We start from the raw sequence: 72,089 nt of genomic DNA on the forward strand, positions 1-72,089 counted from the left end.
AAAGAACCATTTTTCTCTGGGGAAAGTCAAGAAGCAAACTTGTAGCTACATAATTTCTTGATATTCAAATCCAATTATTATTATTATTAAGGCATTTACTTTGGCAAATTTTTGTAACAGAGACAATTTTACTGAATTTTCTTCTGGAGGCTTGTTGCTAGAACAAGCGTGCATTTCTTCCCTGGGTAAAATTCGCCATTTTTCTTAGGAAATAATCAGTCTTGGGTTTTATTTTGTACATGTGTGAAGAGACTCCAGTTCAAAACTCTATCTAAATGTCCAAAAACAGGACAATTGCACGCATTAGTTTTAAACCAGCTTTTCCGTTTACATGTGAACAGAAGTACCAGACGCATTTTTAAATTTTGTAAAACTTTTCAATTATGAGAAGGAGATTTTAAATTAGAATACTCAGGGAGGAGGCGTCCATATTGGATCGCCATGTGTTCCCTTCTTCCCTTCCCAAAATCCTGCTTTGGGGAAGTTTCAGCAAATGACTCAACATGATTAATAGAAAGACATTTTAAAATTTTTTCCTATTTCACTACAACAAAGACACAAAAACATCAAGGCGCACAGAACACACTAAAAGTTTACATCAGACAATAAAAGCCATATATGACAAACCCACAGCCAACATCATAATCAATGGGCAAAAACTAAAACCATTCCCCCAAAAAACAGGAACAAGACAGGGATGCCCCCTCTCACCACTCCTGTTCAACATAGTACTGGAAGTACTAGCCATTGCGATCAGACACGAAGAAGAAATAAAAGGCATCCAGATTGGAAAAGAAGAAGTAAAACTGTCCTTATTTGCAGATGACATGATACTGCACATACAGAACCCTAAAGACTCCATCAAAAAATTATTAGACTTAATAAATGAATTTGGCAATGTAGCAGGATACAAAATTAATGCTAAGAAATCCATGGCATTTCTTTACACCAATAGTGAACTTACAGAAAGTGAAACTACAGAAGCAATCCCATTTACCATTGCACCAAAAAAATTAAAATACCTAGGAATAAACTTAACTAAGGAGGTAAAAGACTTATATGCTGAAAACTACAGGACACTGAAAAAAGAGATAGAGGAAGACATAAACAGATGGAAGAATATACCGTGTTCATGGATTGGTAGAATCAACATCATCAAAATGTCCATACTACCCAAAGCAATTTATAGATTCAATGCAATCCCCATTAAATTACCAAAGGCATATTTCACAAATCTAGAACGAACGTTCCAAAAATTCATCTGGAATAAAAAAAGACCCCGAATAGCTGCAGCAATCCTGAGAAAGAACAAAGTAGGTGGGATCTCAATACCAGATATCAAACTGTATTACAAAGCCACTGTTCTTAAAACAGCTTAGTACTGGCACAAGAACAGACATATAGATCAATGGAATAGAATAGAGACCCCGGAAATCGACCCAAACCACTATGCCCAATTAATATTCGACAAAGGAGGCAAGAGCATACAATGGAGTCAAGACAGTCTTTTCAATAAATGGTGTTGGGAAAATTGGACAGATACATGCAAAAGGATGAAACTAGATCACCAACTCACACCATACACAAAAATAAACTCAAAATGGATAAAAGACTTAAACGTAAGACGGGAAACTATAAAAATACTAGAGGAATCCACAGGCAGCGAAATCGCAAACATATGCCGAAGAAATTTCTTCTCTGATAATGCTCCTAGGGCAATGGAAACTGAAGAGAAAATAAACAAATGGGACTACATCAAAATAAAAAGCTTTTGCACAACAAAGGAAACCATCAAAAAAACAAAAAGAAGACCCACTACATGGGAGAACATATTTACCAATGATACCACCGATAAGGGTTTAATTTCCAACATTTACAGGGATCTCATGAAACTTAACAAAAGGAAGATAAACAATCCAATAAAAAAATGGGCAACGGACCTAGATAGACACTTTTCGAAAGAGGACATACAGAAGGCCGAAAGACATATGAAAACATGCTCAAAGTCACTAATTATACGAGAGATGCAAATCAAAACGACAATGCGTTATCATCTCACACCTGTCAGAATGGCTATCATCAACAAATCAACAAACAACAAGTGTTGGAGAGGATGTGGAGAAAAAGGAACCCTTCTGCACTGCTGGTGGGAATGCAGACTGGTGCAGCCACTGTGGAGAACAGTATGGAGCTACCTCAGAAGACTAAAAATGGAACTCCCATTTGACCCTGTGATCCCACTCCTAGGAATATATCCCCAGAAACCAGAAATGCCAATCAGAAAGGATATATGCACCCCTTTGTTCATAGCAGCACAATTCACCATAGCTAAGATTTGGAAACAGCCTAAGTGCCCATCAGCAGATGAGTGGATTAGAAAACTGTGGTACATATACACAATGGAATACTATGCTGCAGTAAAAAAAAAAGGAACTCTTGCCTTTTGCAACAGCATGGATGGAACTGGAGAGCATTATGCTAAGTGAAATAAGCCAGTCAGAGAAAGATAAATACCACATGATCTCACTCATTTGTGGATTATAGAGAACAACATAGACTGATGAAAAGGGACAGACCCAAAGACTGAGAAACAGCGATCAGGCTATCAATCCCCAGAAGGAAAGTAGGGGAGGGCGGGGGTAAGGGGAAGAGATCAACAGAAGGACTTGTATACATGTATATAAGCCAAACCAATGGACATGGACAACAGGGGGATGGGAACATGAGTTTGTGTGTGTGTGTGGGGGGGAGGTTGGGGGTTAAAGGGAGGGATGAGGACACATTTGTAATACCTTAACTAATAAAAAAAAAAAAAGTTTACATCAGAGAATGTCCAGCATTAGAAACTACCAAAGCAGTGTCTTTTGTCCCTGGTTCAGGAACTTCCCCTCTCTAGAATTTTAGTATACTCCCAATCGATTATTCAAAAAACAAACAATGGGCTAAAGGAAAAACAGGGTGTAGACATTAATTAACTTCAGAATAGTTCTGAGACAGTCTCTAAAATTTTATTAATTTCCATCTTATTAGAATAAATTTTTCTATGCTTTTCTCTAGAAGCTTCTAATTTCCAAATCAAGATATGCTTCCCATGTACTCATTCAGTTTAATTTCAGAGCTGGCATTTTCTAATTTCTGCATGCAAAATATTAACATAGGTACCCCAAACAAACTGCATTTTTGGCCATTTCTCAGTTAATATTTTCTAGCTAAATCTTCCCATTTCTGTAAAGTACTTGCAAGTAAAGGCTTCCTATCAGGAATATTAAACGAGGGCTGGTGTCTCAGGAGCTTCTGGCCTTGGAGGCACAATTTCCCATGTTAACTTTTTTATTACTATTGAGTATCTGTAGAGTCTGAGCAAATTTTCTAGGGGTGTTATGTAGTGGGTTACAAAATGTGCTGCTTATGGGTTGAGCTCCATGAGGCTGTCCCCTCTCACGTCACAATTCAACCCTCTTACGTGTCTCAGTTTCTCTCCTGGCTGTCTAAAACAGCCAGAAAGGCTCGGGGCTCTGGCTTACCAGGCTTTATGGGCGCTCCCCCGGACGAGCAAGCCAGTTAATTACAGTGGAGTTGGAATTTCCCTGTGGGGCTCCTGCACGTTGTGAGGTATAACCTCTGACACCTCCACAAAGGTTCTTAGTCGTCTAAGAACACCCAGGAACCAGGCAGGAGGGATGATGTGCCCCTTTATCTTCGGAGCTGTCAGCTCTCATTTATACAGCGGTTTTCTTTTTTGCTCAGACTCTCAGAAAGCAAAACCAATTGAAGAGCCGAAATCAAATCCAACCACCCATTTTTTTTACTCTAGTCCTGCCTTAGCCTGGGTTCTGTCAACCCTTAACCTGGGGTCCTAATCAACCCCAATTCCACCTCGAGGATTTTAAACAGCTCAAATAAAGTCCGACCTTCGACCAAAGGAAGGGAAGGTTCCGGATCCAAGAGAAAACTCACCCACGTTCACCCAATGGGCGGAGAACTGGCGGGCTCAATGGGCCCTTTGCTGGATCCTAGCACCGAGTCAAAGTCCAAGGGATGGTCCTGGGTAAGTTTCTTTGGAATCCTGCCGCGACTACGCCAATTAATGTTAACGTAAAAAACCATTGAAACCTGTAAAGAATTTTTGTGAGTTTATTTGAGCCAAACTGTCGACATATGCCGGGAAGCAGAACCTCAACGAATTGAGATAGTGCTCCGGAGAATGGCAGGGTTACATCCGTATTTATACATGAAATTCATTGGTGACAGATTTAAGGAGGTGGGATTAAGCGAAGCGGGGAAACCTCTGTGATAGGATAAAAAGTAAAATGATGGACACATACTTAGGTGGGTGCAGGAACAATTAAGAAGAAATCTGTGGTATCTGTCCTGGGCCCAGCACACCTGGCTGTGCCCCAGGGGCTCCATAAAAAGGGAAGTCACAAGTTACCCAGACATCCCAAGGATATGTTATCTTAGATGCAAAAAGACAGATAGGCTCAGTTAAGGTATAGGTTGACCTTATCAGTGAAGATATCAGCTTAGGACGTAACTGCCCACCATAACTGCTTTCAATTAAGGTTTAATTTCAGACCATCCTTCGTGATTACTTTAGGTCTCCGAGTCTGCAAAACTGCCATGCAGGCCTCTCCTGAGCTTGTCAGGTCAGCATGTGGCCCCTTTCGTCCACAATATATATAACTAAAATGAAAAAAATGTGATAAAGCTTTTCTAGTGGTAATTATATATGCCTAAACGTAGTTTTCCAAAGTCTTTGGTAACTTAAAACTTTTGAATTTGCTGAATTAAATAATAAAAATTGTTAAATATCTAGATATTTTAAAATGACAGAATACTGAAACATTAATCTGTTTGCCTCACACGAAAAATCTAGAGGGTAGATTTGAATCTATTAATTGAATATGTCTTATATTTTATTTGAAATATCTCTTAAAATATGAATATATTACTAATCTGAGAAATGCTAAGAATTTAACTTGTCACCTAAAATTTGAAGCTTCTGCCCTGACCGGTTTGCTCAGTGGATACAGCACTGGCCTGTGGACTGAAAGGTCCCAGGTTCGATTATGGTCAAGGGCATGTACCTTGGTTGTGGGCACATCCCCAGTAGGAGTTGTGCGGGAGGCAGCTGATCACTGTTTCTCTCTCATCAATGTTTCTAACTCTCTATCCCTCTCCCTTCCTCTCTGTAAAAAATCAATAAAGTATATTTTAAAATTTGAGGCTTCTAAGAGTTAAAAGTATAAATTAAATTTGGAGAAATTATATGGTTGTTATAACAGAATGCATGAAGTATGGAAATTCATTTTTGAGGAAAATAATTCTTGCATTTTCTCTGGAAAAATTAGTAGTTCAAAATATATTGTAATATTAATGCATATGTGTGTCTGTGTACTACATCTGATAAAACTTCAACCTAGAGTATAATATTTTATTGGCCTGATTAAAAGAGGATTAATTCTATAGTCTAAACCAAATTTTTAATATTAAAGCTGATTTAAATTTAATTGATATCTTTTATAATAATTACAAACAGTGTGTAATATAATCTTTGGGTTATATATATTTGATAGTCTTTCCAAGTTACATTTCAAGACTTTAACCGAGAGGGATATTTCAAGGGCCCTGGAATGATTCAAGGATTTATTCTCTCTTCTTAAGAGAAATATTTTTAACTAAATTGGGCCAATCTAATATACTTGGAATTATATAGGAAGCTTTGTCAAACAAAAAGTAATAACTATGTTCTATTTATATACATGTATTTTGAAAGTGATTGAGGTTTCAGCCTCTAAGCTTGGCAGGAAACCAGAATACTCAGTAACCGAATTTTAAAACAAGGGGATACATAATGCCTCAGACCCCCACTCAGCCTGCTCTTCAGATGGCATCTGTACTTCATGGGTCAAATGTATAAATTTGCTTACTCTGCTTTTTCAATAAAGGTGCATACTTAACCTAATAAGTTAGCTTTTCACAATATAATCAAGGTCTCATATAAAGTCATTTATATGTGAAGCCAATATGTTATGAGAAATTGGTTCTAGTAAAGTCCAAAGTAAAATTTGCATATATATGCAAATGAGCACTGGCCAAAAAGAATGCTGTTTAGAAATAAATTTAAGCTTAAAAAGGAGAAATTTAAAAATCTCTTCCACTACTATTTACAAAATAAACTAAAAGTTATTATTCAAGCATTAAATCTCATCATTAATGAGACACCATAAGTAAAAAGAAAGTTACTTTCACTTAAGATGTATGCATTGCAGCATTGGCCAGCATGTCTCTCTCCTACCTGCTTTTATGGAAGGTGACCAAGTTGGTTGCTCTGTTTGAAAATAAGTCTTTAATGTAATGACTTATATGGTAAACCCACAGGAAAAGCAGACTTTAGCAATGTTTACCCAATTAAGAAAGAAACTCTCTAAAAGGGGGTTAAAGATTGCTCTGGAAATGATACAGAAGGAAACGTCAATGAACTAAGAACCATAATTGAAAACCAATGTATTAGGCCTTCAAAAGTAGAAATACAAAAGAGTTGCCTTAAGACCCTGAATGACTTCCTGAAATTATTAGGGGACATTAATTGGTTAAAATTAATATCTAAAAATCTCTATGGGAGCCCTAGCCAGTTTGGCTCAATGGATAGAGCGTCAGCCTGCAAACTCAAGGGTCCCAGGTTCGATTCCGGTCAAGGGCATGTACCTTGGTTGCAGGCACATCCCCAGTAGGGGGTGTGCAGGAGGCAGCTGATCCATGTTTCTCTCTCATTGATTTTTCTAACTCTGTATCCCTCTCCCTTCCTCTCTGCAAATTATCAATAAAATATATTAAAAATCTCTATGGGACAAATAACAAATTTATTCAATATACTTAGGGAATCCTGAGAAAGCTTTTATTAAGTGTATGCAGGGAACCACGGAATCATTTTCTAATTTCATGGCTTGCCTCACTCAAGCAGTGGGATGGCAAATACAACATGAAACAGCAGTTTGCAACCATCTAGAAAATCTAGATGCCAAGTGTTTTGGGGCCATCTAGTAAATCCCATCTTCCCTAAACCAAGAACACTTAAGAATAAATGATTTGGATTTTGCCTCCCTAAACAGGGTAAATAGCTTATGTCAATGTACTCAAGAAAACTGATAGCAGATATCCAATTGGTGTCATTTGCTGTCCATGCCCAAGGACAAATGAAGTTAGAAAATAAACCTTATTTCATACTGATTTGAATTGACAAATTGGAATAAATGGATATTCAGAGGAACTTAACTGTCACCTACTAAAAAACAAGTTACTACAATTTTTATATTACACCCCTATTATCATACCAAAAACAAACAAACAAACAAACAAAAAACCAAGAACCTATTTCTGGAGCACTAACTGCTTTTACTGATGGTTCATCTAATGGTAAAGTGCCTTATCATGCAATGGATTCAGACCGTCATCCAGACCAGTCACACTTCTGTGCAAAGAATTGAATTAGAAGCTATCGGAGGACGGAAGATGGCGGCGATATAGGCAGACGCGTCCCAGGTCGTGTCCCGGAGCAAATGGAGTCAGCAGCTGAAACTAGTAACACCCACACCGAATTGGCGAAATTGCTCAGCTGGTGAGACGGTTTGCAGCCGAGAAGAGCAGAACTCCCCAGGAAAGGTAAAAAAAAAAACCAGGGATTTGGGCAGGAAAGTTTGCCAGACCTCTGAACCCAGAGAGTCAGAGGGAGACCGCGCGGCAGCCGCGTCCCTTGGGACAGGCACAGCCCCTGACGGGGGAAAGGAGAACCGCGGGATTCCTGGCGCCGCCGGGGGAATTGAGAGCTCAGTGCTGTGATCACGGAGGACTGAACCTAAAGGGGGCAGCCTGAAGAGCTGACCAGACCATGCAGTCCCGGTAAGAGAAGAAGCTTACAGAAACCAAGCCTTCCCCGTTTCCGCGGCCGGCGTATGTTTGTTTGTTTTTACTGAATCCTGTTCATGGGACATTTCAGATACAGACACTCACCTGTGCTGAAGAGAGGGAGAGTGTGCGGAGGAGTGGAATCTGGGGAGAGACTGAGGAGAGAGGGGGAGCCGGGAGAGGTGGCAGCGAATTGAGTGCTGAGACACCCCTGAGCACAGGTCTGGGGCAGACATTCTCTCCGGAGGGTGAGACTCCTCCCCCCAGCCCCCAGGCAAGGAGCACAGCCACACCCAGATTCCACCCTGTATGAGATCAAGGATTAAAATAACCTGATCAGTCCCTGGGAGTTAACAGGGTCTGGCCTATAGAGGGATTTTCAATCCCAGCAACAACACAGCGCTGGTAACTAACTATTACGCAGCCAGCTCTGGGCAGTGAACTTCCACTGGACAGAAAGGCCCTATAGCCTCAGAGGCCAACCCCAAAACACTGCCACCCAGAGGCTGACCCACAAACTGACTCTTTGCTAAACACAAAATAAGGCAGTCTGGGAAACAAAAGCGGTCTGCTTTAAAATAAGGACTGTGGTTTACAACACAGAGGAACAGTGTATCGCAGGGAAACTCAACACTCTCCTGAATACCTGGCAGGTCTAAGGCAAGCCACACTGAAGAACAGAAGAACCAAGGGACCTTCACTACTGCAATTTTTTTTTTCCACCTTTTAACTAAGAAACCAATTTTTTTTCTTTTTTCTTTTTTTTTTCTTCTTTTTTTTTCTTTTTTTTTCTTCTTTTTCCATCACCTGATTTTACCCTTTTAATTACTACCTTCTTATTTTTAACCAGTATTACTACTGCTACCATTTTACCATTTTTTAAAGTGCCATTTTATTTTCTCTTTATTTTATTTTGGGATTAGTGTTCTCCATTCTATTTTCATCGTTATATTATTGGTTGTTTCTAGTTTGCATTCATCTCCAGGGAGCTGTTGCTGGAATTTGTTGGGATTAATGGCTGTTCTATAGGAGTATTCTCCTCATATAAAAAGTCTCTTCCCCTCTTCCACTTCATTCTCTCTTTTCGCTCTTTTTTTTTTCTTTTCTTTTCTCGCTTTTATTTTCCCCCCTTCTTTTTCCAAATTTCATTTTTGCACTCCTTTTTTTTTTTTGGTCCCTACTTTTCTTTTCTTTTTCTCTTTTATCTTTTTCTCTTTCTTCTTCCTTGTTCCCTAATTCTCTTAATTCGGGTGATCACCTTTATTTGGGGTTATTAATATCGTGAATATATTTGTGTATAGTGCCTGGTACGTGGTGCCTTGTTGTGTTGTATTTTGTGCCTTTAAATCAACGCAGCAGGTCCAAGCAACAGCAACCTCCTGAGCAACACACCCTCTGCCAAGGAACAGCAGCTGTATGTGAAACCTCGCCCCACCAGCCAGAAGAGCCACCACAGCTGTGAACAGAACCCACCAGAGGAGCTGCTGCCAACTGAAGAGCAGCTGCTACCGCAACCGCCCGAAGAGCAACCACAGATCAAGGAGTCACTGCCACCAAGGGAGCAACCACTGAACGACTCAACGTCTAGATATGTCAGTGAGATCAAACATGGGTAGACAAAGAAACCCCCAAAGGAAAGAGAAGGAGGACTCTCCAGAAAAGCAGCTAAGTAATACAGAGGCATGCAACATGACAGAAAAAGAATTCAGAATAAGGGTCCTAGAGTGCATAAACCGGATGGAGGAAAAAATTGATAACCTCTGCAAGAAGCAAGACGAAACAGATGAAAAAAATCGATAACATATGGAAGAAGCTAGAAGAAACAGATGAAAAAATCAACAACTTAAGTAAGACCCAAGAAGAAATGAAGAGTGATATAGCTGCAATGAAAAACTCCATTGAAAGTATCAACAGTAGACTAGGAGAAGCGGAGGACCGAATTAGTGAATTAGAAGACAAGGAAGCAAAACACACCCAAAATGTACTGCAATTGGAGAAAAAAATTAAAAGACAGGAGGAGAGCCTAAGGGAGCTTTGGGACAACATGAAACGAAACAACATACGAATAATAGGAGTACCAGAACAACAAAAGGATGAACAAGGATTAGAAAACCTATTAGAAGAAATAATATCAGAAAACTTCCCTGAGGTGGGGAAGAAAAAAGTCACACAAGCCCAGAGAGTCCCAAACAAGGTGAACCCGAAAAGACCCACACCAAGACACATCATAATTACCATGGCAAATGTTCAGGACAAAGAGAGAATCTTACAGGCTGCAAGAGAGAGACGGAAAGTTACATACAAGGGCTCTCCCATTAGATTGTCAAATGATTTCTCAACAGAAACACATCAGGCCAGAAAAGAATGGACTGAAATTTACAAAGTGATGCAAAGCAAAGGACTGAATCCAAGAATACTCTATCCAGCAAGGCTATCATTCAAACTTGAAGGGGAAATAAGAAGCTTCACAGACATAAAAAGGCTAAGGGAGTTTATCACCACAAAGCCAGCAATGCAAGGAATGCTAAAGGGACTGGTATAAAAATAAGAAATAAAAAGCTCAGAAAGAAAACAGCCACACAAAAACAGAAATGGCTACAAACAAGTACCTTTCAATAATAACTTTAAACGTAAACGGACTAAATGCTCCAAACAAAAGACATCGAGTGGCTGAATGGATAAAAAAACATGACCCATACATCTGCTGTCTACAAGAAACCCACCTCATTAGAAGGGACTCACACAGACTGAAAGTGAAAGGATGGAAAAATATCTTTCAGGCAAATGGAAAGGAAAAGAAAGCTGGGGTAGCAATACTTATATCGGACAAAATAGACCTCAAAGTGAAGGCCATAACAAGAGATAAGGAAGGCCACTTCATAATACTAAAGGGATCAATACAACAAGAAGATATAACTCTGGTAAACATATATGCACCCAATGCAGGAGCACCCAAATTCATAAAAAAACTCCTGGAAGATATCAAAGGAGAAATTGACAACAATACAATCATAGTAGGGGACTTTAATACACCACTGACAGCACTGGATAAGCCCTCTAGACAAACAATCAGCAAAGATACAGCAATCCTAAATGACTCACTAGATCAGATGGACTTAATAGACATCTTCAGAACACTCCACCCCAAAGCCAGGGAATATACATTCTACTCAAATGCTCATAAGACATATTCAAAAATAGACCATATATTGGGTCACAAGCAAAGTATCCCCAAATTCAAGAAGATTGAAATCATAAAAAGCATCTTCACAGACCACGATGGTATAATATTAGAAATAAACTACAATAAAAACAACCCAAAATACTCAAACACCTGGAAGCTGAATAGCATGCTATTAAATATTGATTGGGTTACCAATGAGATCAAAGAAGAAATTAAAAACATCCTGGAAACTAATGACAATGAAAACACAACAATCCAAAACCTATGGGATGCAATGAAAGCAGTCTTGAGAGGGAAGTTTATAGCTCTACAGGCCTATCTCAAAAAACAAGAAAACATGGTAGTAAATCAGCTAACTCTACAACTCAAAGAATTAGAAAGAGAGCAACAAGAAAACCCCAGAGTGAGCAGAAGGAAGGAGATAATAAAGATTAGAGCAGAAATAAATGACATAGAGACCAAAAAAACAATACAGAAAATCAATGAAACCAAGAGCTGGTTCTTTGAAAGGATAAACAAGATTGACAAACCTCTAGCCAGACTCACCAAGAAGCAAAGAGAGAGGACCCAAATAAACAAAATCAGAAACGATAGAGGCGAAATAACAACAGACCCCACAGAAATACAAATGATTGTTAAAAAATACTATGGACAGCTCTACTCCAACAAACTAGACAACCTGGAGGAAATGGACAAATTCCTAGAAAAATACAACATTCCAAATCTCAATCAGGAAGAATCTAAAAATCTCAACAGGCCAATAACTATGGAAGAAATTGAAGCAGTCCTCAAAAAGCTTCCATCAAACAAAAGCCCAGGACCAGACGGCTTCACAGGGGAGTTTTACCAAACATTCAAGGAAGAACTAAAACCTATCCTCCTCAGACTACTACAAAAAATTCAAGAGGAAGGAACACTTCCAAGCTCATTCTATGAAGCCAGCATCACCCTAATACCAAAACCAGGTAAAGACAACACAATGAAAGAGAACTACAGGCCAATATCCCTCATGAACATAGATGCCAAAATCCTCAACAAAATCTTAGCAAATCGGATCCAGCAGTACATCAGAAAGATCATACACCATGACCAAGTAGGATTTATCCCAGGGATGCAAGGATGGTACAATATCCGCAAATCAATAAACGTGATACATCACATAAACAAACTGAAAGAAAAAAACCACATGGTCATATCAATTGATGCAGAAAAAGCATTTGACAAAATTCAACACCCATTTTTGATAAAAACTCTCAGCAAGGTGGGAGTAGAAGGATCATACCTCAACATAATAAAAGCCATATATGACAGGCCCACAGCCAACATCATACTCAATGGGCAAAAACTAACACCATTTCCCCTAAGAACAGGAACAAGACAGGGATGCCCCCTCTCACCACTCCTGTTCAACATAGTACTGGAAGTGTTAGCCATTGCAATTCGGCAAGAAGAAGAAATAAAAGGCATCCAAATTGGAAAAGAGGAAGTAAAACTGTCCTTATTTGCAGACGACATGATATTATACATACAAAACCCCAGAGACTCCATCCAAAAGCTACTAGACTTAATACATGAATTTGGCAATGTAGCAGGATACAAAATTAACCCCAAGAAATCTGAGGCATTTCTATACACCAGTAGTGAACTTTCAGAAAGAGAGATTATAAAAGCAATCCCGTTTACCATTGCACCAAAAAAATTAAGCTACCTAGGAATCAACTTAACTAAAGAGGTAAAAGACGTCTACTCAGAAAACTACAGGACGTTGAAAAAAGATATAGAGGAAGACATAAACAGATGGAAGAACATACCGTGTTCCTGGATTGGTAGAATCAACATCATTAAAATGTCCATACTACCCAAAGCAATCTATAAATTCAACGCACTTCCCATTAAAATACCAATGGCATACTTCAGAGATCTAGAACGAACTCTCCAAAAATTCATCTGGAATAAAAAAAGACCCCGAATAGCTGCAGCAATCCTGAAAAAGAACAAAGTAGGTGGGATCTCAATACCAGATATCAAGTTGTATTACAAAGCCACTGTTCTCAAAACTGCCTGGTACTCGAACAAGAATAGGCATATAGATCAATGGAATAGAATAGAGAGCCCAGAAATCGGCCCGAACCAATATGCTCAATTAATATTTGACAAAGGAGGCAAGAACATACAATGGAGCCAAGATAGTCTCTTCAATAAATGGTGTTGGGAAAATTGGACAGATATATGCAAGAAAATGAAACTAGACCACCAACTTACACCATACACAAAAATAAACTCAAAATGGATAAAGGACTTAAATGTACAACAGGAAACCATAAAAATTCTAGAAGAATCCAAAGGCAACAAAATCTCAGACATATGCCGAAGCAATTTCTTCACTGACACAGCTCCTAGGGCACTTGAAACTAAGGAGAAAATAAACAAATGGGACTTCATCAAAATAAAAAGCTTCTGCACAGCAAAAGAAACCATCAACAAAACAACAAGAAAACCCACTGAGTGGGAAAACATATTTGCCAATGTCATATCTGATAAGGGCCTAATCTCCAAAATTTATAGGGAACTCATACAACTCAACAAAAGGAAGATAAACAATCCAATCAAAAAGTGGGCAAAGGACCTAAATAGACACCTTTCAAAAGAGGACATTCAGAAAGCCAAGAGACATATGAAAACATGCTCAAAGTCACTAATCATCCGAGAGATGCAAATCAAAACAACAATGAGGTATCATCTCACACCTGTCAGACTGGCTATCATCAACAAATCAACAAACGACAAGTGCTGGAGAGGATGTGGAGAAAAAGGATCACTTGTGCACTGCTGGTGGGAATGCAGACTGGTGCAGCCACTATGGAAGACAGTATGGAGTTTCCTTAAAAAACTGAAAATGGAACTCCCGTTTGACCCTGTGATCCCACTTCTAGGAATATATCCCAAGAAACCAGAAACACCAATCAGAAAGGATATATGCACCCCTATGTTCATAGCAGCACAATTCACCATAGCTAAGATCTGGAAACAGCCTAAGTGCCCATCAGTAGATGAATGGATTAGAAAACTGTGGTACATCTACACGATGGAATACTATGCTGCTGTAAAAAGGAAGGAACTCTTACCATTTGCAACGTCATGGATGGAACTGGAGAGCATTATGCTAAGTGAAATAAGCCAGTCAATGAAGGAAAAATACCACATGATCTCACTCATTCATGGATAATAGAGACCATTATAAACTTTTGAACAATAATAGATACAGAGGCAGAGCAGCCTCAAACAGATTGTCAAACTGCAGCAGGAAGGCCGGGGAGGGTTGGGGGGCAGTTGGTAGGGGAGTAAGAGATCAACTAAAGGACTTGTATGCATGCATATAAGCATAACCAATGGACATAAGACACTGAGGGATAGGGGAGGCTAGGGGACTGTCTAGGGCGGGGGGATAAAATGGACACATATGTAATACCCTTTGTAATACTTTAAGCAATAAATAAAAAAAAAATAATTATCTCACAAAAGTTAAAAAAAAAAAAAAAAAAAAAAAAAAAAAGAAGCTTCAAGGCTGCACTGCAGGATTTCCAAAAGCCTCTTAATATTATTTCTAATTCTGCCTATGCTGCTGGTGTGGTAAACAGAATTGAAACTACTCGATTAAAATGGCTCAGTGACCAAAGTCTACTTATGCTATTTAAACAGGTATAGCAAATTGTACAGCAAAGACAATATCCCTTTTATATTATTCATATCAGGGCTCATACCACCCTTCCTGGTCCTTTAACAAAAGGAAATGCATATGCCAATCAATTAGTTGCTTTATTACAACAGGCCACAGAATCTCATCAGCTTTTACATCAGCTTGCCAAAATGTTGTCTAAACAATTCTCAATCAGTCAACAGCAGGCTAAACAGATTATCATGGAACACTTGTATGTTACATCTGCCTCAAGGGCCTAATACAGGAATTAACCCTCAAGTATTGATAAGGGACCATATCTGGCAAATGGGTGTAACACATTATACTCCTTTTGGATGCCTTGGGGCATTGCATGTCTCTGTAGATACCTTTTCAAAGGTCCTGTGGGATGCTGCATTTACAGGAGAAACTCGAAACAGGTCATTAATCATTGCCTAGCTGCTTTTGTCATCATGGGATTCCAAAAATTATTAAAACTGATAATGGACCTACATACACAACCTATCATTTCCAACAATTTTGTAAAAAATGAAAAATTCAGCACATTACAGGAATACCATATAATTCCCAAGGACAGGCAATTATAGAATGCCAACATCAGTGACTAAAATCCCAACTTGAAAAAAAAAAGGGGGGGGGGGGGAGAATAGTGATGCTGGCGTAATCTTCTATAGGTAGACTACACCAAACCTTAATTACCTTAAATTTTTTCACTTGTAACGCTGATGGCAGGACACCAGTGGAACTACACTGGTGTAAAAATAAGACAAAGGAAAAAGGTCTGGTTAGATGGAAGGATCCTGAGTCTAGTTTATGGATAGGTCCCAACCCTTTATTAACCTTTGGTTGAGAATATGCTTATATATTTCCAGAAAACTCCTCCAAGCCCGTGTGGATTCCTGCAAGGAACATCAAACTCCAACATAGAGCCATGGAAGGAACTGACCAAACTAGTGAAGACCTTGCACCTGGAGCCTCACCCTGTACCTGTGGCCCCAGACAGATGACTACACCAGCCACAGGTAGCAGTAGCCCAAGCACGCTGAAGATAAGGAATGGGAGGAAAACAAGACAGATGACAAATAGTCTGGAGATGACCTGGGGGATGTCGGCAGATGAGGAATGAAGAGTGTTAAAAGGACTTGAGCCTTACAGGTGGCATACACTTTTCAAGATTTGTTAAGAAAACAAAAAGTGGGAGATGTGGGTAGCTACCGCATAACGCATACTGGAGTGAATTCTATCATGAATGTGCACCGATAAATGCAGGAGGCTGATGGACCTTGAGCATTAGCAGGGCTTACACTAGGCATTGTGTTGAGACTGCGGTTGGCTCGAAGCAATTTCCCAACCTGATAGTCTCCAAGTAAATGTTTACTGGACCTTACTGATCTTTACTGACCTTTGAGATTGTCTGTCTGCTACGTGCTTGCCGTGCTTTATTGAGGGCAAAATGTGTATGTAAAACTGAGTAAAAAGTAGACAAGGCCCGGACTCAGTGTGTGTCTTCAAGAAAGAGACTCCGCTGGGGCACCACTGCCCAGCATCATGAGAGTATCGTACCACATATTGATAGCCCAGGAAAAGATCAAAATTCAAAATATGGTTTCTACTGAATGTATATTGCTTTCCCACCATCATAAAATCGAACCACCGTAAGTCAGGGACTGTCTGTATTCTGCCCCATCTATTATTTAATTTTAAAGGTAAACAATTCTAAAATAATTAGATTGAATGGGAATGATGGTCCTGCTTCTAAGGAGATCCAGTAAGATATTCTAGTAAATAGTATGTTATTTATACCAATCATAAAGGTACAGGAGGTCATCTGATAACTCTAGAACTGTACTGTCCACAGATAGCTATTAAATTGAAATTAAATAAAATTTAAAATTCAAAAAAAAAAAAAAAGAAAGAGACTCCACCTGGCCCCCACCCCTTAATAATTCATATTTTTGTTTAGCATTTTCATTTGTGCATTGGCCCCTCCTTCAGATTTTGAACCTCACTGTGCAGGTCGTGGCATGTATATATTTCTGTTTTACACTCCTTCACTCCAAATGTTCACATTCTCATGTGCAGATTTTTTTTTTCACCTCTCTAGTGGCTGGACTTACTCTTTCAGGGCATAGAGATCTGGTGAAGGATCATGGACAAGGAGTGGAAAATTCAAGAAAGTTCTGACTGTTGCTAAAACTACCTCCTCCACTCTACCCACAACTTGCCACTGGTCTCCTCACTCCTTTTCTTCCCCTTGCAAAACATTCTGGTCATATTTTTTTTTTAAAGAAAGACATGATTTTTTTCTACTCTCTTTATAGGGACTCACCAAACTCTGGTTACTATTTCACTTATATTTTCCAGGTCTGTTTGTTTGTTTGTTTTGGGTATTATCTTTCTGGGATGGGCTGGAGTGAATTCTAGCCATGTAACTATTTTGAGAACTTTTGGTACATTACCCTACCTTAAGAACACCCCACATATTGCAGCAAGAATTTAATAATGCTATGTCTGGAGCAGCCACCCTCATTCCATGGAGCTCAATTGCAGTCTCTGTTTCTTCAGATAAGCTCAAGCACCATAGTAAGCCTCAGCAACCTTGACACACTGGTACTTCTGATATGAGAGTTCCCTTGTGAAGAATACATGAAAGAACAGGTGCAATGTAGCAAGTACAGAGCCTGGCCAATAGCTGTCACTCAGTGTTCTCTGGGTTTGCAGAATGAGAGGACACAGTGTAATGCCACGGACACAGCCTGGCATTCAGAATTTCCTGTGTTTAGATACAAGTACCTAGGTCCCAAGGCCTCTTGACTCTAGTTGGCCTCCTCTGCAGGGGTGGTTCACTTTGAAACATTTAACTGGGTGTTAGGCTAGTAGGAAACTCAAAGGGCAGTAATTATAGAATGTTTAGACTCCTCTGGCCCCCAGAACTTTCACTATGCCTATAAAAAAGTGACTTTCTGTAAAGATTTCATCATGTTTGTCTGTCCCTGAGGAAGTTGTTTGGGACCAGCTCTTGTCTTCCTCAGCAGCCCAAGTTGATCTTCAAACCTCCAGCTCCAGACCTCACAGATTCTTTTCACAAGAAACCTGTGAAGACATTGGTGACAAGTCACTACCTTCAGGCAACGGTATGGGTGAGTTGATAAGCATGAGGCCTTGGCCTTAGATTCCCACAGGGCTAGAGGAGTTCTGGGTCTTCTCCTGTATCCCAACCCACAGATACTTCATCCAGCTGAACTCTCCCCTTTAGAAAAAGAGTGACAAGGGCTCAGGCTGACTATTTTCTGTGCTCTTGAGGAAATGAACCAAGTGGTTCCACATGGAAAAGCTCCCCTCCTTTGGATGTGGCTGAGGTGAAATTTATTTCTCTGCTTCAGGGGAAAGACTTGAGTCATGTGGGTCTTTTAGGTCCAGGGTTTGGAGATTGGGGATGATCACCTAGGTTGGAGGGATTTTGTATAAATTAACATTCTTTGGATACATACCAAAATTGGGGACGGGCAGAGAACCCACCAGTACCCTTGAATCTTACATCAGCTATTCAAGGTAGAGTGTATTTCCCCATAGCAGTTTATTGAGGCTTGCTTTATGGCCCAATATATGACCTATTCTGGAATGTCCCCTGTGTGGTTGTTCTGTACATTGTTTTATGTTAATTTACTTAATTCACATTTTAGAATCTTTTCCATTTAGTTGAATTTTTGTCTGCCATTTATGTGTCAATCAGTGAGCTGTGTTAAAATTTTCCACTCTGTTCATAGATTTGTCCATTTCTCCATTTACTTCAATCAGTTTTTGCTTTGCATGTTCTAGCTCCATAATAAGACATATAAATTTAGAATTCTATATTAGTATCTTCTTATTGCATTGAACCTATTACAATAAAAAAATATTTTTTCCTTAGTATGCCTTTTACTATGAGCTTTCAGGAAGTTAGTATATAAATGATATACACTTAGCTTAAAAATCACTATATAATACAAAATGCCATGTTAATAGCAAAAGTTAAAAATCAAATTGCATGTGAAAAGTTGCTTGAGGAAATTACCACCTATATTTTGACATAAGGTTTATATAAATGATGTAAAAAATACTCTTAAACAATAGAGGGGTCAACTGATATCAGGGAGAATGTATGTATAAATATAAATTCACAATGAACACTTAAAAATATGCCAAATAAACAAATTAAATAAAATGAGAATGAATCACATTAAATGAAACAGGATTTATAAAATATAGCATATAATATTTCATTCTGTAAAAGAATATATCAACATGTATATATATGTGTGTAATTGTAAGTGGGTGCATGACACAGAGGAAAATTATGAAAAACAGGCACAAATAAATTAACGGATACTATATTTGTATTATGATGAGCAGAAGGGAGGCCTATAGGGAGAGAGAGAATAATTTTAGTTTCTACATTTACATTTCTATATTGTTTAATAATTGTTCACCAATACAAAGTATTCATTGGTAATCTGAAAAAGTTGTTGAGATAAAAATTTATTAACAGGAAAATCTGCAGATCAAGTCATAAAATGATAGTTTAGAAATACATTTACTGATTTAGAAATATGTTTATGTAATGCTGCATAAAAATAGAAAATTTAAAAAAGTTTCTCAGATAATTCAATGTGTGAGCACTGGTGAGATTTAGAATATTTTTAAAATTTTCTATTTCTGTAGATTTTAAAATATGGAATTTTAAAAAATAAAAGATTGGAGATATAAAATAATTATACACTGATTATAAATATGATGCTTTTATATTCTTTGGTTTGGAAATAAATTCATGGTTTTATAAATAAAGGTTTTTATGGGGAAAAGAAGAACATAAACACACTTTATTTTACAGTGTTTCTGTGTGTGTGTGTGTGTGTGTGTGTGTGTGTTATCTGTATGTTTCTATACCTCAATCTTCTTCACAACAATTTATCCACACACTTACTCTTGCAGCTTTCTATTCAGTTCACTTACAGGCTGGACTTCCAGCCCTAGCACTTGAAGATGCCAGGATGGACATAAATAAAGAAGGATCATTGTCAGCATGTAGAAAAGTCCCTCTAAACGCCCTACAGTTTACCAAGCCCCTAGCTGAGACTTTCACACCTACAATTCTGACTCTGATGTCTAGATGGCATCTTTCTGTTTCCTAAGGATATTATTCCTAATGAAAAGGCAGAATTTTAAGAAACAGAAACAAATATTTTCTTCAAGTAGATTACAAAACAGTAAGTACTCTGTGATCTCCACTCTCTTTGAACAAGTCATCCTATATAATAAAGAGGTAATATGCAAATTAACCCTCACACCCTCACAGGATGGCTGCCTACGACCAGGCTGGCAGGGGGGTTAGTGAGGGATGACCAAACGACTGAACAGCAGGCTGCGTGGGATGACCAGGTTGGTGGGGGGCCCGTGAGGGGTGACCAGGCCAGCAGGGGGGAGAGTTGGGGGTGACCAGGTTGGTGGGGGGGTGAGTTAGGGGCAACCAGGCTGGCAGAGAGGGGGATAATTGAGGGTGACCAAGCCAGCAGGGTGGGGCAGTAAGAGGTGACCAGGCTGGTGGGGGGGGGCAGTGAGGGGCAACTAGGCCAGTGGGGGAGCAGTAAGGGGTGACCAGTCCGGCGGGGGGGGGGGCAGTTAGGAGCAACCAGGCTGGCAAGGAGGTGGCAGTTGGGGGTAACCTGGCCGGCAGTGGGGGCCAGTTAGGGGTGACCAGGCTGGCAGGGGGGGTAATTAGGGGCAAGCAGGCTGGCAGGTAAGGGCAGTTAGAAGCTACTAGGCAGGCAGGTAGGTGAGCAATTAGGAGCCAGCAGTCCAGGATTGTGACAGGGATGTCCAACTGCTGGTTTAGGCCCAATCCCACAGGAGTTGGCAGTCTGACATCCCCCAAGGAGTCCTGGATTGGAGAGGGTGCAGGCCGGGCTGAGGGGACCCCACCACACCCCTGTGCAAGAATTTCATGCACTGGGCCTCTAGTCCTATCTAATAATAAAGAAACATGGTAATTAGCCGTAACTTCGCTACCCTTCCCATTGGCTAATCAGCGAGATATGCAAATTAACTGCCAGCCAAGATGGCAGCCGGCAGCCAGGCAGCTGAAGTGAACATGAGGCTTGCTTGCTCCAGTGACAGAGGAAGCCAACATTCCCCGCCTGCCGCCGCCCAGCTCTGAGCTCCTGAAGCAACAGCTCCAAAAGACACAATGTTTCAATTATAGAAGCTAAAAGATGGCAGCTAATTTGCATATACCAGCTGCGAGCAAAGACTGAGGACAACATGGAGGCCAAGCAGTACAGAAGGGAGCTAAGTAGAGGCCGCAAGGACAGAAACGGCGCCAAGGCTGCTGAGGTGGGAGGCAGGAGGTGGGAGGGCAAGCCCAGCCACAGCGGCTGCTAGCTGGAGGGGCAGCGGCTTGGAGGGGAAGGGGCAGCGCCTGGGAGCGGGAGGGGAAACCCAGCAGTAGTGGCTGGGAGCAGGAGGGGAAACCACCACAGCACTTGGGAGTGGGAGGGGAAATGCAGCAGGAGTGCCTGGGAGAGGGAGGGGAAACCCAGCAGGAGCGGCTGGGAGCGGGAGGGGAAACCCAGCCGCAGCAGCTCGGAGTGGGAGCAAAGCCCGCCTCAGTGGGTTTCGCTCCCCTCTCTGCTTTGCTCCAGCTGCTGGAAGCCCTATTCTTGCAGGAATCTTCCTGCAATGGGCCTCTAGTCCTATATAATAAAGAGGTAATGTGCAAATTGACCATCACTCCAACACACAAAAATGGCTGCCCCCATGTGGTCAAAGATGGCCACCCCCATGTGGACACAAGATGGCTGTCACAAGACGGCCAGCAGGGGAGGGAAGTTTTGGGTGATCAAGCCAGCAGGGGAGGGCAGTTGGGGGTGACCAGGTCTGCAGAGGAGGACAGTTAGGGGCGACCAGGCTGGCAAGGGAGGGCAGTTAAGGGTGACCGGGCCAGCATGGGAGGGCAGTTAGGGGCAACTAGGCCTGCAGGGGAGGGCACTTGGGAGGGGACCCAGGCCAGCATGGGAGGCAGTTGGGGATGACCAGGCCTATAGGGGAGGCCAGTTGGGGGTGACCAGGTCTGCAGAGGAGGACAGTTAGGGGCGACCAGCCTGGCAAGGGAGGGCAGTTAAGGGTGACCGGGCCAGCATGGGAGGGCAGTTAGGGGCAACTAGGCCTGCAGGGGAGGGCACTTGGGAGGGGACCCAGGCCAGCATGGGAGGCAGTTGGGGATGACCAGGCCTATAGGGGAGGCCAGTTGGGGGTGACCAGGCCAGCTGGGGAGGGCAATTAGGGGCAATCGGGCTGGCAGGGGAGCTGTTAAACATTGATCAGTCTGGCAGGGGAGTGGCTAGGGGGTGATCAGGCTGGCAGGAAGAAGCGGTTAGGGGCAATCAGGCAGGCAGGCAGGTGAGCGATTGGGAGCCAGCAGTCCTGGATTGTGAGAGGGATGCCAGATTGGAGAGGGTGCAAGCTGGGCTGAGGGACACCCCCCCATGCACAAATTTCATGCACCGGGCCTCTAATATGTATATAAAAAGACTGAGGAAAGATACTTAGCTTCACTTCCTACTTACCCTGCATGTACATTTCAATTTATTAATGTGCATGGGTCTACTTTATGCTGGGCACTGTCAACCAATTTCTTATCTGCTTCCCATTCTCCCTCTCTGGATATGTAGACCTGCATAACTAGAAATATCCATGGAGAGCATGACCTCAAACCAAGCAAAATTAGATCAAACCTGATGGTGAGTCCTGGAAGCCCAGCATTGAAACAAGAAATGCAACAGAGTGGGAAATGTTTCTACCTTGGGAAACAGAGGCAACATGTACCCAAGCATTTGTCCAATTGCATAGCATACTTCTGGACTGGATGTCTTCACAGGTGAATTTTAGCAAATATTTCAAAAAAAAAGAAAACTAACATTTATCTTTCTCAAACTATTTCAAAAAATTCAAAAGGAGGGATGTTCATTTTATGAGGCCAGCATTATCCTAATTCCAAAACTAAGTAAAGACACTACAAGGAAAGAAAATTATATGCCAATATCCCTGGTGAGCATAGATGCTAAAATTCTCAGCAAAGTATTAGCAAACTGGATCCAGCTATACATTAAAAAGATCATACACCATCATCAAGTGGGATTTATTCCAGGGATGCAGATGTAGTACAATATCCATAAATCAATAAGCTTGATATATCGCATAAACAAAATGAAGGATAAAGACAACATGATCAGCTCGGCCAGCATTGCTCAGTGGCTTTGCGTCGACCTATGAACCAGGAGGTCACAGTTCCATTCCAGGGCACATGCCCAGATTGTGGGCTTGATCCCCAGTACGGGGCATGCAGGAGGCAGCTGATCAATGATTCTCTCTCATCATTGATGTTTCTATCTCTCTTTCCTTCTCCTTTCCTCTCTAAAATCAATAAAAATATATTTTTTAAAAAATGATCATATCAGTAGATGCAGAAAAAAAATTGATAAAATCCAGAATCCATTTATGATAAAACCTCTCAGCAAAGTGGGAATAGAGGTGATATATCTCAACATAATAAAGGCCATATATTAAAACCTACAGCCAACATCATAGTCAATGGGAAAAATCTACAAGTGTTTCCCTTAAGATCAGGAACAAGTCAGAGATGTCCAGTTTCACCACTCTTATTCAATATAGTACTGGAAGTCATAACCACAGCAATCAGACAAGAAGAAATAAAAGGCATCCAAATTGGAAAGGAAGAAGTAAAACTGTCTTAATCGCAGATGACATGATATTGTATACAGACAGTCCTTGGGTTATGTCAGACTCGACGTATGTCGTTTTGTGGTTATGTTGCCATCTCTCATTTATTTATAAAAAAAAAAAGTTTCATTATTTCGATGTATGTACATATGTGCTTTGGGTTTTTATTATTTATTTACCACTAGTAAAGGTCAGGAATTGTTACCTTTCTTTTAATTTTTTTTTTTTTTTTTACTGTTTCACTTCATTACTGCTGTGTATGTGCTCTATGTGAGTGAAGTAGGTGCTTGTGTAGGTGGGTTCTGACTTACGGTGAAAATCGCATTATGTTGCACCTTAGGAACGGATCTCCGATGTAATCCGAGGACCTACTGTATAAAGAACCCTAAAGATTCCACCAAAAAACTACTGGTACTGATAAATGAATTCAGTAAAGTTGCCAGATACAAAATAAATATCCAGAAATTAGTTGCATTTTTATATACTAATAATGAGCTATCAGAAAGGAAAATTAAGAAAACAATCCCATTCACAATTGCTTCAAAAATAATAACATATCTAAGAATAAATTTAACCAATGATGTAGAAGACCTGTACTCAGAAAATTATAAGATACTAAAGAAAGAAATAGAAGAAAATACAAATAAGTGAAAGCATATGCTGTGTTCACGGATAGGAAGAAATAACATCATTAAAATGTCCATACTATCCAAAGCAATCTATAGATTCAATGCAACTTCTATCAAGATACCAATGGAGGAATCATGTTACTTGATATTAAAGTATACTACAAGGCATAATAATCAAAACCACATGGTGCTGGCATAAAAACAGACATACAGATAAATGGAACTGAACAGAGATCCAAGAAATAAACCAACCCCTTTATAGTCTATTAATATTTGACAAAGAAGGCAAAGCATACATTGAGGTAAAGATAGTTTATTCAATAAATGGCTTTGGGAATATTGGTCAGATATGTTAAAAAAAATAGAGCACTATCTTATACTATACACTAGAATAAACTCAAAATGGATTAAAGGCGTTTATTTAGACTCTAAACCATAAAAATCCTAGAAGAAAACATTGGTAGTAAAATCTTGGACATTTCTCAAAGCAATATTTTTTTCTGATATATATCTCCTCAGGCAAGGGAAATGAGAAAAAATAAAAAAGGGACTACATCAAAGTAAAAAGGTTATGCATAGTAAAGAAAACCATCAACAAAATGAGAATACTACCCACTGAATGGAGAATATATTCACCGATACATCTGATAAGGGTTTAATATCCAAAATTTATAAAGAACTTATACCAGTCTGCATTCCCACCAGCAGTGCACGTGGGTTCCTTTTTCTCTGCATCCTCACCAGCACTTGCCATTTGTTGATGATAGCCATTCTGACAGATGTGCAATGGTACTGCATTGTTGTTTTGATTTGTATCTCTCGGATGATTAGTGACTTTGAGCATGCTTTCATATGTCTCTTAGCCTTCCTTATGTCCTCTTTTGAAAAGTATCTACTTAGGTCCATTGCCAATTTTTTGATTGGGTTGTTTATCTTTCTTTTGTTAAATTGTATGAGTTCCCTGTAAATGTTGGAGATTAAACCCTTATTGGTGATAACATTGGTAATTTATTCTCCCATGCAGTGGGCTTTCTTGTTGTTTTGTTGATGGTTTCTTTTGCTGTATAGAAGCTTTTTATTTCGATGTAGTCCCATTTGTTTATTTTCTCTTTAGCTTCCATTGCCCTAGGAGCTGTATCAGTGAAGATATTGCTTCGGCATATGTCTGAGATTTTGCTGCCTGTGGATTCCTCTAAGATTTTTATGGTTTCTTGTCTTATGTTTAAGTCCTTTATTCATTTTGCATTTATTTTTGTGTTTGGTGTAAGTTGGTGGTCTAGTTTCATTTTTTTTTTGTATGTATCTGTCCAATGTTCCCAACACCATTTATTGAAGAGACTGTCTTGACTCCATTGTATGTTCTTGCCTCATTTGTAAAATATTAATTTAGCATAGTGGTTTGGGTCAATTTCTGGGTTCTCGATTCTATTCCATTGATCTATATGTCTGTTCTTGTGCCAGTACCAGACAGTTTTGAGAACAGTGGCTTTGTAATACAGCTTGATATCTGGTATTGAGATCCCTCCTACTTTGTTCTTCTTTCTCAGGATTGCTGCAGCTATTCGGGGTCTTTTTTATTCCAGATGAATTCTTGGAGAGTTTGTTCTAGGTCTGTGAAATGTGCTATGGGTATTTTAATAGGGAGTGCATTGAATCTATAGATTGCTTTGGGTAGTATGGACATTTTAATTACATTGATTCTACCAATCCATGAACATGGTATGTTCTTCCATTTGTTTATGTCTTCCTCTATCTCTTTTTTCAGTGTCTTATAGTTTTCTGAGTACAGGTCTTTTACCTCCTTAGTTAAGTTTATTCCTAGCACCCTAACCGGTTTGGCTCAGTGGATAGAGTGTTGGCCTGCTGACTGAAAGGTCCCAGGTTCTTTTTTTTTTTTTTTTTTTTTAATTTTTTTAATTAAATCTTTATTGTTCAGATTATTACATTTGTTCCTCTTTTTTCCCCCCATAACTCCCCTCCTCCCAGTTCCCGCCCCACCATCCGCCCTCACTCCCCACCCACTGTCCTCATCCATAGGTGCACGATTTTTGTCCAGTCTCTTCCCGCATCTCCCACACCCCTTTCCCCCCCAAGAATAGTCAGTCCATTCCCTTTCTATGTCCCTGATTCTATTATAATCACCAGTTCATTCTGTTCATCGGATTATTTATTCACTTGATTCTTAGATTCACTTGTTGATAGATGCATATTTGTTGTTCATAATTTGTATCTTTACCTTTTTCTTCCTCTTCCTCTTCTTAAAGGATACCTTTCAGCATTTCATATAATCCTGGTTTGGTGGTGATGAACTCCTTTAGCTTTTCCTTATCTGTGAAGCTCTTTATCTGACCTTCAATTCTGAATGATAGCTTTGCTGGATAAAGTAATCTTGGTTGTAGGTTCTTGGTATTCATCACTTTGAATATTTCTTGCCACTCCCTTCTGGCCTGCAAAGTTTCTGTTGAGAAATCAGCTGACAGTCGTATGGGTATTCCCTTGTAGGTAACTGAGTTTCTTTCTCTTGCTGCTTTTAAGATTCTCTCTTTATCTTTTGCTCTTGGCATTTTAATTATGATGTGTCTTGGTGTGGTCCTCTTTGGATTCCTTTTGTTTGGGGTTCTCCGCGCTTCTTGGACCTGTAAGTCCATTTCTTTCACCAGGTGAGGGAAGTTTTCTGTCATTATTTCTTCAAATAGGTTTTCAATATCTTGCTCTCTCTCATCTTCTGGCACCCCTATAATTCTGATGTTGGTACGCCTGAAGCTGTCCCAGAGGCTCCTTACACTATCCTCGCATTTTTGGATTCTTTTTTCATTTTGCTTTTCCGGTTGGGTGTTTTTTGCTTCCTCGCATTTCAAATCATTGACTTGATTCTTGCGCTCCTCTGGTCTGCTGTTGGGAGTCTGTATAATATTCTTTATTTCAGTCAGTGTATGCTTAATTTCTAGTTGGTTCCCCAATATAACATCGAGGGTCTCATTAGTTTTCTTGTAGATCTCATTAAGTTTATCGGCGGCTTCTAAACAGTTCTTGAGAGACCTTAAAAGTGTGGTTCTGAACTCTAGATCTTCCATTGACAATTTTGTCCTGTTTCTTTGTCTCCGCATTTTGTTATGCTTCCTTGGTGCACCCCCTAGTGGTCTTTGTTTGTGGTTTTATAGTTAAATCTTGATTGTTGTAGCTAATTCCAGGGAGGGTTTGACCTCCAGGCCAAGTGGCTATGAGAATCAGCTGTGTCAGCAGTGAGAGAACTTCTGTCCTCTAGGGAGGTGCTAATCTGGCGTTTGCCTGAGGCTATCCGGCAAATGCCTCTGTGCAGGGCTTGGGCGGGGCGGGTCGCACAGGATCAACAGGGTGGGCCTGAGAGAGCAGTTATGGCGGCTCTCAGTCCTGTCCCCAGGGGCTCTGCCTCTCTGAGTCCCAGCACCCGCTGCAAAGCTCGGAGAGAAAGCTGCACTCGCTCTGACCGAAGCCAGACAGACCCGCTTCTCCCGTTTGAGTCTGGGTCCCTAAAGACTCGGCCGGATCTGGAGCTCAGAGTCTGCGACTCCCTCCCGATTGAAAACGCCAACCGCGCCCTCCGCCGCCAGCCCGCTCCGCGCACTCCACACCTCAGAATTTGACTTCAGCACTGCGCCTCCTCTGAGTGTCCGTATGCGTTTCTCTTTCCTCCTAGTTGTTGGACTTCCATTCAGCCAGCGTTCCAGTGGTTTTGGGTGATGTCCGTTCCGTCTTTTAGTTTCACTTTTGAAGTAGTTGTTCAAAGCAGCAAACTCCGGCGTTAACCTATGCCGCCATCTTGGTTCTCGGTCCCAGGTTCTATTCCAGTCAAGGGCATGTACCTTGGTTGTGGGCACATCCCCAGTAGGAGGTGTGCAGGAGGCAGTTGATCGATGTTTCTAACTCTCTATCCCTCTCCCTTCCTCTCTGTAAAAAATCAATAAAATATATTTTTTAAAAAAGTTTATTCCTAGGTATCTTAATTTTTTGGTGCAATGGTAAATGGGATTTTTTAAAAATATATTTTATTGATTTTTTACAGAGAGGAAGAGAGAAACATTGATAAGAGACAAACATTGATCAGCTGCCTCCTGCACACCCCCTACTGGGAATGTGCCCGCAACCAAGGTACATGCCCTTGACCGGAATCGAACCTGGGACCTTTCAGTCCGCAGGCTGACGCTCTATCCACTGAGACAAACTGGTTAGGGATGGGATTGTTTTTTAATCTCTTTTTCTGTAAGTTCACTATTGGTGTATAAAAATTCCATAGATTTTGTGTTGTTAATTTTGTATCCTGCTACATTACCAAATTCATTTATTAAGTCTAATAATTTTTTGATGGAGTCTTTAGGGTTTTCTATGTACAGTATCATGTCATATGCAAATAATGACAGTTTTATGTCTTCTTTTCCAATTTGGATACCTTTTATTTCTTCTTGTCTAATTGCTATGGCTAGCACTTCCAGTACTATATCGAACAGGAGTGGTGAGAGTGGGCATCCCTATCTTTTTCCTGTTCTTAGGTGGAATGCTTTTAGTTTTTGCCCATTGAGTATGATGTTGGCTGTAGGTTTGTCATATAAGGCTTTTATTATGTTGAGGTATGACCTCTCTATTCCCATTTTGCTGAGGGTTTTATCAAGAAAGGGTGTTGGATTTTGTCAAATGGTTTTTTCTGTATCAATTGATATGACTATGTGATTTTTATCTCTCAATTTGTTTATGTGATGTATCACGTTTATTGATTTGTGGATATTGCACCATCCTTGAATACCCGGGATAAATCCTACTTGGTCATGGTGTATGATCTTTCTGATGTACTGCTGGATCCGATTTGCTAGAATTTTGTTGAGGATTTTAGCGTCTATGTTCATGATGGATAGTGGCTTGTAATTCTCTTTCAGGAGTTTCCTCGAAAAAACTAAAATTGGAACTCCGATTTGACCCAGTGATCCCACTTCTAGGAATATATCCCAAGAAACTAGAAACACCAATCAGAAAGGATATATGCACCCCTATGTTCATAGCACAATTTACCATAGCTAAGATATGGAAACAGCCTAAGTGCCCATCAGGAGATGAGTGAATTAAAAAACTGTGGTACATATACTAATGGAATACTATGCTGCTGTACAAAAGAAGGAATTCTTACCATTTGCAACAGCATGGATGGAAATGGAGAGCATTATGCTAAGCGAAATAAGCCAGTAAGAGAAAGATAACTATCACATGATCTCACTCATTTGTGGAATATAATGAACAACATAAACTGATGAACAAAAACAGATCCAGAGACAGAGAAGCATCGATCAGACCATCAAACCTCAGAGGGAAGGTAGGGGAGGGTGGGGTTAAGGGGGAGATATCAACCAAAGGACTTGTATGCATGCATATAAGCCTAACCAATGGACACAGACACCAGGGGGGTGAGGGCATGAATGGGAGTGGGGTGGGAGGGCAATGGGGGGATAAGGACACATATGTAATACCTTATCAATGCAGAAAAAAAAGAACTTATAAAACTCAACACCAAAAAACAAAAAATCCAATTAAAAATGGGCAAAGGACCTGAATAGACACTTTTCCAAAGAGGATGTACAGATGGCCAATAGAAATATGAAAAGGTGCTCATCATCAGTAATCATCAGAGAAAAACAAATTAAAACCACAGTGAGATATCACCCCACACCTGTCAGAATCAATGTATCAACAAACAACAAAGACAAAAGGGAGACCTTGTGCACTGTTGGTGGGAATGCAAATTGGTGCAGCCACTGTGAAAAAAAGTATGAATGTTCTTTAAAATTTTTAATTGGAATTGCCATATGACGTAGTGATTCCATTTCTGAGAACTTATCTGAAGAAAACTGAAACACTAATTCAAAAGAATATATGCACCCATATGTTCTTAGGAGCATTGTTTACAATAGCCAAGAATTGGACATAGCCCAAGCGCCCATTAGTAGAAGAGTGGATAAAAAAACATCATGATACATTTACACAATGGAATACTACTTCGCCATAAAAAAGAGGGCAATCTTAACCCATTGTGAGAGTATGGATGGTACTGAAGAGCATTATGCTAAGTGAAATAAGCCTGTCAGAGAAAGATACATTTCATATGATTTCACTCATTTGGAATTTAACGAACAAAATGAACTAACAAGCAAAATGAAGTTAGACTCATAGAGAGCAGGCTGACAACGGTCTGGGGTGGATGGATATAACACAAAAGAAAAAAAAAGAGAGAAAAAATTTCATGCACCCTGACAACAGTTTGGTTATTATGGGGGGTGGCAGATGGGGGGGGGAATTAAGGAAGGTATAGGGGATAAATGGCAATATTCAGAAACTTGACTTGGGGTGGCGAACCTGAAACCTGTATAATTTTGTTAATCATTGCCACCCCAATAAATTCAATAAAAATGAATAAAAAAGAGCAAATGCAATGTAGCAAGTACAGAGCCTGGCCAATAGCTTGCACTAAAATTCCCTGGGTTTGCAGAATGAGGGATCACAGTGTAGGCAACCGACACAGAGCTTAGCATGCAGAGTTCCCTGTGTTTGTAGCTACTAACAGCTGGGTCCCAGGCCTCCTGACTCTATTTGGCCTTCTCTGCAGGTGGTGTTCATTTGGAAACAATATACTTATTGGCAGTTTGTAGCAAGCTCAGGGACTATAAGAATCGTATTAAGTATCCTCTAGCCCCCAGAGTTTTCACTATGCCTTTAAGAAAGAGACTTCCTGTAAGGACTCCATCTTGTCTGTCCCTGAGGAAGTTGTTTGGGACCAGCTCTTGTCTTCCTCAGCAGCCCAAGTTGATCTTCAAACCTCCAGCTCCAGACCTCACAGATTCTTTTCACAAGAAACCTGTGGAGACATTGGTGACAGGTTATTGCCTTCAGGCAATGGTATGGGTGAGTTGATAAGCATGAGGCCTTGGCCTTAGATTCCCACAGGGCTAGAGGAGTTCTGGGTCCCCTCCCCCACTCCAATCGATAGGACACCTAAGCAACCTCCATTTTAAAAGAGGAGTGGTAAGGACAGGCCCAAACTATTTCCCTTCCTCTTGAGGAAATGGGCCAAGTGGTCCCTGCCACACTCATACTGGTTCTATATGGAAACTTCCCCTCCTGTGGATGTGGCTGAGGTGTTTTTCATTTTTCCTTTCTTAAAGGGAAATACCTGAGTTGTGCAGTCCAGGGGTTGGAGAGTAGAGAGGGTCACTTAGGTTGGGGGCTATAAATTAACATTATTTGGATGCATACCAGAGGTGGGGGAGGGGCAGAGAACCCACCAGTACCCTTGATTCTTTACATTAAGTACTCAGGGTAGATTGTATTACTCCCATAGAAGCTTCTTGAGGCTTCCTTTATGGCCCAGCATATGGCCTATTCTGGAATATTCCCTGTGTGGTTGTTATGTGCATTGGTCTATGTTTCCATGTAGCTGAATATTTGCCAGCCATTTTATATGCCACCCAATGAGATGTGTTAAAATTTCTCACTGTTGCCCTGGCCAGTGTGGCTCAGTTGGTTGAAAATTGTCCCATGCACCAAAAGGTTACCAGCTCAATTCCTGGTCAGGGCACATGCCCAGGTTGTGGGCTCAATCCTCAGTAGGATCATTCAGGAGGCAGCTGATTGATGTTTCCCTCTCATGTAGATGTTTTTCTCTCCCTCTCTTCCTCTCTCTCTAAAAATCAGTAAATAAATATACATATTTTTAATTTCCCACTGTAACTGTGGATTTGTCCATTATTACAGTCACTTTTTGCTTTGCATATTTTGGCTCTGAAACCTGCATACAAATTTAAATTTTTTTATTAATATCTTCCTATTGCATGAAACCCTTTACCCTAATGAAATCTCCTCTTTCCTCTAGTAATGTTTTTTCTTTAGATTACATGTTGTCTTTTATCAATATGTTTAAACCAGCTTTGAGTAGATTCATATGTAAATGGTATACTTTTGCCACTACTTTTATTTCAGATTTTCTAGATCATTAACATTTTGCATGTATCTCTTTTAAGGATTATTTGTTGGAATGTTTCTTACCCATTCCAATAATATTTGTATTTGGAATATTTAGTCAGAAACTGTTAAGGTCACACAATGAAATTACCTTAGAACACTTTGATTCCATTTAGTGTTCTCCCAATTTATTGTCATGCATTTCAATTCTCTACATATTTAAACCCCAGAATAAATTATTATCATTGTGTTATAGAATCAATATTCTTTTAGATTTGCCTACATAGTGACAAATATCATTAGTCTTTCTTTTTTAAAAAAATATATTTTATTGATTTTTTACAGAGAGGAAGGGAGAGGGATAGAGAGTTAGAAACATCGATGAGAGAGAAACATGGATTAGCTGCTTCCTGCACACCCCCTACTGGGGATGTGCCCGCAACCAAGGTACATGCCCTTGACCGAAATCGAACCTGGGACCCTTGAGTCTGCAGGCCAACGCTCTATCCACTGAGCCAAATCAGTTAGGGCTCATTAGTCTTTCTTTCCTGCCTTTATGTGCCTCCATCTGGGATCATATTTCTTCTGCCTGGAGAAGAATCTTTAATATTTCTTTTAGTTTCAGTCTTCTGGTCACAAATGTTCTCAGTATTTTCTATGTTAACATCACTATGAAATGCATATCTTTTCTTCAGGAATGTTTTTCCTTAAAGCATACTCTTTCCCCTATGAATATTGTTATATGGACTTGATATTTTATTACTTTTGGAAACTTCACAACCAAGATCTTTTCAAATACCACTTCTGCACTGTTTCCTCTTCTTTTTACCAGACTCAAATTAAACATGGGTTAGATATATTCACTACATCTTCTTTAATTCCTTCCCCTTCTCACTAACTTTTTATTAATCCTCACCCGGGGACATGCTTAGAGAGAGGGGAAGGGAGAGAGATAGAGAGAAACACTGCTTGGTTGCCTTCCACAGGTGCCCTAACTGGGGACTGAACCTGCAACCCAGGTATGTGTCCTGACCTGGAATTAAACCTGCGACCATTAGGTGCACAGGACAGTGCTCAACCAACTGAGCAACTACACCTAAGGCACTCCCCTTCTCTTTCGGTGTTATTCATATTCATTCTAGATTTTTCATCAGACCTCTCTTTCATTATTCTAATTGCTTTTTCAGATGGGAACTTACCTTTGACCCTTGAACCATAACACCAAACTTTCAGGGTAGTTTTTATTATGCCCCTAGAACAGAGGAAGGAAGTGAGAGTTACAAATGATAACTTGTCCCAGGGTCACCTAGCCTGAAAAAGGCACTAACAGGGACTAACATCACAGATTAAACTCAACACCCAAATCCTCTCCTCTTTGCTTTTCTTCTTGGTTGTGAATAGTCGCTACCTCTCATCTCCCAGGAAGTGGAACCACAGTGAAGTCCTTCAACATTTTTAGCACTGTGATGTATTTCATTTTAGACTAGAGGCCCAGTGCACGAATTCATGCATGGGTAGGATCTGGCCAGCCCGGCCCAAATCAGCAGATCGAGGCTGGGCCTGTCAGATGGCGAGAGGTTGGCTGGCCAGCCTGTGCCAATTGGGGCTCGATCAGGGCTAGGCGGGCTGGGGGGAGGGGCCACGGGTGGTTGACTGGTGGGCCCCACCCCAGATTGGGGTGGGAGGCTGATTGGGGGAGGGGCTGGCCATGGAGCGGGGCTGTGGGTGGTGGGCCAGTCGGCCCTGCCCCAGAATGGGGCTGGGGGAGGGGTCGGGGGAGGTTGGCCAACAAACCCCACCCCCAATTGGTGTAGGGGGGTGATCGGGGGTGGAGCTGGCTGGGGGCGGGGCCGCGGGCCATGGCGATGGTGGGGGCCCATTGGGGGTGGGGTCGGCCATGGGGAGGGGCTTAGGAGGTTGGCTGGCTGGCCCTGCCCCCTATTGGGGTAAGGGGGAATCAGGGGCGGGGCCGGCTGGGGGGAGGGGCTGTGGGCTGATCAGGGTGGTTGGGGTCCATTGGGGGCAGGGACAACTGGGGGGAGTGGCTGCAAGAGGTTGGCCAGCTGGCCCCACCCCATATTAGGATAGGGGGCAATTAGGGGAGGGGTTGGCTGGGGGGAGGGGCTGCAGACTGATCAAGGGCAGGGCCAGCTGGGGGGTGGGGCCACGGGAGATTGGCCAGCTGGCCCCACCCCTGATCGGGTGTTCGCTGATTGCAGTGGGCATCATAGCGACCTGTCATTCCAGTCGTTACAGCATTCCAGTCGCTGGCTTTTTATATATACTAGTATAGATTATAAGAATCAGTAATATTTCTCCATTAGCTATGATATCTCCCCAGGGCATTTTCTAGTATTGAGACCATTGATGTGTTGTTCTCGATTTCAGGGCACAATCCAGAAGGTGACACCACAGAAAGAAGACCAAGACGTTGGGGTATTTACCGAAGGAGATATAACAATGTGTCTGAACAAGTAAGTTCTGGCATTCATCCTTCATCCCACAAGCAACAAGATGGAGATTCAGCAACAAGTGATGCTCGTATGGACACCCGAGTAAGATAGTAAGTGACCAGGTAGCATGGCTAAAATGCACCACCAATGAAATACATAACCTTGGAGTTAAATGTCATTCTTCTCTCCAACCAGGAAGAATGAGGAATGATAAGATCAAGTTAATCATTGAGAAAACTTTATTTTAGCTTCAGTATTAATGGGGGTCAACATGTATAGAAGACTTCCTGAGCATATATGGACTACTTCCTTCTCTCCACTGCTCCACAGTGCTCCCTATGCCATTCCACACTGTCATTGGAGAGGCAATTTTCAGGAACGAGTCCAAACCCATATTAACAAAGAAAGAGAGCAAAAACCTCCAGAGACAAAAATGGAGGAGAAGAAGCAGGATGAGACCTCAGGAAGCTGGTTCAAGATCACAGTGAGTGTCCTAGAAAAGTGGAACTAATATGTAGAATGTGTTGGACTTGTGTAGAAATGCTAGATACCTTTCTGGGGCAGAGGAGTTGGCAATGTGTCCTTTTATTAGTAGGAGTTAACATCCTGGGTCATCTAAGGGCAGACTCAGAGAAGCAATATAAAGAAAACAGACTGATTGCAGGGAAGATGAGACAGGTAGTCTAAAAGCAAAGGAGGAAGCTACTTGCCAAGGAGCTGGAGCAACTCCATACCTGAAGGCACAGTTTAGTCCAAGCTGAATGCGGTAGGATGTTGAGTCCCTGAGGTCCTTGTGAGAGGTGCAGGCTAAGTCTGCCTTAGGTAGGATCTCTTAGAACTTTATAAAAGGAAGTACATGTTAAACATTTTAAGTTGATTATTTGAGGAAAACTATTTGAATGGAAAGAGTGGTATTTAGGGAATTCATGTCTGGTACAAAAGTTAGCAATAATGGATACTAGCCTACCCTAAACAATTGTTTTAAAGGCTGAAAAACAATCTGAAAAGAAAACCTGGTTGGATTTATTCATAACCTTAGATGCCATTATGTCAATCTCTCCTATCTTTTCTTTGGCTCCTAGATTCCATTCGGCATAAAATATGATGAGAAGTGGCTGCTGAATTTGATTCAGAAGCAATGCAGCGTCCCCTTTACTCCAGTCGAAGTAAGAGAGGACAATAAAATGGATGAGAAGTAACAGGGCAGATGAGCAGTGGCTCTGGTCTCATATTCTGTTTCTCTTGTCACTATCCCTATAGTTTCACTATGAGAAAATGCAGGCCCACTTCTTCGTTGAGAATGCCAGTATTGCCTTTGCATTGAAGAATGTTGGTGGCAAGATTTGTGATAAGAATAATGAGAAGGTAAGTACCAAAGGCATGACTAGGACTAGCCAGGGGCAAGAGAGCAGGACAGGGGCAAGGTCTGCTTAATCCAAAGGCTCAGATTTCCTGGTGCTTACCCAGCCCCTCTTGTATTCTCTGCAGATATCTATCTTTGTCATCCCCTCTAATGCACCCCAGGCTGTGCAGAAGGAGCTGAAGTCAGAAAAGGAGGATCAGATAAAGGTAATGCAGACTCCAGATCAGTTGTGCATCCATATCCAGACCCACTTCTTCTACCCCACATATTGCCCCCCTTCACTACCTCAGAGTCAGAGCCACTGAACCCCATGGGGTGATGACAAGGGGTAGTGAAGTGGATTTGTTAGAAAAAGAAGGGACTGGGGCCACAGGCATCTTGGCTCTCTTTCTCTGGTCTATGTGGTTCCTCCCCGTAATCACAGGTGAAGTCAGCAGAGGAATTGGACCAGGGCAAAGGGCTGGAGCCAGAAGACATGAGTGCAAAAAGAAACCCCATATGCACCACCTTACCAGATAATTCAACCAACGTAAGGTTAGTTGTACCCTCTTTCACCCCTGGTGAGCCTGACCTACCCTTGATAGTATACGTTTGCAGAGGCAGCAAACAGGTCTTCTGGGAGTATCATAGGCCCTCCACTCTCTTTTCTGTGTCCTTCACCTGTGCTTAGAGGTATCCTTTCCTTCTTCTGATCTGCTCACCTGTTCTCCTGTTCTGTGGTCAGTTTCCTGACTCTGCACCCAAACTTATCCAGCATGCCCTCCTAAGATTGTACTCCAGGAAGCATGATATCCCCTCATCACCAGTACTAGGGGTGACCAGTCTTGAATCAGATGCTGGTGACCTGGAATGGGAAAGGTCCTCCAACAAAGGTCCTCATGTTGAGACGGGTCTTCCAGTTCTGTGCTGAGAAGGGCTACCCTCCCCTGCCATGAGTGGAACTCTTTCCTTTGATCCAAAAGGGTTTCTTCTCCAAACCCAGGCAGACATGGGAAGTTTACTGCCCCATGTTAAGGGCTGAAGTCCTGGGTGGCTGCTGTCATGACATTAGTTCCTCTGGAACAATGCCACCAGTTGGGCTTTCCTTGAGAAAAAACAGGTTTCCCTGAGTTATGGGGCCAGAAGTAAGCCATCACCAGTGAGCAGAGGGCCTCTGGAGGCAGCAGTGGAAGGCAGAAGGCACAGAGAGTTGAGGAGACAGAAGGACAGTCCGCTCAGTACCCCTCCCTCCACACATCACATCACCTGTCTGGTCCTTCAGTGGAGCTCTGGGTAGCCTGACATGGGTAGGATTGCTCAGAAAAGAAACCAACTAAGATAGGCACAGGTGCACAGGGGTCCATGAGAGAGAAGGCAGTGATCATAATAGGGGACCACACATCCCCTCTCCCTAAGTTGAGCTGAGCCTGATCTTTTCTTTATTCCTTCTGGGGAAAGTCTCCTGATCCTGTAGTTGCTGTGTTTCCCATGCCCAGTTCAGACTCTCACAGGTAACAAAGGCTCAACCATTATCCCATGGGCTCCAAGTCCAACATGTGCGAGTTTTTCATTCCTAACTAGGATCCCAGGACCCAACATTGGCAGGTGCAGGAAAAGTATGCTGCTCTAAATGCTGCTCTTTATGTCACTGGAGAAGGGAATCAGGGCATCTAGATGGGAGCTACCTAGCAGAATGGAGGAATGGGAGTAGGGCAGGAGGAAGGGCGAGTGCTCTTCCTATGGATTAGTCCTTGGGGAAGGTTCCCAGGTCCCTGGAAGGCTGGGACACTAGAGTATAGCTGGGCTATATGTCTGATGTAGGTTTGCTTGCTCCAACAAGGCAGGGCTGCTCTGCAGATTCAGTTATGTTTCTGTTTTGTCTTTATTTTGGCAGCTGCATCCTGGAATTGTTCCCCAAGTTATTATGCCTGGTAAGTGTTTCTCCATGACTGACTCCTTTAAGTAGCACAGACACTTCCCACAACCTGCTCTAAATGCCTGTATGTCTGGCTCAAGTTACATTTTTGGATCTGACCCTTAATCCTCATTAGTGGATTGGCCCATGTTGGAATCTGACAAAGGCTCTGGACCTTCTTCACACAAGTTTTCCACAGGCTCCAGGCCCCCCATGATGATGGTACAAGTGTAGTCCTGCTCATGGAATTTCCAAGGCTTTTTTGCACCTGACTTCTGACCCTCACCCTCACCTTTTCCCGATCATTCAGTACCACCTGCTGGCCTGCAAGGCTGACTTCCTCTTCCTTCCCCAGGATGGTCAGGAGCCACCCCCACCAACTAATTTGGGGATTGAAGCCCACAAGAATGTACCATCCTGCAAGGTGAGGACGGGGAATCAAACAGGGTTTTAGGTGGTGAGTGAAGATGGGGTATCAGCTGTGGTCCTGAGCACTGTTGTGATTTCAGGGAAGTTTCTTTGGATCTGACCCACTGAAGAGTCTAGTCTTGCAATTTCTGAAGCAGTAAGTACTCCTGAAAACACCAGGAATGGGGAGGTCTGGGACTGCTATTTGGAACTCTCACATCTTATTTGGGGCCTGGTTAACAAAGCAGCTTGTCCCCTTTGCTCTACCACAGATATTACTCTATCTATGACTCTGGAGACCGGCACTGTCTTCTCTGTACTTATCATGACAAGGCCTGCTTCTCCCTGACCATTCCTTTCAACCCCAAGGACCCAGCCCAGTGAGTATCACAGCTCAAACTCTTTTTCTGGGGGGGTGTCTCCCCAGCAGAAACCAGTCAGTTCATGGAAGCACTCCCATGGCCAGACCTCCACATCCTATTCTTCTTTTTCTCCTAGAAGCAGCTTGTTTGAGTACTTCAAGGATAACAGGAATATGAAGAACCTCCAGGACCCCAGTGCGTGTGGGATGGGGAAGATTGGGCAGGGAAAGGGGGCATGAAGGGTCAGTCATAGGGCCCAGGGAGTGGCAACCCTGACCTCTGCTGTCCTTCCCTCACAGACCTGCGTTTTCAGCTGCTGAGACATACAAAATATGACATTACATGCACGCTCTGTGTGTTGCCCAAAACTCAGCATGACCTGAGCTCCTTCGTGGTGGACATGTTGTTCCAGTCGGTGAGCACCTGCTTCCTCTCTCAGACAGGCCCAGAAAGATGCAGGTACGTGGGAGCTGTAGATGGTGACTGAACACCTGTGTTTCTCCCTTTCAGGAAAGGATGCTCTGCTTCTGTGTCAATGGGGTGTTCAAGGAAGGTGAGGGCCTATAGAGTTCTCTCCCCAGATGTCCACTGCTCCCTCCCCCTTGCTGGGCTCCCTCTCAGAAATCTCTCAGCTTCCTGTCAGCCCTGCAGTGGTTCAGTAGTTGGGAACACAGGTATGGGGTTTGATGGTTTTCATCCCAGATCCTGACTGTAAGAACTTGGGCCCATTACTTAACCTCTTATTTTCCTCTTTTGTGAAATGGGACTAATAATACGTACCTCTTGGGTAGCTGAAAACAATGAATTAAATGAACTTGTGAGGTGGTTGCTCTAGGGCCTGGCACATAGTAGGAACCACGTTAGTGAGAAGAGATTGCGCCTATGGTTGCCCTCCTCATTTCCGACACTCTGAGTCCCAGTGAAGAGTTGTCCCCTTGGGAATTAGTATGAAGTCCACCCTGACTGGGGTATTCTGTGTGAACATGTTAAATGTGTGCAACTCCAACATGGTATTGTTGTTTGTTGTTGTTGAAGTGGAAGGAAGGTCTCAGGGCTCTGTGCGTGCCTTCACCCGGACCTTCATCACTACCCCTGCCAGTGATTCCAGGTGAGTGTTATGCTCTGGGTGGGAACATACAGCCCAACCTGGGCTCAGGGCTGTGGGAATGTGGCAGTGCATGTTCTCAGAGTTTTCTCCGTGTTGTGGGAAGTCAGCAGGTTGATCCAAGGAACAGACCTGCAAAGAGGTTAAGAGCTTGGGCTCTGGAGTTAGAACACTGAAAGTGTTTCAGGTTTCTTTCAGGTTCTCTTCATGACGCCAACACTCACTAGATTTGTACCTGAGTGAAATCACATGACCCTCTCTGTGACCTATGTCTTCCTCTGAAAATGGGATTAGATTGTCTTCTCCCGTGGGCTGTTTTACTGAGTAAATGCAATGGGGTTAGGGGTACAAATCTAGTGAAGCTGATAGACAATCTCTCCAAGGCTGGGGATGTGAGAGGGGCAGAACTACCAGGTAAGGAATCTGGGGAGCAGATACAGATGGGTATGGGAGGAATCTAGTTGCTGAGTAGCAGTGGAAGCAGGATCATTGTTGAGGGTGTGGGGTTGTCCATCCATCAGTTGTCTGAGGGCCCATTTTTCTCCAGTCTATGCATCATGAATGATGAACTGTTTGTGAGGGACACCACGCCCAACACGACTCAGAGTGTGCATTCCATAGAAGTGCCTACACCCACCACCAGCTCCATGACCACCCTTTCCCAGGAGCAGCAAGAAATGGTGCAGGTTTTCTCCACCAAGTATGGAATGAGCCTCCAGTTGTCTCAGAAGTGAGTGCTGGGTGTGCATGGGGATAGGAGGAAGCTGGGAGGAGCAGAGGAGTAAATAATAGAAACTTGCAGGTAATTTGCTTGTTTATTTCACCTATTCCTCTGAACATTTATCTCTCATTGCATATAAGCAACACAGTTATTTTGAACAGGTATGTATTCCTTTATGAAATTCTTTATTTCTTGGACCTCATTCTTTTATTGACACATTTGGGCTTCAGGAATTTTTCCAACATAGAGCTTATTTTGCTGCATATGTAAATGTGGAGGCATATTTGTCACATAGTTTATGAAATAGCAGAGTGTTATCAGATTGTCTCCACTTTTGTCCTAATGGATGTCTCCTGCCCTTCCTCCACCCCAGGTGTCTTCATGATAATCACTGGGACTACACTAGAGCTGTACAGGTGCTCTCTCTGTGCAAGGTGAGGTCTGGGAATTCAGGCCAAATGAGTGAAGAATGGATGGCCTGGGGATGAGACTCAGAGCTCCTGGCTGTACTAATCTCCCAACTAGCTCCCTTTACTTCCTCCAGGCCAAGTACAAGCTCTCAGAGGAGGCCCTTCCACAAGCTGATCCTGGATCCTAAGAACACAGCCTCACCAAAAACCCCTTGGGTGTCATCATCTTCATCCTCATCATCTTTGTTATGTTTTTCCTCCAGTCTTACTATATTCCTGTTATTGAGCCAGGAGGTCTGATTGGAGGTAGTAATTCAATGCTTAAGTGACACTCATCCACCCAAAGGGCTGGTTGTTTTGTGTATCTGTTCCTTCCAGGAACCCTAATTCTTTTCATAATAAAGAATGACGTTGCATGTTATGTCCCTGCAAAATCATTCAAGTCAAAATCCATTCATTGGTTTATAGAGGAGGAAAGGGAAATTCAGAGATGGTCAATGAGTACTTGGAGAACAATGTGGTAGAGACTCAAATCCTGGATCTCTTTACAACCCAGGCTGTTTATGTCCCCAAGGCCATGTGGCTTCTGAGGTAGTGTGCTCTGTTACTCTGGTAGACCTGGGGGAGGTGGTCTGTTCCCCTAGTGTATTAGTCCAATATTTTTAGGCAGAAAACAGCATTACTTTCTTAGCCATACAAATCTATTCAAATTTAAAAACAATTCCCTTGGGGACAAACAGTATTAAAGAGCAGTAAAAACCTAGGAAGAAGAAATTGTCATCATTTATGACTGACATTGGAGTAATATCATTGATATGTAAAGAAATCAGTAGAGAAAAGGGGAACTGATATTAAAGCAGAATTGTTATTAAAAGCAGTAGAAATGCCCAAGAAATCTATGAAAAGCTATCCAACCATAATTACCTATTTAGCCAGAATTGTGACTCCTATATAATAAAGAGCTAATATGCTAATTACACCATCCAGGCAAGCTTCCGGATGAAGGCAGGGCTATGAGGGCCAGCTGAGGCTGCGAGGGCCAGCTGAGGCAGACGGGGCTGTGAGGGCTGAGCCCCTTGCATGAATTTCATGCATCGGGCCTCTAGTATTGAAATAAAATGAAGACAAATTTTACTAAAAGAAAAAAGAAACCTAATAATCGTATTTTTAGAAAAATATGTGCACTATATTGCTGTATTAGTTTTTTAGGTCTTCTATAACAGTTTCACAAAATGGATGGCTTAAGAAAACAGACATTGCACTGACCTGTGTGCTCAGTGGTTAGAGCATTGGCCCATACACCAAAGGGTTATGGGTTTGATTTCTGGTCAAGGGCACATACCTGGGTTACAGGTTCAATTCCCAGCCTCAGTCAGGGCCCCTGGGGGAGGCAACAAATCAATGTGTCTCTCTCATATTGATGATTTTCTTTCTCTCTCTCTCCATCTCTTTCTCTCCCCCTCTCCCTCTCCCTCTCCCTCTTTTTCTCTTTCTTTCCTTCCCTTCCTCCACTCTCTAAAAAGCAATGGAAAAAACATCCTCTGGTGAGGATTAAAACACACACACACACACACCCCAGAAATTTATTCTCTCACTGTCTTGCAGGCCAGAAATCAAAGTTCACAGTGCCAGCCGGGCCATGATCCTATAAAGACTCCAGGGGAGAGTCATTTCTTGCCAATGTTAGCTTATGGTTGCTCCTGTTGTTTTCTGACTTGTGTCAACATAACTTTATCTCTTCCTCCATCTTCACATGATCTTCTTACTTGGGTCTCTGTTTTTTTTTCCTTTCTGTCTCTTATACAGTCAAGCATCATTGGCTTTATAGTCCCCTCTAATCCAGGGTGATTTAATCTTGAGATCCCTACTTAATTTTATCTGAAAATACCTTTATTCCAAATAAGGTCACATTCTGAGGTTCTGGATGGTCATATCTTTTAAAGTTCACTAGGCTACTCTCACTCCTCCACCCCCTCCCCAAAATTCACATCCATCCCAGGTAAAAAATACACTCACCTCATCCCACCATCACCAAAAGACTTTTTTAAATAAAATATATTTTATTTATTTTTTACAGAGAGGAAGGGAGAGGGATAGAGAAGTTAGAAACATCGATAAGAGAGAAACATCGATCAGCTGCCTCCTGCACACTCCCCACTGGGTATGTGCCCGCAACCAAGGTACATGCCCTTGACCAGAATCGAACCTGGGACCCTTGAGTCTGCAGGCCGATGCTCTATCCACTGAGCCAAACAGGCCAGGGCAAAAAGTCTTAATGAATTCTAACCTCAACTCTAAGTCAAATATTTCATCCCAATGTCAACTCAAAAATTCCCAAATCTCATAATCTAAAAGGTATGGGTGAAACTCTGGCTATGATCCATGTGCAGATAAAATTTGTCTCTATTTGTGGAACTGTAAAACCAAAAAAGTTATCTGTTCCAAAATACAATGGTGAAACAAGCATATGATGTACATTCTCATTCTAAAAATAACATATAAAGGATTAAAAGAGTCACTAGTCCCAAGCAAGTTTGAAACCAAGCAGGGTAAATTATGTTAGGATTTAATACTCAATAATTATTCTTTGTGGCATCATGCTTTATTCTCTAGGGGCCCTGCCCTCTCTGAAATCTGCTTCTATATCTGTGTCTTTGTCCTCAGAGTTATTCTTTTCCTTTCGTTTTTTTAAGTCATTTATTCATTAATATGTTGTCAAATTGTTTTTTTATACTATTCTTTGTATTTCTTGAAGTACATCACATGTTAGCAGCCAAGTAGCTCTGTCACCCTGTTTCCTATCTGTAGAATCACAGAAGTCTGACAGCCTTCTTTCATTTTGTCCCTCCTTTGTTGCCCTGAAGGAAAGCTGGCAGCAATTTTGGTTGTATAACATTTTTCTCAAAAAACATGTGGGTCTCCTATGTATGTCCAGGGGATCCATGCCATCAGACAAGAGGCTTCTCCACAGATGTTTCCAGGACAACCTCATTTCTATTCCTGGATTCTGCTGAGAGGATTGACTGGATCCATTAGACACATATCTAATGTCTTCAACAAAAGGTGTTCCGCCAGACTCTTGGCTCTTTTTTCCAAAACACACTTAAAAATATTCTGCAACCTAAATAGACTGAGTATTCTCCAAATTACCAAGTGCTGGTTCCTTTTTACTTAATAGTTCCTTCCTCAATTTTAATTCTTTCATCTTTTACTATAAGCATCAGGAAGAAACCAGGCTCTTTACTGTAAACAGTTATTGAGGTAAGAAGCATCCAAACTTAGAGAAAGTTTATGAGTTTATTTGAGCTAAACAGAGGACATGCCTGGAAAAAAGATTTACTTATGCACCAAGAGGTCACCAGTTTGATTCCTGGTCAGGGCACATGGCCAGGTTGCAGGCTCAATCCCAGCTGGGGTCCAACCCCAGCAGGTCCAGGGGTCCCCAAAGGTGTGGACGGAGTCGGCGAAGAAGGAATGACACGGAGACAGCATTCAGTTGATCAGCAGCCTAGCCAGGATCTCTAGCCAAGTTCTGGTTAGGATCTCCAGCGAAGTTCAGTTCAGGATCTCCAGCCAGGTTCTGTGTCCATGTTCTCTTGCTAGGTTCTCCAGCCAGGTTCTCCAGGTTCTCCAGCCAGGTTCAGTCACCAGGTTCTAGTCAGGTTCTCTTGCCATGTTCTATCCAGGTTCTGTAGCCAGGTTCTGTCTCTAGGTTCTTCAGCCATGTTCTCTCTCTAGGTTCTGTCTCTAGGTTCTGTGGCCAGTTTCTGTCCAGGATCTTTTGCCATGTTCTCTCTCTAGGTTCTGTCTCTAGGTTCTGTGGCCAGTTTCTGTCCAGGATCTTTTGCCATGTTCTCTCCAGGGAAGTTCTTCTGTCTCTAGGTTCTGTGTAGGTTCTGTCTCTAGGTTCTGTGTCCTGTTGTCTTGTTACATCTGTATTTATACCAGTTGATTCCAATCCTATCAATCTCTATTCCAAAGGTTAGGGCATTTCTTATCTCCATTCCAGGGAGTAAAGATTATGTAGCTTAAGCATGATTGTTCGTAGTTAAAGTGATTAATTACCCACCTGGCACTTAGTTAAGGGGTTTTATTCCCTCCCTAACTTCAGGGGAAAATCCCTACCTGGGGAAACAACCTTTCTCAGAGAGGTGACCTTGGTTAAAACACATAGTGCCAAGAAGGTGAGCAAACATATTAAGAACAGTATGCCATATATGCCAGGTCCCTTGAAACAGCAAGGATAGATCGGCTCCTGGCAAATCCCCAGTAGGGGGTATGCAGGAGGCAGCCCATTGATGTTCTTCTCACATTGATGTTTCTATATCACTCTCTCCCTTTCTCTCTAAAATCAATAAAGACATATTTTTTAAAAATATATTTTATTGAATTTTTACAGAGAGGAAGGGAGATAGAGAGTTAGAAACATCGATGAGAGAAAAACATCTATCAGCTGCCTCCTGCACACTCCCTACTGGGTATGTGCCTGCAACCAAGGTACATGCCCTTGACCAGAATCAGACCTGGGACCCTTGAGTCTGCAGGCCGACGCTCTATCCATTGAGCCAAACCGGTTAGGGCAATAAAGGCATATTTTAAAAAGATATAAAGGTAGATAAAAGACCTAAATGTAAGTCATGAAACCATAAAAATCCTAGAAGAAAACATGGGCAGTAAAATCTCAGACATCTCACATAACAGTATTTTTGCAGCTACATCTCCTAGGGCCATGGTCGGCAAACCGCGGCTCGCAAGACACATGCGGCTCTTTGGCCCCTTGAGTGTAGCTCTTCCACAAAATACCACGTGCGAGTGTGCACATACAGTGCGATTGAAACTTCGTGGCCCATGCGCAGAAGTCGGTTTTCAGCCTGGGCGAGTCTATTTTGAAGAAGTATTGTTGATATTTGGCTCTGTTGACTAATGAGTTTGCCGACCACTGTCCTAGGGCAAAAGAAACAAAGGAAAGGTTAAATAAATGCTACTACATCAAACTAAAAAGTTTCTGCACTGCAAAAGAAACCATCAACAAAATGAAAAGGGAACCCACTGGATGGAAGAATGTATTTGTCAATGATATAGCTGGTAAGGGGTTAATTTCCAAAATACATAAACTACTCATACAACTCAACAAAAGGAAGACAATCCAATTAAAAAATGGAAAAATGTCCTAGCCAGTTTGGCACAGTGGATGGAGCGTCGGCCTGCAGACCAAAGGGTCCCGGGTTCAATTCTGGTCAAGGGTACATGCCTGGGTTGTAGTCTCGGTCCAACGTGCAGGAGGCAGCCAATTAATGATTCTCTCTCATCATTGATGTTTCTATCTCTCTCTTCCTCTCCCTCTTGAAATCAATAAAAATATATTTTTAAAAAGTGGGAAAAGCCAAACCGGTTTGGCTCAGTGGATAGAACGTCGGCCTGCGGACTGAGGGGTCCCAGGTTCGATTCCAGTCAAGGGCATGTACCTTGGTTGCGGGCATATCCCCAGTGGGAGGTGTGCAGGAGGCAGCTGGTCGATGTTTCTCTCTCATCGATGTTTCTAACTCTCTATCCCGCTCCCTTCCTCTCTGTAAAAAATCAATAAAATATATTTTTTTTAAAAAAGTGGGAAAAGGACCAGAATAGATACTTCTCCAAAGAGGACATAAAGATGGCCAATAGACATATGAAAAAAAATGCTCAAATTATCAGAGATGCAAATTAAAATGACATTGACGTATCACCTCACACCTGCCACCATAACTACCATCAATAAATCAACAAACAACAAATGCTGGTGAGAATGTAGAGAAAGGGAACCCCAGTGCACTGCTGGTGAGAATGCAGACTGGTGCAACCACTGTGGAAAACAGTTTGGAGTTTTCTCAAAAAAATTAAAAATGCAACTGCTGTTTGACTCAATGATTCCACTTTTGAGAATATATCCTAAGAATACTGAAACACCAATCAGAAAGAATACATACACCACTATGTTCATAGCAGCATTGCTTTCAATATCTAAGATCTAGAAACAGCCCAAGTGCCCATTAGTAAATGAGTGGGTAAAAAAAAGCTGTGGTACATTTACACAATGGAATATTATGCAGCTGTAAAAAAAGAAGGATCTCAGCCTTGTGACAGCATGGATGGACCTGGAGATTATTATGGTAAGTGAAATAAACCAGTCAGAGAAAGACAAATATCAAAAGATCTCACTCATATGTAGAATCTAATGAACAAAATAAACTGACGAACAAAATAAATCCAGAGGCATGGAGGCATGAAACAGACTGACAGATCTCAGAGGGAAGGTGGGGTGGAGGAAACAGGAAGAGATTAACCAAAGAACACATATGCATATATGCATAGCCCTTGCACACAGACAACAATGTCCTAAAGGCCTGGGCTGGGGTGGAGACTGGGTGAAGGGGAGCAAAGGAGTGTGTGTGTGTGGAGGGAAGGGGACATCTGTAATACTGTCAACAATAAAAAAGATATAAAGATAATCACAACCGAATTTGGTTACTAATAGAATATGAGGGACAATGAAGAGGGGACAATGGCTAGGTTCTGAGTTGGCCAATGGGTGGATACTAAGGCAGGAAACAAAGGAAAAATAAGCAGGTCTACGTGAGAATAATTTACATGAGAAAGCGTGAGACAGTATATAGAGAGACTTTTAATCTTTTTGAGGGGTGAGGAATCACAACATCTTTTGAGAATCTGCTAAGAAGTATGTTCTCTCTCCCTACAAAAAAATTGAATCTATTACCACTACCACCCTCACATATACACATAACTTTGAATAACATTTAATGGTTTCCACAGACTTCCACGTTCACAATGCCTAATCTAAGGTTACTCAGGATGGACTGCAGAGAATATTCCTCAGGGCCTTTCATAAATGAGGGAGTACCAGAGTGGTATGGAAGGGCAGATAGTGATCCTGCAGCAAGGCTAGGTTCTTCCTAAGTGCTCTGGAGGCGAGGAGGTTAGGGTGAGGATCCCAGCAGTTTCCACTTCCTAAGCCAGGTGAGAGATAGCAGAAAGGTCTGAGAGAGGCCTCTACCTGGACAAGGTGAAAAAGAAGAGAGCAGGCTGACTGGGGAGGCTCTTCCCCCAGCAATCACTTATCTATGATTCTTGGAATACCCCACCACCAGGTGTAGAAGATGCCCACCTGATTTCTAGTATGAGGACAGACCCCTGCCCCCACCATGTATCTGGGAAGTGAATCACTAGGTGGGAATTTGGAAAAGAAATGGAGGGAACCCAAAGATTTGCTCAGGTCAATACCTTGGTCACCTCTCCATCCATATAATAGGAGTAAGTAACAGTGAGGAGTATGAATGTAAGGAATGAGAGGCTCTGGAACATGCATGTCAAACACAAAGGCTAACAAGAGCCAAATAAACAAGGTTTAAATTTATGTGGGCCGCAAAAAAACAAAAGCTTCAATTTTCATAGAAACGTAGGTTTATTTCCATCGAGACATGCTGAATACAAAGGGCTGAAATAAATGAGTCATCGTTAACATAAAATAATAGAACATTTTAATAAAAATTTATCTTTTTTTCTTGAACATTAACTTACCAGACACTGAATAATTGCACAAATTAATAAGCATAACACAAATAAACCTATTTTTCTTGTGCTCCAAAAATGAAATATTTCCTGTTGCGCACACCAAACAAGTCAGTACAAGACTAATGACATGGCAATCGGCTGCTAAAATATTCGCTGCTAGTATTAGTGGAGAGAAATTGTGCACCCGTTCGTAAGGCGAGTAAGGGAAATGAATGCAATATGATTATAGTAATCAGTCATTAACGAACGTTGTAGTTCATTATTAATAATCATGTATAACAGGATATTGTAAAAATTAAGTTACAAAATTTTTATTAAAACGTTTCTTACATACCGTTATATTGGCTGGGCCACATGCTGCCCAAGGGCGGCAGTTTGACATGCTTGCTCTGGAATGTGGCAGCGGGAAGACCAGCCCCTTCCCAGTCTATCAAAAAAGAAATGATCTGACTATCTTCATCGCTCACCCTGCCTCAAAACCATCATTAGTATTAGCCACTAAACTTTAGCAGATGATTTCAGTTTTCAGCAAATGCTTTTTCATATTTAATGAATGTTTATTATGATAGAATAAGATATATAAGTTTATTAATAAAACTTGAAATTTGACCCAGAAGGGAGGAAAAAGTAGATTATTTACATTAAATGGCCATGATCTGACAACTGGACTTCTTCCCGAAGATCTACTTCACAGATCATTTTCAAAATACCAATTGTGTTTAGGAACACCGGCCCCCCCTCCTTTCTGTAAAATTTTTAAACAAGCTAGAATGTTCCAAAAATGAAGTTGTATGGAGCCCAAAGAAAATGTTTTCTGTGTGGTGCAGAACATAAACAATGATACTTCCCCAGGTTGAAGCGTGACTTTTAAAAATGAAATTTCATACTTTTCAGTTTTTTGGACCATACTGATTTTTGAAAAGGAAATAATAAAGAGAAATGGTTAGGAAGCAGATATATAGCCAGGGAGAAGAAGAGAGAAAGCAGAAAAGGCCAAAGCCAATGCCAAGGCTGTGCTGTTGTTGGGGATGGGGGAGGTGCAGACCCTCCCTGGTAACCAGGGAACAACCCCCAATCGTAGGGTGGGCCCTCAGATTGGAGAGGACCAGGCTGAGTGACAGGAAGGTACACGCTGGGCCCAGCAGAGACTTGGAGAGATTGGTTGCGCAGTTGGGGGCGGGTCTGGTCAAACACCTCTCTGGCCAGTGGGAGCAGGGCGGGAGGGGGGGGGCGTTGGACGGGGAGACAGAGGTGGGACAGGGAGGTGGTGGGAGGGGACGGGCGGGGGCTCCTGAGCTCCTTGGTGACGCGAGGCCCTCACGTGACCGGGAGCTGCAGCCTTCGGTGCAGTCGTCACTCCCTTCTGGGTGCCAGCGCCCCGCTGTCCTGCGCGCGGCGGGCTGGCACCGGCCCAGGGCAAGCGGAGCAGGTAAGGGCCCGGGACGCGCGGGGCCCAGGGCGGCGGCCGCCCGCCAACCCCGGAGGCCGGCGCAGGGCATCAGCGCCCGGTCCCCGCCGGCTTTCTGCGCCCCGGCTTTCCCGGGAACTTCCACGGCGACCCCGTGGGGTGGGGGTGCTGGGGCGGCGGGGATCCAGGGAGGGCAGCAGAGCAACTCGGCGATGGAAGTCACCGCCGAGTTCCTGTAGGAAAATGGTGAAGCCGCTACGGGGAGACGGGGGGAGATGTGAAGCGGGGGTGGGGGAGGGACCTGGCGGCAGCGAGTAGGTGAGTAGCGTTTGCCAACAGTCCCTGCTCCCTCTACCCCGGCCCTCTGCAGATCTGTGGGTCTGTGGGTCTCTGTCAAGTATCCAGCGGCGCACCCGCGGCGAGAATCAAGAAAAGGGGAGACATCAAGGATAGGCCCAGGTGGGTGAAAGGTATAGTGCTGCGGGGTGGATGCAGAGACCAGTCTGAGACACCGCCCCCCCTCCCCCTTCCACCACCAAGTCCTCCATCCCTGGTCCCCTGGCCTCCACTTTGGTGCCTGAAGAGGCCTAGGGATGAATGTATAGGAGAAATGGTGGGTTTGGGGCGAGGAAGGGGAGAGAAGTGAGAGGGAAGTGGGAGAGCTGGGACTGGAGGCCCACTAGAGGGTGTAGGGAGCTTCTCAGGTGGGAAACAAGAGTTTTAAAAAATAACCTTTCCTATCCAGGACTCTGAAAGATGAGTAGTAAGATGTCTGTCCTCGGTGCTGCTCTGTACACCAAAAATTGAATTCCCTCCCCTTTTATCTTCTAGGAGTAATGGTGTCCAAAGAGGAACAAGTGGTTAAAAATCTCAACATGGAAAATGCCAACCAGGAAAACGAAATAAAGGATGAAAAGGAGCAAGATGCTAATAAAGGAGAGCCTGGTGAATATTGTGTGCCACGAGGAAATCGTAGACGGTTCCGTGTTAGGCAGCCCATCCTGCAGTACAGATGGGACGGGGGTCAGAGGCTTGGGGAGCCACCGGCAAGGATGAGACAGGAGAATAGGGAAAGAGTTGGGGAGGAGATGAGGCAGCTGATGGAAAAGCTGAGGGGAAAGCAGTTAAGTCATAGTCTGCGGGCAGTTAGCACGGACCCCCCTCACCATGACCATCACGATGAGTTTTGCCTTATGCCTTGAATCCTGATGTTTTCCCTGAAGTTAATAGGGATACATCTGCTTTCTAAAGACACATGTTTGTAATGTACCTTTGTTGTAAATCTTTTGATGGCACTTGTTTCTGGTGGATCTTTACCAGCTTCTAGTTCAATGTGGTGCTTTTGTCCCAGCCTATGAGATTTTTTTACCAGGAAAATTTCACCTATTGCATGGAAAGATGCTTATGATATATTCTGAAGTTAATAAAGCAGTTTTAAAAAGTAATCTCTGTATTCTTTTCACTTCATATCTTATATTAATTTAATACATGAAGAGAAAATGCTGAAATTAAATATATCAAGTGACTAATACAGGAACTCATTTTTGTGAGATGGGTTGATATGTTTTACTTTATATTATCTGCAGTTTGAGAAGAAATAGAAACTATTGTTTAAAATATGCTTTTAATGATTTTAGAGATACATGAAGGGAGAGGGAGAGATAGAAACATTGATGTGAGAGAGAGAAACTTTAAATGTTTGCCTCCTGTATGCAACCTCACTAGGGATTGCACCCACAACCTGTGTGTGTGCCCTAACTGTGAATCTAACCAGCAACCTTTCAGTGCATGGGATGATGCTCAACCAATTGAGCCACACCAGCCAGGGTGGAAACTATTTTTTAATGATCTTATGAAAGTAGGAGGATCAGTTAGTAAATACTTGGTTATGAAATTTGGATACTTTAGCTCAGGGGTGGGGAACCTTTTTCTGCCAAAGGCCATTTGGATATTTATAAAATCATTTGAGGGCCATACAAAATTATCAACTTAAAAATTAGCCTGCTACATTTGGTCATATATTTAATTAACTCACCCCTAATGCCTTGGCAGGGCCAGACCAAGTGATTTTGTGGGCCTTTAGCCAGATGAATAGACCCGGGACTTCCTTATATATTCGAGTCTATATTTGCTTCACATGGCTGCTTTCACTGTGTCCCATAGATTTTGGATTGTTGTGTTTTCATTGTCATTTGTTTCCAGGATGCTTTTTATTTCTTCTTTGATCTCTTTGGTAACCCAATCATTATTTAATAACATGCTATTTAGCCTCCAAGTGTTTGAATTTTTTTATTGTTTTTATTGTAGTTTATTTCTAATACTAGAGGCCCGGTGCACAAAAATTTGTGACCTGGGGGAGTGGGGGGTCCCTCAGCCCAGCCTGTGCCCATTTGCAGTCCAGGACCCCTTGGGGGATGTCCATCTGTTGACTTAGGCCCACTCCCCGAGGAATCAGGGCTAAGCTTGCAGTCAGATATCCTTCTGGCAGCCAGGGAGTCCTTGGGGGATGTCCAACTAAAGGCTTAGGCCCCCAAGGGATCGGGCCTAAACTGTTAGTTGGACATTCTTAGTGCTGCCATGGAGGTGGGAGAGGCTCCTGCTACCACCTCTGCACTGGCCAGCCATGAGCCAGCTTCTGGCTGAATGGCACTCCCCATATGGAAGTGCACTGACCACCAGGGGGCAGCTCCTGCATTGAGAGTCTGCCCCCTGGTGGGCAGTGCGCATCATAGCAACTGGCCATTCTGCCGTTCAGTCAATTTGCATATTAGCCTTTTATTATTATTATATACGACTAGGGGCCCAGTGCACGAAATTTGTGCACTGGGTGTGTGTGTGTGTGGGGGGGAGTGTCCCTCAGCCGAGCCTGCCCCCTCTCACATACTGGGAGCCCTCAGGCGTTGACCCCCATCACCCTCCAATCGCAGGATCGGCCCCTTGCCCAGGCCTGACGCCTCTGTCAGAGGCGTAGACCCCCATCACCCTCCGATCGCCTGATCGGCCCCTTACCCAGGCCTGACGCCTCCGCCAGAGGTGTCAGGCTTGGACAGGGGACCCCCATCTCCCCCGATCACTGGCTCTGACCCCCGCCCAAGCCTGAGGCCTCTGGCCCAGGAATCATGAGTGGGCAGGGGACCCCCATCTCCCTCTGATCGCTTGCTCCACCCCCCGCCCAAGCCTGACGCCTCTGACCCAGGCTTCAGGCCTGGGCAAGGGGACCATCATATCCCCCCAATCCCTGGCTCCGACCCCCCAGCTCCCCGCGGTTGCAGGCTCCGCCCCTGCCCAGGCCTAACGCCTCTGGCCTGGGCGTCCGGCCCGGGCAGCAGGGACCCGCAGCAGCAGCGGCCCTGCGATCATGGGCTCCGCTTTAGGCCCAGGCAAGGGACCCCTAGCTCCTGGGACTGCCAGCTTCGAACGTGCCCAGCTCCCATCGCTGGCTCCACCCCTACTTCCTGCTATCACTGGCCAGGGCTGCAAAGGCTCCTGATTCTCCGATCATGGCTGGGGGGCAGGGCAAAGGTGGCCCCAGGGCCGCCTTTGCCCTGCCCCCCAGCTCTTAGCTTCCCCCTGGGTTTCCGATCACTGTCAGTGTCAGGGGGCTTCTTCCTGCTTTCCCTTTCGCCTCCCTGCATTGTGACTACATATGCAAATTAACCGCCATCTTGTTGGCAGTTAACTGCCAATCTTAGTTGGCAGTTAATTTGCATATAGCCCTGATTAGCCAATGGAAACGGTAGCGCCGTATGCCAATTACCATTTTTCTCTTTTATTAGTGTAGATGTCCCAATTTCCCCCCTTTTGCCCCCTCTACCCAGCTCTTGCCCCCCACTTCTCTCTGGCCATCACCATACTGTTGTCTGTGTCCATGGGTTGTGCATATATTTTTTTGGCTAATCCCTTCTTTAAATTCACTTCTTTAAATTTTTATTTTCAGATAAGTGCTTACAACTGCACTATTATATATTTTCTATTATATCATTTAGAATTAAGATATTTTTTAATTGAACCCTCATAAATTTTAGCACAATTTAATAAATTATGCTAGAAGCAATTAGGAGATTTTTTTATGTAGTGCAGATACATTTCAATTAATATTTTATTAGTTTTTAATTTTTTAATATTTTAATTTGAAATAATTTCATACATGTAAAAAAACTATAAAATACTACAGCATATTGTATGTACCCTTCACCCAATTTCTTAGGTGTTAATTTAAACATAAACGTTATACAACTAACAAAATTTGGAATATATTTTTCTTATAATCTCTTTAATGTTACTTAATCCATTTACTTTGTTTTTGTTAATCTTCACCCAAGGATATTTTTCCATTGAATTTTAGAGAGAGTGAAGGGAAAGGGAGAGACACATTGATTGGTTGCCTCCTGCACATGCTCTGATAGGGACTGGGGATCAAGCCAGCAACTGAGGTACATGCCCTTGACTGGAATCGAACCTGGGACCCTTCAGTCCACGGGCCAATGCTCTATCCACTAAGCAAAACAGGCTGCAGCTTAATTCATTTACTTTTAATCTATATGTGTCTTTATATTTAAAGTGGGTTTTGTTTTTGATTCATCCTCAAAATATGTCTTTTAATTGGTGCATTTATGCCACTGACTTTCAGAGTGCTTACTGGTAGAGTTACTGCCATATCAGGCGGCTTCTGGGGTTGCACACGGGGGCCTGGATGGTGGCTCGCACTGGTGGCTCGTGCTGTCCCGCCTTGCCTGCAGTATGCAAATTAGCTGCCATCTTTGTTGGTGGTTAATTTGCATATTGTGCTGATTAGCCAATGGAAGGTGTAGTGAAGGTACAGTCAATTACCATACTTGTCTATTATTAGATAGGATTACGCCATTGTGATCTGAGAAGATGCTTGATATGATTTCAATCTTCTTGAATTTGGAGAGACTGCCTGTGTCCTAATATGTGGGCTATCTTTGAATATGTCTCGTGTGCACTTGAGAAGAATGTATAGGTATTCTGTAGCTTTTGGGTGAAGTGTTCTAAAGATGTCGCTTGATTAAATCCATCTGATCTAGTGAGTCATTTAGGATTGCTGTTCCGGTGCTGATTGTTTATCTAGAGGATTTATCCAGTGTTGTCAATGGGGTGTAGGTGTTAAAGGCCCCTACTATGATTGTATTTTTGTTGATCTCTCTCTTGATATCTTCCAGAATTTTTTAATGTATTTGGGTGCTCCTACATTGGGTGCATATATGCTTACCAAAGTTATATCCTCTTGTTGTATCGATCCCTTTAGTATTATGAAGTGGCCTTCCTTATCTCTTGTTATGGCCTTCACATTGAGGTCTATTTTGTCAGATATAAGTATTGCTACCCCAGCTTTTTTTTTCATTTCCATTTACCTGAAAAATATTTTTCCTTCCCTTCACCATCAGTCTGTGTGAGTCCTTTTTTCTAGGTGGGTCTCTTATAGACAGCATATGTATGGGTCATGATTTCTTATCCATTCAGCCACAATATGTCTTTTGATTGGAGCATTTAGTCCATTTACATTTAAGGCTATTATTGATAGATACTTGTTTGTAGCCATCTTTATTCTTTATGTCTGTGTTACTTCTTCCCTTTCTATTTTTTTCTTTTTACAACAGTCCCTTTAGCATTTCTTGCATTGCTGGCTTCATAGTGATAAACTCCCTTAGCCTTTTTTTGTCTGTGAAGCTCCTGATTTCCCCTTAATTTTTTGAATGATAGCCTTGCTGGATAGAGTATTCTTGGATTCAGTCCTTTGCTTTGCATCACTTTGTCTACTTCATTCCATTCCCTTCTGGTCTGATGTTTTTCTGTTGAGAAATAATTTGATAATTTAATGGGCAATCCTTTGTAGGTAACTCTCTGTCTCTCTCTTGCAGCCTTTAAGATTCTCTCTTTGTCGTTAATATTTGCCAATTACGACATGTCTTGGTGGGGATCTTTTTGAGTTCACCTTGTTTGGGACTCTGTTTGTGTGACTTTTTTCTTCCCCAAATCAGGGAAGTTTTCTGTCATTTCTTCAAATAAGTTTTCTAATCCTTGCTCCTCATTTTATTCTTCTGGCATCCCTATTATACGTATGTTACTTTGTTTCATGTTGTTCCAAAGCTCCCTTAGGCTCTGCTGCTTCCTAATTTTTTTCTGCAATAGTTCAGATTGGGTGTGTTTTTCTGCCATATCTTCTAACTCACTAATTCTGTCCTCCGCTTCTTCTAGTCTACTGTGCAAACCTTCCATCGTGTTTTTTATTGTAGCTATATTATTTTTTATTTTCCCTTGATTCTTACATAAGTTGTTGATTTTCTCATCCAGCCAGTTTATGAATTGTATTACCGTTATTCTGAATTCTTTTTCTGATATATTGCATGCTTTTATTTCATTTAGTTCCTTTTCTGGTGATTCCTCATTTTTCTGGAGATTCCTTGGGTTGTTTCGTTGTCTCCTCACTTTTGCTGTCTCTTTCATGCCCTGGGCACCCTGCTTGGGGGTTGAGAGATTGAAGACCCTATCCGGGCAATGGTCAGGAAATCGTTAGCCCAGAGCAGCTGTGGGCAAACTACGGCCCGCGGGCCGGATCCGGCCCGTTTGAAATGAATAAAACTAAAAAAAAAAAAAGACCGTACCCTTTTATGTAATGATGTTTACTTTGAATTTGTTAGTTCACACAAACACTCCATCCATGCTTTTGTTCCAGTCCTCCGGTCCAGTTTAAGAACCCATTGTGGCCCTCGAGTCAAAAAGTTTGCCCACCCCTGACCCAGAGGCTGCATCTGCCTTGAGTCTCACACCTTTATTGTCTCTGCTCTGAGTTGTATCTCCTTTTCCCTCTGATCTGGTCCCTCAGTTGGCTGCTTCAGATGCTCGGGGTGGTGGGAGTGTGTGCACAGTTCCTCTGATGTGTGACTCCCTGTGAGGGCCCAGAGTCCTCTGACATGCAGTTTGCTGTGCGGCCCAGCACCTGTGGCATTGTAGCACCCTAGGTCTCTCTGGCAGCACACTTGCAGCGAGGTCCTGTGGACCCAGGCTGGGCACACCAGCTTGCTCTGGGTCATCCTGGCAGTGCTTTCCTATGGCCCGGATTGAGGTGTGTGCTGGGTCGCTCCGGGTAGCCCCTGCAGGACTCTCCCAGGGGCCAGGGAGGAGCGGGTGTAGGTTGCTCTGGGTCACACAGTCCCTGCTTTCTTATAGCTTGGAGTGAGACATGCACAAGGTTGCTCCAGTTCGCCCCTCCTTAGTGTGGCACAGAGGCGGGTTGCCCTGGTTCACTCAGTCCGAGCTCCCCTGTGGCCTGAGTTGGGTGTGCTTGCTGGGTTACTCCAGGTTTCTCCAGCAGCAAGTCCCTGGGCTTGGCGTAGAGTGGGCATGGGTTGCTCTGGGTCACACAATCCCTGCTTTCTTGTAGCCCAGAGTGAGATGTGCGCTGGTTTGCTCCAGTTCACCCCTCTTCAGTTTGGAGGACAGGCAAACTGGTGCAACCTATTGTGCATCTCACTCAGTTGATGCTCCTTTGTCACTCAGTTGGTGCTCCTCTGTCACCCAGAATGAGGAGAGTACTCCCCTGTCCCCCAGAGTTAGGTGCACATTGGTTTGCTCTGGATGGCCCCAGCAGGGCTGTCCCAGGAGCCAGGGTGGAGCAGGCATGGGCTGCTCTAGGTTGCACAGTCCCCTGTGGCATGCTCTGGATTGCTCCGGGTTGCCCTGGCAGCAGGTCATGGTGCTGGGGGCAGAGCGGGTGCTAGGTGGCTTTGGGTCAGGCTAGCAGAAGTTTTGGGGTCCAGGGTGGGGTTGGGGCACAGGGTTCCCCCTGGCTTGCACTCACTGCAGGGTCTTGGAGCCAGATCCTAAGACTCTGGGTCCCAGCAGGCTGGTGAGGAGGCCTGGTGTGGGAGCTCACTCTGGCAATGCATGCTCCCTGCAGATGTCTGGGAGCCTACTGGGAGGTACTGCACCACTCACTGCCAGGGCACGGTAATGGTTCCACGTGGATTATGGCTGGCAAGTGGCGTTCTCTAGGCATCCTCTGCCCTTCCTTATTGAAAACTAGAGGCTTGGTGCACGGATTCATGCACATTGAAAGGAAATTAATTAGAAGAAATATTTTAAAGGCTGGGGAGGGACCGCAGGAGATTGGCTGGTGGGGGAAGGACTGCAGGAGGGCTCCAGGGTGTGTCCAGCCTGTCTTGCCCAGTCCCAATGAGAGGATTAACTTGAAATGCAGGCAGATAGGGCACGGGTCCAGTGGAAAACAAAGGTAGGTGAAACATAGGCAGGGGCAGATATGGCAGTTTGAGCCAGCCTAACCACAGGAACCAACCAAACAGAAATAATAAAATGTTTTTGGACTCAAAGCGGGAGGCATGGGAAACCAAGGGAGGGACTGCAGTAAACAAGATGTAAAAACACATGGAAACAGAAAAAGTTCAGCATAAGAACAGAGAAAGAACACATAGAGACAGGGAAAGTTTAGGTCAGTTGCTGGGCAAAAACAATTGAGGGAATCAATCAGGTGATGACACAGGTAGACATAGAGCAACAGGCAGCCCACTACTGGGTCCCCCTCCCCTTGTGGGGAGTCTGAATCTGCTTGTAATAAATTTTCCACACTTTGCTTAAATCTTCTGGTCTGCGTAGCTCATTCTTTAGGATTGTGAGACACGGACCCAGGAAAACACCTTGGCTCACCATTCCGGTTATCACCAATCAGGGCCAATTGGCCGGAGAGGGACTGCAGGAGGGCTCCAGGGCATGTCCAGCCCATCTCACCCAGTCCTGTCAGTCGGACCCCAGCAGTAAGCTAATCTACCAGAGCGTCTGCCCCCTGGTGGTCAGTGCGCATGATAGTGACTGGTCAAACAGTCAAAGGAGCAGTGGGATACTTAGCATATTAGGTTTTTATTATATAGGATTGTCTCCTCAGGTGTGTCTAATTTGTTAATTCAGTGTGGATGTTCTCCAATATAGTTGCTTTTCTGGCCTGGCCCTAGGACAGTGATGGCGAACCTCTGACACGTGTGTCAGAGGTGACACGCGAACTCAATTTTTTGGTTGATTTTTCTTTGTTAAATGGCATTTAAATATATAAAATAAATATCAAAAATATAAGTCTTTGTTTTACTATGGTTGCAAATATCAAAACATTTCTATATGTGACACGGCACCAGAGTTAAGTTAGGGTTTTTCAAAATGCTGATATGCCGAGCTCAAAAGGTTCGCCATCACTGCCCTAGGAGGAGGTGCACAACACTGCTGCCTATTTGGCCACCATTTTTCCTTTTTTCCAGAATACTTTCTTTAAGAAAATATTACCATCCGGCTGGTGTGGCTCAGTGGTTGAGCATTGACCTATGAACCAAGAGGTCATGGTTTAATTGCTAGTCAGAGCACATGCCCAGGCTGTGGGCTTGATCCCCAGTGAGGGGCGAGCAGGAGGCAACCTGACCAATGATTCTCACTCACCATTGATGTTTTTATCTCTCTCTTTCCTGCTCCCTTCCTCTCTGAAATAAAAAAAATCTATTTTTTAAAAATAAAAAATAAAAACTGAACAGAATAGAGATTCTTTTAAAAAAAGAAAATATTACCAAGCTTGGGACTGGATATGTTACATTAACTGTTACATATTTTAAAGCACCGATAATTTTCACAATCACCATTGTTTTATGACTTGTGTTATCATATAAAATGTTTCAGTTTGAAATAAATACAACAAAAAATCTTTAATGACCATGAAAAAAACAGTAACAAAACTTTCAGCATTAGAACAATTCAATCTATCACATAAGGGCTACTAGGTTGGTGAACAATAGTTTCTTGTATAAGGAATGCTCTACTTATAAGCTATTTATGATTCTAGTCAATTCTCATATTTTTTCCTGAGTTATTAAAGTTATCCTTCAAGTGTGTATTTGTACAGTGAAAATTAATAGGGAATTTTATCAAATTTGTTAAATTGCTACATTATGCATGTCTGTATTTTTACATTTTTAACCCAATTGTTTATAAATGAAGACATAAAAGAGCAGAAGTTAAATTGCACTAGAAATTAAAGATAAGTAAGTTAAGAGTTTAATAAGATGATTTCTTTTTAACTGATCAAAGAGTATCTCAGACCTTGCCTGATCTTCAGAATTGCCTGAGGCACTACTGAAAAATACAAGTTTCTGGACTCCTGCACTGATCTAATGAATTAGCACCTAGAAGATATGGGCCTAGGATTCTGTGTGTTTGACACACACCTTGGATGACTGCTAATGTAAGGGCAGATTTGAGAAACCCTTGGCCAAACAGGATTGATAAAATACTGAAACATTTGTTGGCCTAGAGATGGAAAGAGCTAGGAATAAGAATATCCATTCATTCCAGCACTGTACAAAGGGGAAAAAATTATGAAAAATAAAAAGAATAACAATAATATAAACAAACATTTTTAAGACTCTGCATTTCCATCAATAGAACAACAAAAAGTGGATTGTGACACGTTTATACAATGGAACACTATATTTCAGTTAAACTGAAAATCAATATGGATGAATACCAAGGCATAACATGTAAGGAAAGTATGTTTCAAAACCATTCATTGACAGAACCTAGACACAGAACCTACACAGAACCTAGAGACAGAAGAACTTCGCTGGAGAGAACATGGCAAAAGATCCTTGACAGAACCTGGTTACAGAACTTGGCTAGAGAACCTAGACAGAACATGGCAAAAGAACCTGGACAGAAACTGGCTACAGAACCTAGAGACAGAACCTAGCGAGAGAACCTGGCTGAAGAACCTAGAGACAGAACCTGGCTACAGAATCTGGATAGAACATGGCAAGAGAACCTGACTAGAACCTGGTGACTGAACCTGGCTGGAGAACCTGGCTGGAGAACCTAGCGAGGGAACATGGCTACAGAACCTGGCTGGAGAACCTGGAGAACCTAGCAAGAGAACATGGACACAGAACCTGGCTGGAGATCCTAACCAGAACTTTGCTGGAGATCCTGACCAGAACTTGGCTAGAGATGCTGGCTAGGCTGTTGATCAACTGAACGCTGTCTCTGTGTCATTCCTTCTTCGCCGACTCCATCCACACCTTTGGGGACCCCTGGACCTGCTGGGGTCGGACCCCAGCATCTCTAGAAAGTAAAATTCATTCCAGTTTCATCTTTGTGCACCACCTTCCCCAATCACTAACCAGTGCATTGCACATAGGTTTTCAGTAAGTATTTGTCAAATAAATAAATCCAGAAGAAAAAAAAAGAAAAACAATATAGAATAGTGGAGAAACTGCTGAAATAGGAATCAGAAATTAACATTTTCTCTACCCTTCTCTACTATCTCAAATACTCTCTGGGCAGCATTTTCCTATTTGTAAAATGAAGAGGCAAAATAGCTCATTTCCAACCTTTCGACTTGGAAATGCTTTGATTTGAAATAATCATATGATTGTGGACTAGGACTTGGAACTCTGTTATGTAACTTGTTAAAAAACATTCTTTGGTGAGTAAAAAAAAAACACAAAAAAAACCCATTCATTACCTACAGTACCATTCTCAACAGTTCTTAAGTCTCAAAAAGTAATTCTGTATGTTCTTTATAGACAATAAAAATATCTAGTAAAAGAATAAAAACATTGAGCACATCAGCCTTAAAGTGTGACTGCCTCTGGGAAGAGAGTGGAGTGAAAGAAAAGTGAGATGAATGCAGGTATAACTGTAATGTAATTTTTAAAAATCTATAGCACAGATGATGAAATAGCAATATGTTATAAATTGGTTGATAAGCATACTGATGACTATTATGTTCTCTATATTTTTGTAGTTTTAGGTATTTAGAAATGATTTATTATGCTTTATGTTTATTAGAGCATGATAAATCAGATATTATGATATATTCACACCAATAAAAATACATAATGTCATGTGTTTTATGGAAGACAATATTTGCATTGTGTTATTGGTGAAATATCCTATATAATAAAAGGGCAATATGCAAATTGACTGAATGGCAGAACTACCAGTCACTATGATGTGCACTGACCACCAGGGTGCAGATGCTCAACACAGGAGCTGCCCCCTGGTGGTCAGTGTGCTCCCACAGGGGGAGTGCTGCTTGACCAGAAGCTGGCTGATGGCTGATGAGCACAGTGGAGGTGGCAGGAGACTCTCCCACCTCTGTGGCAGTGCTAAGGACATCCCCCTTGGGCTTCTGGACTGCAAAAGGGCGCAGGCTGGGATGAGGCCCCCCGACGGCCCCTCTCTCTCGTGCATGAATGTCATGCACTGGGCCTCTAGTTGATAATAAAGCTTGAAAAGTTAAAAATCTATCAACTAGGGATTGATTCAATAAATTATGTTATAACGTCAACAGATGTGTTTTCAGAAATTTCAAAGAATGAATATTTGTAGAACCAAGTTTCAGTATCAGAATAGCATAAGATGTCCCTCCTTTCAGTTCCACTTTTAAAACAGATAGTTAGGCACCCATCTACTAACAAAAGTGCACCTGTGGGAGTTGTGGGCTTCAACCCCATACATCGAGGGAACCAGGAAGAGTGTTGCCCACGTGTGCATATGGTAATAGGCAACCGACCTCTGTACAGGCTTTGGAATCAGCCTATGAACCTGCTCTAATCCCTCTTAGCCACTGTTTGGGGAAAATGTGGAGAGTGCTAACTCAGGCAGTGACCCACAGATGTGAGAGACTATAAAAATCTAGAATTCCTGAGGTGGAGATTCCACCTAGACAAAAAATGTGTGTGTGTGTGTGTGTGTGTGTGTGTGTGTGTGTGTGTGTTTGGATGCATTGAAGAGGGTAAGAAAAACTTTGCCACTGCTGCCCATCCCTCAAGGCAAAATAGCATGTGGCTGAATTAGCTGGAAGTGACCCCTCCCATGGGGGAAACTGAGATTAGCAATTGAGTGCCTGGTTATCCCAGCTTTGCTGAATGCTGCTGAAGAAACTTGTTTCTCTCCAGCAGCACCCAGTGTACTGAGGCAGGAACTCCATGATTGGTTGAGGGGAGTGGGCATGATATTGGGAAAGAGGCAGGCATTAAAGAGATTTGGTACTTGCTAACTGCACACCAGGCTTCAGCAAAAAGCCCACAAGCCTCTGGGAGAACTTCACTGGAGGATTCCCACACTGATCCCACAGACACTCCCAAGGCCATGAACACTAAACTCATCTCTCCCCCACTCTGCAGCCAACTTCTAGTGTGCACTCCCAAGTGCCACAGTGAGATTGAGCTCCAGTAAACATAGCACTTTCAGATAAACAGACCAGGGTTTCTGGGAGGGAAAAAAACACAAACTTAAGCCATAGTGCCATCTTCTGGAAAACCAAAGAGAGGTTTCCAGCAACCCGTCTGGTAAGCTGTTAAGAACCAGAGAAGACATAAAAGTTTAAAAAATCTGCCACAAGAGTAGCAAGAAGTGTGGAGCAGGTATATACATACAAGATCAGAGAAAACCCCAGATATAAGAAGATCCAAAAAAAGCAACTCCCACATGAAGGTAGCTAATAAAGTTTGTAAAAGGTGACTGCTGCTTCACATGTGAACACAGCAATGCAAAACACCAAGGAAACATGCCTTCACCCACAGACAAAATTTTCCAATAACCAAAGTCAATTACAGAGAATTTTTGTGATTTAGTTGATAAATAATTCAAAATATCTGTTTTGAGGAAAGTCAAAGAGCTACCAAACACACACACACACACACACACACACACACACGCTCGCACACGCACAAGCACACACACACAGAAAGACAATTCAACAAAATCAGGAAAATAATACATAATTTATAAAGAAGTAGAAATTACAAGAAAGAACCAAACAGAAATTCTGGAACTGAAGAATTCAGTGAATGAAATGGGGAAAAATGCAATAGAACACCTCTTCAGCCAAGTAGACCAAATGTAAGATATAAAAAGTGATCTAAAAGATAGAAAACTTGAAATAACCAAAATACAGGAGAACCAAAAAAGCATGAAAAAGAGCAAAGAGAGCTATGTGACCTATGGAACTCCATAAAATGTACAAACATTAAAATAATTGAGATTCCAATAGGGAAAAATGGTAGTGTGGCAGAAAGCTTATTTAAAGAAATAATAAATGAGAACTTCCCAAACCTGGGAAGAAACATGAACATCCAAGTTCATGAAGCTAATAGATCACACTAGACTCAATGCAAAAATATCTTCTCCAAAATACATTAAATGAAACTGTAAAGATGAAACTGTAAAAATTAAAGATAAAAAGAAAATCCTAAAAGCAAAGAAACAGATTTAACCTACAAAGCACCCTCAAAAAGCTACCAGCAAATTTATCAACAGAAACCCTACAGGCCAGGAGAGAGTGAAATGACATATTTTGTGTGTTAGTCAAGAATACTCTATCTGGAAAAGTTATCCTTCCACTATAAATAAAGAAGGAATGAATTCTTTCCCAAACAAAAGCTAAGGGTTTTCATCACCACTACATCTGCCTCACAGTAAATACTGAAATGAGTTCTTCAGGCTGAAATGACACGATGCTAATCAGTGACATAAAAACATAAAATGTATACAACATACTGGTAAATATAAATATACATTACATTAGAAAATTCTGTAAGCTAGAAAAGAGATGAATCAGTAGCAAATCCTGAGTAGACCACAGAAACTAAACACCAAGCCTTCTAGAAACAAATTGCAAAACCCTAAAAGACTCGGGAACTGGAAGAACTAAGAATCTTCCAAGGCAGTGTGACCAGAGGGTGGATCTGATTTCTGGATGATTCACAGAAAGCATCTCAAGAGAGCATTTAACCACCCCTATGATTTCACCACCTGAACCAAGTAGAATCCCCACCTCAGGCACAACATCAACCCACATTTTCTTCACACCCTCCCTCTATTTTACTGGTCACCCTAACAGCCAATGCACCCCATCCTACAACAGTTTATTCTTCCTTATTGTAGGGGGAAGCTGGTAAATATTGATTTTAAAAATCAAGCTGACAAAAAAAATTTTAAAGCAGACCCAATTAGATCTGCTTTAGGACTGGTGGTCAGCTGATCAAACAGGCATGAAAGAGGGCCAAGAACGGGATAGGAGAAGCAGCAGGCACTTGTCAAAACGCATCCAGTGCTTTTAAAATGTGTCTGAAGAAGACTAGAGTATCTCCACCATCCCCAGATAACCACTGATTTGCTTTCTGTTGCTATAAATAAGTTTGCATGTTCTAGAGTTTTATATAAATGGAAGAAGACAGTTTCATGCTTTTTTTCTTACAGATTCTTTGATTTTTCATAATATTTTCAAATTCATCCATGCTGTTAAGTGTATCAATAGTCTATTCCTTTTATTATTGAGTAACACTCCACAATTTGTTTTTCCATCCACCAAGTGGTAAATGTTTAGTTGTTTCCAGTTTGGAGTGATTATGAATAAAGCTGCTACCAAGCTCATGAAAAGTCCCTGGGTGAACACATGCTTTCATTTCCCTTGGTGTGGAAGGGATATATTATATGGCAGACATATGATTACCTTTTTAAAAATTTCCACACTGTTTTTCAAAGTGGTTGTACGATTTTACATTCCCACCCAACCAATGATTATTGAGGTTCTACTAGATGCTGAGATATAGCATTGAACAAAGCAGACGAATAGGCAAATCCTCATTCAGAAGAGCTTCTGGGAGTCCCAAGGTGGTCTCTGGGTAGCAATCTGTGAGATAGAATATAGTATGCTGGATTATATTACAGTGTTCCATAGGGATGAACACCTATAGATGGAGGAGGGGCAAGTAGGTTTGGACCAAGGGAAAAGTCAGTCTTTGATGTAGGCCTAGTGATAGCTTTTGCCCACCCTGTGTGAAGTTGTGGAGCTAAAATGTGCTACCAGATTTGTCAAGGATTAGGTCTAAGTGGCTATATACCCTACCTTCAGCTATGAAAAGCACCACAGGGGAGCATTACTATGGGTGAGACAGCTCTCTCAAACAGAGGTTACCCCTGAAACCACTATCTGTTCATATTCATGCCAGCAGGATGAACAACTAGTCCCTCCTCGAAGGGAACATCTAGGCAGCACAACTGTGTTCATCACAGTGTACCCATTTTTCTGATTGGATCCACTGTGCTAGGGGCAGGGGCCTGACAAAAAAGAATTGCGAAGTAGGCTGAGGGGCAGGGACCATGGGAGAGAAAAATTGCTAATTATCTCGCTAAAAAAGCAATGTGTTATGATTGAACCCAGCCAGGTGTGACCCTGCTCATAAATTTTATGTAAACTTCTTACCCTGCCAGTACCAGGAATGGCTAATGAACCGCTTTGCAGTTTGTTTTTTCTTTTTTTTAAAAAAATACTTTGTAGTGTTGCAGATAAAAGGTCTTGCTGTACTCTTGGTCTGCACTGCAAGCTGTGGGCTCTAATGGGAAGGACACGGCTAGCAGTCAGCTGGTCAGCTTAATAAAGGCTCTTAAAATTTAAATTCTGAGCTATCTCGCTGAGCTAACCCATAACATTTGGAGGCCCGCAGCGAGATCCCTGGCAGGGGTGAGAGGGACCCCCTATTTAAGGCAGGAGGCTCTCCCCCGGCAGGGGTGACAGGGACCCCCTATTTAAGACAGGAGGCTCTCCCCACTTGTCACTGGGCACGCAGCGAGATACACCACATCCCTGTGGGGAACGACTACCAAGGAGGCCTCCACTCCACCCAAAAACTTTCAATTCGGAAACCGAGCCACCTGGACTCTCGAGAGAGGTAAGGACTGGTCGTTAAACAGGAATTGGGACGTCCGACGGAAGGACCTATACGGACGGCTGGACACAGCGGCACTCCTGGTCCTGACCCGCGGCCACGACGGTGGCCGGGGTCCCTGGTTCGTGCGGCTGTAGGCTGCACTGGGTTTGTCTGTCTGGTATTTGTTTGTCTTAGTGTTTGTTGTCTTGGTGTTCTTCAAAATGGAGCAGTCGTCATCTGCTTCTGTGTGCATCCCGCTGCAATGTTTTCTTAAGAATTTTCAGGACTTCAAGAAGAGAGCCGGAGACTATGGATATGATGTTAATGCTCTTGATTTACAGCAATTCTGTGAACGGGAGTGGCCCACTTTCCAGGTGGGATGGCCGGACGTAGGGACTTATGATTTAACCACCGCTTTTCGGGTTCACCATGTTGTCTATGTCTGGCCGGGTCACCCTGACCAAATTCCCTATATTCAAGTGTGGGTCGATATTTTGGCTGAAAAACCAAGGTGGTTAAAGAGTTGTCAGAATAAGAAAAAGAAATTGGGGCAGAGACAGACAGTCCTCTTGGCTTCGGCCCAGAAGGGCAAAACTCCCCCCATTGTAACTCCCCCTGTTCTGCAAGGTCCGGGTGAGGAGGTACTCCCCGGGGTCAGGCCACCTCCCTATCTTCCCCCGGCGCCGGATCCGGGTGAGCCCTGGCCTCAGGCCCAGGCCACACCACCAGCTCTTGACCCAGAGCCCCTGCCTCCCCCGACGCCGATTGTCACCCCTCTGGACCCCCCAGCGGGAGGGGCTTTGTCACCCTTAACCCCTCCAGTCCATCCCATACTAGACAGGGAACAGAATATGGAGCATCTGGGGGTGTTGGGCCGGTGGCCCCAGCACCTCTCCTGCCCTTGAGGCAGGCTGGGCCACCGGACCTGGGCCTGGAAGGCCAGCCTTTCATGATTTATGTCCCTTTTTCAACTAGTGACCTGTACAATTGGAAGAACCAGAATCCTTCTTTCTCCCAGAACCCACCAGGGTTAATCTCTCTTTTGGAGTCTGTGTTTTTTACCCATCAACCTACCTGGGATGATTGTCAACAGTTGATGCAAACTCTTTTCACTTCAGAGGAGAGAGAGAGAGTCAAGGCAGAAGGGAGGAGATTTGTGCTGGGTCCGGATGGGCAGCCTACATCTGACCAAGACAGATTAGAGGCTGTGTTTCCCTCCAGGCGACCTAACTGGAACCCCAATAGTGAAAGGGGAAAGGAGGCTCTCGATCGGTATCGCCAGACTCTGTTGGGGGGCATCCGAGCTGCTGCTTGGAGACCCACAAACCTCTCTAAGGTGACAGAAACAGTCCAGGGGCCTAATGAGAGCCTGGCAGCTTTCCTCAAGGCTGTGTGAGGCCTATCGGGTATATACCCCCATTGACCCTGATGCCCCGGAAAATCGGAGGGCTGTCAATGTTGCATTTGTTTCCCAGTCAGCCCCAGATATTAGAAAAAAATTGCAGAAGTTAGAAGGCTTTGAGGGGAAATCAATTTCTGAGTTGGTTGACGTGGCCCAGAAGGTTTTTAACAATCGGGAGGACCCGACTGCAGGTTTAAACACCCGGATGGCCAAGGTCCTCCTGGCCCTAAATGAGGAAAAAGGCCCAAGGGGCTGGAGTGACAATAAGAATAAAGGAAAGCCTCGTGGGAGAAAAGGAGTCCAACCCAGGCTTGGAAGAAATCAGTGTGCACTTTGCAAAAAGGAAGGACACTGGAGAAGGGAGTGCCCTGAACGTGTGGGGGAACCGACTCCCGTGCTGGTGGAGGAGGTGGATTAGGGTTGTCAGGGCTCAGCTGGCCCCCAAGAGCCCAGGATAACTCTGACAGTGGGAGGCCAAAAGGTGGACTTCCTTGTGGACAAGGGAGCCACCTTCTCTGTCCTGCAACAGCCAGTGGGTCCGGTCTCTAAGGCAAAAATCCCCATCAAAGGGGCAACTGGAAAAGTGAAATCCTACCCATGGACTAAAGGTCGGATCAGTGACCTAGGAAACGGCTCAGTGACTCACTCATTCCTAGTAATGCCAGAGTGCCCTTACCCTCTGCTAGGCCGGGACTTGCTGAGTAAATTACGGGCCACAATCTCTTTTGAAGGGCCGGGGCCAGAGGTCAAGTTGCAAGACCCAGGGACTGAGGGGATCTATCTCTTGACATTGCCCTTACAGGAGGAATATTTACTACATGAGGAGGAGCCTGGGGAAGTCTCCGCAGATGCCTGTCTCCAACAATTAAGACAGGCTATCCCGGGAGTCTGGGCGGAGGACAATCCACCAGGGTTAGCTAAACACCGCCCTCCCATTGTAGTCCAGCTGGCCAGCAGTGCCACCCCAGTCAGAGTCCGGCAATATCCAATGAGCCAGAAGGCAAGAGTGGGAATCGCCAAGCACATTAAGAGGCTGAAAGAGGCTGGAATCTTGATTCCTTGCCAATCTGCTTGGGACACTCCCCTGTTGCCAGTACAGAAACCAGGGACTGAGGATTTCAGGCCGGTACAGGACTTAAGGGAAGTAAACAAGAGGGTTGAGACTATCCATCCCACGGTTCCGAACCCTTACACTCTTCTCAGCCTCCTCAAGCCAGAGCACCGGTTCTATACTGTTTCAGACCTAAAGGATGCCTTTTTCTCCCTTCCCTTGGCAAAGCAGAGTCAACCTATTTTCGCCTTCGAGTGCGTGGACCCGACAGAGGGAGAGTCTGGACAGTTAACTTGGACTAGGTTGCCACAAGGGCTTAAGAGCTCACCCACTCTGTTCGATGAGGCCCTAAACCAAGACCTCCAGGAGTTCTGTCAGGACCATCCACAGGTGACTCTGCTCCAATATGTAGACGACCTCCTACTGGCCACGGAGGAGGAACAGGACTGTAGACAGGCCACTCGAGGGTTGCTGACCATCCTAGATCATTTGGGGTATTGGGTCTCAACCAAGAAAGCTCAGCTATGCTCTACCCGAGTAACATATTTGGGTTACAACATAGAAGGGGGTAGGCGAACTTTATCCAGTAGCAGAATAAAGGCCATCTTGTCAATCCCCAGGCCTACCACCAAAAGGCAAGTCCGGGAGTTCCTCGGGGCAGTGGGTTATTGCAGTCTATGGATACTAGGTTTTGCAGAAATTGCAAGACCACTATACTCTGCAACGGGGGGAAAGGAGGCCATCTTGGTCTGGACAGAAAAGGAAGAAGAGGCTTATAAGAGACTGAAAGAAGCCCTGGTAAGTGCCCCGGCACTTGCCCTGCCAGACCTAACCAAACCCTTCCAGCTATATGTAGCTGAGAACAAAGGGGTGGCGAAAGGGGTCCTCACGCACCCCTGGGACCATGGAAACACCCCGTAGCTTATCTCTCTAAGAGACTTGACCCAGTGGCATCGGGATGGCCCAACTGCTTGAGAGCCATTGCAGCCACTGCCCTCCTGGTAAAGGAAGCCTCAAAGCTAACTTTTGGCCAAAATCTCCAAGTAGTTGCTCCGCATGCAGTTGAGACCTTATTAAGGAGCCCCCCCGGAGAGATAGATGTCCAACGCCCGCATTACCCAGTACCAGGTGTTACTGCTAGACCCACCACGAATCAGCTTCCTGAAAACAGCTGCCTTGAACCCGGCCACACTCCTCCCTGATGAGGAGGCAGAGTCCCCTTTGCATGACTGCGAGGAGACATTGACTGCCCTCACTTCCCTCCTAGAGGACCTTGTGGACCAGCCCCTGCAGAATCCAGATGAGACCCTCTACACGGACGGGAGCAGCTTCGTAGAGGAAGGTACCCGGTATGCTGGGGCGGCAGTGGTGACACAAAAGGAGGTTCTCTGGGCACAGGCCTTAGGACGAGGCACCTCAGCCCAAAAGGCAGAACTCATAGCACTCACTCAGGCCCTGTGGTGGGGAAAGGGAAAAAGAGTGAACATTTACACGGACAGTTGGCATGCTTTCGCCACTGTACACGTGCACGGGGCCCTATATCAGGAAAGAGGCCTCCTGACCTCAGGAGGAAAGGACATTAAAAACACTTCTGAGATACTTAACCTCCTGGCAGCCATATGGGGGCCAAAAGAAGTGGCAGCAATTCATTGCCGAGGGCACCAGAAGGGTGATAGTCCCGAAGCACAGGGAAATCGACTTGCAGACCAAACCGCCAAGGACGTGGCTAAAGGACCAGTAGGGCCCCTAGAAGTTCTCGTAGCCCTGCCAGCATGAAGGCTCCCAGAGAAGCCTACTTATCTGCCAGAGGAGCAGAGGCTAGCTGTGAAACTAGGGGCCCAGGAAGGAGAGGCTGGATGGCTAATTCTGCCAGACGGGAGGCCTGTAGTGCCAGAAGCCCTGGGATGGACCATCGCTTCCCAGACCCACCAGAGTACCCACCTGGGGGGAACGAAGCTATCAGAACTATTGGGAAGAGAATTTTACATCCCAGGGCTCCAGAAAATATCCCAAGACTTGGCTAGAAGGTGCCAAGTGTGTGCCCGGGTGAACCAAGGGCCCCCTGTTGTGGCCACACCAGGGCAGCGATTCTGAGGTCAAAACCCCGGGGAACACTGGGAAGTGGACTTCACCGAGATACCAGGAGGACAAGGAGGGTATAAGTACCTGATGGTTTTCATTGATACCTTCTCTGGCTGGCCTGAGGCATACCCACCCAAGACAGAGACAGCACAGGTAGTGGTTAGGAAACTCCTCACTGAAATTGTCCCCCGGTTTGGCCTGCCACTTTACATGGGGTCCGATAAAGGCCCAGCGTTCATCGCCAAAGTTACACAATCCATAGTTAAGGCCCTGAGGGTTACCTGAAAATTGCATTGTGTTTATAGACCACAGAGTTCTGGACAGGTAGAGAGGATGAATCGGACCTTAAAGGAAACATTAACTAAGTTAAAATTAGAGACTGGCGAAAACTGGGTAAGTCTCCTTCCTTTTGCTCTCCTCAGAGCTAGGTGCACCCCGTATATAAAAGGACTCACCCCTTTTGAAATTATGTTTGGCAGGCCACCACCTCTTCTTCCCCGCCTAAGAAGGAAGAGCTTGCCCGACTGTCTACCCAAAATTTGCTTAAGTCCTTACAGGCTTTGCAGAGCAGCGCCTTGTCGGCACGACGGGTGGTGAGAGCCGTACGGGAGGAGGACGTGCTGCGATCCAGTCCAACGCAGCCTGCCTTCTCTCCGGGTGATCTCGTCTGGGTGAAGCGCCACGACCCTGGCAACCTGGAACCTAGATGGGATGGACCCTACCAGGTGGTGCTGAGCACTCCAACTGCCATCAAAGTTGCAGGAAAGAGGCACTGGATCCATCACACCCAAGTGAAGGCAGCTGACAGCGGTGACAGCCCCCGGAGGTGGAAAGTGAAACTAACCCAGGACCCACTAAAGGTGAAACTAGTACCTGCATCATGATCTATCTACTGCTGCTCGCTGTCATGTGGCGGTTCGGTAAGCCCCTCTCCCACCAGGCCCCACATTATGCCTGGGAGGTGATCCGCACC

At 43.3% G+C, this 72,089-nt stretch overlaps 2 protein-coding genes across 3 annotated transcripts; both read left to right on the top strand.

The window, feature by feature from the left end:
• Positions 1–21,083: 21,083 nt before the first annotated feature.
• Positions 21,084–41,071, top strand: NXF3 (nuclear RNA export factor 3; the record flags this gene model as incomplete). Its single annotated transcript, XM_081081666.1, has 19 exons — positions 21,084–21,155; positions 30,928–31,111; positions 34,556–34,730; positions 34,951–35,104; positions 35,703–35,786; positions 35,881–35,985; positions 36,109–36,189; positions 36,408–36,517; positions 37,857–37,893; positions 38,188–38,301; positions 38,387–38,442; positions 38,558–38,665; positions 38,784–38,842; positions 38,947–39,062; positions 39,158–39,200; positions 39,683–39,755; positions 40,300–40,482; positions 40,847–40,907; positions 41,018–41,071. The coding sequence occupies 19 exons, from the start codon at positions 21,084–21,086 to the stop codon at positions 41,069–41,071; spliced, it is 1,869 nt and encodes a 622-aa protein (XP_080937792.1).
• Positions 41,072–49,708: 8,637 nt separating this feature from the next.
• LOC308536078 (protein BEX2-like) lies at positions 49,709–52,130 on the top strand. Of its 2 annotated transcripts, XM_081115122.1 has the most exons (3): positions 49,837–49,878; positions 50,228–50,316; positions 50,689–52,130. In XM_081115122.1, the coding sequence occupies exon 3, from the start codon at positions 50,694–50,696 to the stop codon at positions 51,057–51,059; it is 366 nt and encodes a 121-aa protein (XP_080971248.1). In that variant the 5' UTR covers positions 49,837–49,878; positions 50,228–50,316; positions 50,689–50,693; the 3' UTR covers positions 51,060–52,130. The 2 variants fall into 2 exon arrangements, with proteins under 2 accessions (XP_080971249.1, XP_080971248.1); XM_081115123.1 differs by lacking the exon at positions 50,228–50,316 and having other exon boundaries at positions 49,709–49,878; positions 50,689–51,293.
• Positions 52,131–72,089: the final 19,959 nt, after the last annotated feature.

This window comes from Myotis nattereri, assembly GCF_964212035.1.
Source record: "Myotis nattereri genome assembly, chromosome: X".
In the NCBI taxonomy this organism is placed as follows: Eukaryota; Metazoa; Chordata; class Mammalia; order Chiroptera; family Vespertilionidae; genus Myotis; species Myotis nattereri.

Coding starts and splice junctions, on each gene's coding strand:
- LOC308536078 (XM_081115123.1), top strand. CDS start 50,694: ATGGTGTCCAAAGAGGAACAAGTGGTTAAAAATCTCAACATGGAAAAT.